This window comes from Chiloscyllium punctatum, chromosome 19, assembly GCF_047496795.1.
Source record: "Chiloscyllium punctatum isolate Juve2018m chromosome 19, sChiPun1.3, whole genome shotgun sequence".
NCBI lineage: Eukaryota > Metazoa > Chordata > Chondrichthyes > Orectolobiformes > Hemiscylliidae > Chiloscyllium > Chiloscyllium punctatum.
The window spans coordinates 88,761,587-88,818,708 of NC_092757.1; the positions used below are offsets into that span (position 1 = coordinate 88,761,587).

The 57,122-nt window shown below is 43.5% G+C and overlaps 1 protein-coding gene across 1 annotated transcript; it reads left to right on the forward strand.

Moving 5' to 3' along the window:
• Window positions 1-6,849: 6,849 nt before the first annotated feature.
• On the forward strand, window positions 6,850-56,797 carry ypel2a (yippee-like 2a). Its single transcript, XM_072590012.1, has 5 exons — window positions 6,850-6,998; window positions 16,755-17,146; window positions 45,163-45,206; window positions 49,738-49,846; window positions 53,031-56,797. The coding sequence occupies exons 2-5, from the start codon at window positions 17,030-17,032 to the stop codon at window positions 53,118-53,120; spliced, it is 360 nt and encodes a 119-aa protein (XP_072446113.1). The 5' UTR covers window positions 6,850-6,998; window positions 16,755-17,029; the 3' UTR covers window positions 53,121-56,797.
• The last annotated feature ends 325 nt before the right edge of the window (window positions 56,798-57,122 follow it).

Below are 57,122 nucleotides of genomic sequence, written 5' to 3' on the forward strand. Positions count from 1 at the left end.
CACAAAACCATTGCAATGACAAATAAATTGTGGCCCTGCAGACTGGGTGTGTTCTTCACTCCTTGAATAGTGACATGGAGTGATTAGGGAGAAAATGAGGACTGCAGATGCTGGACATCAGAGTCGAAGAGTGTGGTGCTAGAAAAGCACAGCTGGTCAGGCAGCATCCAATGAGTAGGAGAATCAACATTTCGAGCATAAGCTTTTCATCAGGACTGATCAGACTGATCCATTGTTTGTGATATACATTTCAGAAGACTAGGCTGGAACAGGGTGGACAGTTTGCTCAAACATTCTTCCTAAAGGCAGGAGAGAAAGACAAAAAGATGCCCCTCGAGCCTCTCAGGTAACCATACAAATTTTATCAAAGTCTCCAAACTCTCTTAAATCATGTTTCTAATGAACTGCTGACCACTCAACTTCCCTTCCTTGACCCAATGCTTGCTGATATTCTAATTAACCTCCTTTTCAAATACCTTCATAACCTTGTGTCTCCCAATATATTGCTGTGGGGGTCAGTCAGCTTGAATGGCTGGTTTATGATGCCAACAACGTGTGTTCAAATCTTGCAATGGCTGAAGTTACCAGGAAGAATTCTCCTTCTCAACCTCCTGCCAGACCTGAGATGTACTGATCCTCAGGTTTATCCACCAGCAGTTGTCTTTCTCTAATGATACAGCATACCTATGGTGACCCAACTTTTTATATCTCCTCCCTACAACTTTCCAAGATCTCTGATCCCTGACCTCTTGTCCACCACCAATTTTAATTGTTTGAACATAGGTGCCTTCAGCTGCCTTAGCCCTACATTCTGAAATTTCTCCCCTAACAGGGGTGAATTAAACCAGGAATGCGCAAGAGGTCTGAATTGGGTGAGTGCAAAATCATGGAAGATTGAGAGCTGCAGAAGGTGACGAGAAAACGGAAGAGACCAGTCCATGGAGGGATTTGAATGCCATAAATTTCTCTCTTGTTTGGAGTCAGATTATATAGTTTCCATCTTTAATAACTCAGGAAACTGGAAAGGAACATCATTTATTGTTGAACACCAAAACAGAGCCACTATCCTAGCACACATAGGACAGTCACAGCCAGGGCAGACAGTTCTACAGACCCATCCTGTTTGCTTTATACTATAGCCTTGTAACAAGCTAGAGAAATGTAATTCCTTCTTTCTAGATATTTTCCTTACAACCTGTCACAGAGATAGGAGAAAGTGAGGACTGCAGATGCTGGAGATCAGAGCTGAAAATGTGTTGCTGGAAAAGTGCAGCAGGTCAGGCAGCATCCAAGGAGCAGGAGAATCGACATTTCGGGCATAAGCCCTTCTTCAGGAATGAGGAAAGTGTGTCCAGCAGGCTAAGGTAAAAGGTAGGGAAGTAGGGACTTGGAGGAAGGGTGTTGGAAATGCGATAGGTGGAAGGAGGTCAGGGTGAGGGTGATAGGCTGGAGTGGGGGTGGGGGCGGAGAGGTCAGGAAGAAGATTGCAGGTTAGGAAGGCGGTGCTGAGTTTGAGGGATTTGACTGAGACAAGGTGGGGGGAGGGGAAATGAGGAAACTGGAGAAATCTGAGTTCATCCCTTGTGGTTGGAGGGTTCCTAGGCGGAAGATGAGGTGCTCTTCCTCCAGCCGTCGTGTTGGTATGGTCTGGCGATGGAGGAGTCCAAGGACCTGCATGTCCTTGGTAGAGTGGGAGGGGGAGTTGAAGTGTTGAGCCACGGGGTGGTTGGGTTGGTTGGTCCGGGTGTCCCAGAGGTGTTCTCTGAAACATTCCGCAAGAAGGCGGCCTGTCTCCCCAATATATAGGAGGCCACATCGGGGGCAGCGGATGCAATAAATGATGTGTGTGGAGGTGCAGGTGAATTTGGGGCCGATATGGAAGGATTCCTTGGGGCCTTGGAGGGAAGTAAGGGGGGAGGTGTGGGCGCAAGTTTTGCATTTCTTGGGGTTGCAGGGGAAGGTGCTGGGAGTGGAGGTTGGGTTGGTGGGGGGTGTGGACCTGACGAGGGAGTCACGGAGGGAGTGATCTTTTCGGAATGCTGATAGGGGAGGGGAGGGAAATATATCCCTGGTGTGGGGTCCGTTTGGAGGTGGCGGAAATGACGACGGATGATACGATGTATATGGAGGTTGGTGGGGTGATAGGTGAGGACCAGTGGGGTTCTGTCCTGGTGGCGGTTGGAGGGGCGGGGCTCAAGGGCGGAGGAGCGGGAAGTAGAGGAGATGCGGTGACTCTCTCGTCAGGTCCACACCCCCCACCAACCAAACCTCCACTCCCGGCACCTTCCCCTGCAACCGCAAGAAATGCAAAACTTGCGCCCACACCTGCCCATTTACTTCCCTCCAAGGCCCCAAGGGATCCTTCCATATCCGCCACAAATTCACCTGCACCTCCACTCACATCATTCATTGCATCTGCTGCACCAGATGTGGCCTCCTCTATATTGGGGAGACAGGCCGCCTTCTTGCGGAACGTTTCAGAGAACACCTCTGGGACACCCGGACCAACCAACCCAACCACCCCATGGCTCAACACTTCAACTCTCCCTCCCACTCCACCAAGGACATGCAGGTCCTTGGACTCCTCCATCGCCAGACCATAGCCTGCTGGACACACTTTCCTCATTCCTGAAGAAGGGCTTATGCCCAAAATGTCGATTCTCCTGCTCCTTGGATGCTGCCTGGCCTGCGCTTTTCCAGCAACACATTTTCAGTTCTGTCACAGAGATAGTATTACACACCTTTGGAGAAGGTGAGACCTGAATCCTAGCCTCCTGGCTCATAGGAAGGGACACTGCCACTACACAAAAGCCCTCTGGGTCTGCTTATTTTTATATCCAGAAGTGATATCGCATACAACTGAATGACTTTCTCACCAACAAATCATTGTACTTTTTTTTATTTTTAACTATCAACTGCCACCAGTAAAATGCAGTTGTAAAGCCCATTTGGGTCATTGGGGTTCTGCTTATATTTTATTTAACCTATTTTTCCTAATCAACCTGTTCAGAGAAATTATTACACGCCTGTAGGGCAAGTGGAACTTGAATCCGGACCTCCAGATCCAGGGGTTGGGACCCTACCACTGCACGCAGAGGGCCCCTGGGTCAACTTTGTAAAAGGTGATGAATAGGAGATAGTGGGGACTGCAATTTGGAGAAGTCAGGGTCGATAAAGTGTGGTGCTGGAAAAAGAACAGCAGGTCAGGCAGCATGAGGAGCAAGAGAGTCGACGTTTCGGGTTCAACCCTTCATCACAAGCTGGGTAGGCCATTGTCTGCTACCAAGGGAACTCATACTCAAAAACTCTGAGGAGATTACTTTGTGATTTCCTATGGGCATTTTAGAGGTTATCATCGCATCTGACCTTCAATTTGCCCAAATGGTCAACCTTCAGGAGCTTTGGCAAGGAAGATCAACCTGGAGTCTGAGCACGTCCTGACCTGACAGCCACCAACGCATAGTTTCCAGCAGGATTCATCACAGAAAGATTAGAACGAAAAAGAATTTGGGCTGATTTGTCCTTTCCTACCTGAGATGCTAGTTGTTCAAGACTGGAATATTTCTGAATTGTCAAACAGTTCTCAATCTATAACAAAAACTGAAGTTGCTGGAGAAACTTAGCAGATCTGGCTGCATCTGGAGAGAGAAAGCAGAGTTACAGTTTCAGATCCAGAATGACTTCTGTTCTGAAGTAGGGTCACTGGATCCAAAACGTGAACTCTGCTTTCTCGCTACAGATGTAATCAGCGAGGAGAAAGTGAGGACTGCAGGTACTGGAGATCAGCGTTGAAGAGTGTGGCACTGCAAAAGCACAGCCGATCAGGCAGCATCCAAGGAGCAGGAGAATCAATGTTTCAGGCATAAGCCCTTAAACATCGATTCTCCTGTTCCTTGGATGCTGCCTGACCAACTGTGCTTTTCCACCATTACACTTTTCAACTCTCCACAGATGTAGGCAGACTGCTGAGTTTCTCCAGCAATTTCTGCTTTTGTTTCAGATTTGCAGCATCCACATTTCTTTGTTTTAGTTGTCAATCAATAGACAAAAGGTTGGATACACAATTATTAAAATGCAACCATTTGTCTGCTGAGCCTGATAATCTGGAAATCCCTCCCTAAACATTACGACTTCTCTAATCATTTTACAATCCTAAATAAAAACCCATCTCTTTGCTGGGCCTCTTCCCAAATCTCTTTAGGTGGACTGGTGCCAAATAATGTTTGATTACACTCCTGAGAAGTACCTTGAAATATTTTACAGCATTATAAGTGCCACTTACATACATGTTGTTGTACAAGGCGCTAAGCAAATGCAAGTTGTTATTAAATAATCTGTAGAAATGCAAGCTGTTGTTGCAAAAGATGCTATTTAAGCTCAAGTTCTTAAATGAACTATGTGAATTCACATCAATAGAGTTAAAAATCACACAACACCAGGTTATAATCCAACGGGTTTATTTGGAAGCACTAGCTTTCAGAGCGCTGCTCCTACAACCACCTGATGAAGGAGCAGCGCTCCAAAAGCTAGTGCTTCCAAATAAACCTGTTGGACTATAACCTGGTGTTGTGAGATTTTTAACTTTGTACACCCCAATCCAACACTGGCACTTCCAAATCATGCAAATAGAGGTTTTTGTTGATAAAAGTGCTCTGTGAATGCAAATCACTGTTTGCAAAGATATTATATAAAGGCAGTGCTGCTTGGTAAGCCTTGACCTTTGCTTCAGGTTTGAGATGAAAACATGGAGACAGAAACAGGTTTGGCAGTACCTATCAAGATTGAAATAGAGTTAAACTTTAGAGTCCAACATGACTGTGCCCAATTTAATTGATCTTCAGAACAGCCATGTCAGATTCAAAAGGTTAACTCTATTTCTCTCTGCACATATGCTGCCAGACCTGCTGAGTTTCTACAGCACCTTCTGCTTTTTCAAAAAAATTCAGGTCTCCAGCATCTTGCTTTTTATCCCAGATTTTACACCCTGGTTCTCAAAAATTCTTTTCCTCAGCCAGCTAGAGACTAAACTGGCACATTAAAGATGATGATAAATTGTATTGTGTATGTCTGCTTTTATCAAATGGAGGCTGCCAAGATATGGGAAATGGTCCACTCTTTTCAGCACTGGAGAAAAGACAAACCCCATCGAGAGACTGTGCCAGGAATGTAGACAGGCAAATCTGGGGAGTCAGCAAGAGCACATAAAACTCCTATCACTCGCCCTTAAAAGGTGTAAAACTACATTGCAAAGTATTTCAACGTTAAAATTACAGAAAATGCAACAACATTAAATTTTTCTCCCTTTCTCATGTTCCACTCTGAGGTACCTCAGTACAATTGTGTACTTTTGATACTTACAAAATACATTGCATGTCAAGAATACCACCCCAGGGCAAAACATTTAAACTAGAAAACTACAGAAAATTCAATAAAATTAAACTTTTCTCTATACAGCATCCTCACTCTGAGGTGCATCAATACAACTTCTATATACTTGATATACTTGATATTTCTTTTTTCACTCATGGGGTGTGGGCATCGCTGACTGGGCAAATATTTATTGGCTATCACTAACTACCCTTTAGAAGGTGGTGGTGAACTGCCTTCTTAAATTGCTACATTCCCCGAAAGTACATTCGTTGTCAGAGATAGAGCCCAAGGACAAAACATTTCAAATGGATCAAGAGAAAGTGCAATAAAAGTCAACATTTTGCCATTCTGAGGTACCACAATACAACTTTGATACTCTGGATATTTACACTGTACATTCTTTGTCAGGCATACAGTCTGGTTTTACAGTTTACAGTCCCTAAATGTAGTATTGTTGAAAGCCTTAAAATAATATTGAGATGGGGTTGGAGAGAAGGTTGATATAGTTTGAAATTTAGCACAAATCTGTACATCTTTACAAAATGTAAGGGCATTACAGCATTTGTTCTGCGATGGGGTTAGAGGAAATGGGTTATACAGTTTAGAAATGAAAGCAAGTCTGTTTTACTTTACGAATGTTAGGACACTGCACCATTTACTTTGAGACAGTCTCCAGAGATCAATTATATAAATTGTAAAATGAAAGCAAGTCCATGCTTCTTTGCAAATTGTAAGGGGTAGACTGTATTTCTTTTGCAAATTTAAGGGCATTGCAGTATTTATTGAGTTGGGGTTGAAGGAGAGCGATTATATAGTTCGCAAATAAAAGCAAATTTGTATTTTTCTTGTAAATTGTGAGGGACATTACAATAGTTGTTGTAAGATGAGGGTTAAAAAAGGAGGGATAATATAGTTTGGAAATTAAAATAAATTTGTATTTTTTTACAGAATGTAAGAAACTGCTGCATTTTTTGAGATGGGTATTTTAAGGAAAGGGATTATATAGTTTGAAAATGAAAGCAAATTTCTTTGTTTGCAAAATACAGCATTGCAGCACTTTAAGACGGAGGTTGAAGAAAAGGGATTACATAGTTTACAAACGAAAGCAAGTCTGCATTTTGCTCCCAGAAGTGGAATTTCCTGCCATTATCCCTGTATCTTGATCCATCTCCAAAATCTCTAACCCCCACCTTGGCTACACGCCTGCTATGCAGTGATTGGCTGATGGGGCCTCCCGCGCCGCAATCTACCTTGAACCTCCCGTGGATCCGCCCCCGGCTGTACTCTGATTGGCCGCGGCTGCTAGGTCGCTTTACTGGTGGCCCGTCCAATAGCAACTGTGTTGCTGGGTGCCGATCTTCATTTGATTCGTCAGGGGCGCTATCAATCACTGGGCAGCAGGGTAGGATGTACCAGAGTCTATAAAAGTGCTGGGCTCCCAGCTGTTGCCATTCTTCAGCTGAAGACAGGCAGAGAGGGAAGTGGGGGGGGTGGGGGAAAGTAGATTATAAACATAAACCTTTTTTTCAAAGGAAAATAGTAAGCAAGACAGCCCGTGTTGTGGGGAGGGGGAAGAGACGATTTGATAGATACAAATAATAGAGGAGTGTATAATTTTATATTTTAAGGTAAGATGATTTTAAACAAAAATGCACTTGACATTTCGCTTAAACAAAAATGCAATATTTCCTATTGTTGCTTTTTCTCCAGATTGCTTTTTGTTTGGGTTGAAACAGGATGTTTGCGGTTTAATTTTGTGCTAGATGCAAGAGGAACTCCAGACTGCAATGTTGCAGTGATGCAAAATAATAATACCATGTGTGTCAGGGCTGCGTTGTTTTTTTTACTGTTGAAGGGGGGGGGGGTGGTGTTGGCAGGAGGCAGTGGTCGCTGGCACTTGGTGCATTGGAGTAGCAACGTGCCTGCTTCATGGTTTTTTTGTGTTTTGTTTTGCTCGCTCTGAGCCGATGCAGTGGCAAAGCTTTAATTGTGGAGGGGTGGGGGTGAAGAGGTTTAGCCTTTTCTTATGAATAATTTTACTCATTTCTCTTCTTTCCCCCCCCCCCCCCCCCGAAAGAATAATAGGGGCTTTAAAAAAACGACAAAGCCTCCCTGAAGGATAATCAGATTTAATTGGCAAGTCAACTTGATTTAATAACGTTTTAAATTATTTTTCTCTCTGGTAAGGGATCATTTGGTTGCTGCAGTGGTCTACCCTGCTTTCCAAACTGACATTATTGTTCTGTTTGAAACCAGCCTGTGATCTGACTTGGGTGATGGCTATAATTACTTGAACCCGTTTTTTCAATTGGCTAGTTTATCTTTTGATCCTGAGTTCTTTTGTTTCTCTTGACACGCTCTCTCCAGATGCAACAGTTTTTCCCTTCCTACAGGGAGAGTGATGAGAACAAAGAAAATGAAAGCGTTTGTATCTGAACTTCTCCATACGATTTTATTGAACTGCGTTCTAATATATTTTAATTGATTTGCGCTAGTTTTGGAGAAGTTATCAGTGATCTGCGGGTTACAAGGACTTCATATTTCAATCAGATGTGCAGTCAGGACTTTTGAAACATTGTAATACATTTACAAAAATACAAAGTAGGACTATTTTAAATGGGTCTGCTTGGATGCAGTGGTGGTGACGGTAACAGTTATTTAACAGAGTATAAAGGAAAATGACTTAAATATTTTGAAGATTTAATGCTGTTGCTCTCCACCCCTGCTGCGCCCCCAAAAAATTAAAGGCTTGATTACCCGCACATTACCTCCCGGGCTCCTGGTCAGCTGGATTTTTTTTTAATTCTCCTCTTCCCCCCCAGCAATCCTTAGTGTAGTCTTGGTCAGGTGGATTGCCCTTGCTCCCCATTTCCTCTTGGGGTCCCAGTCAGTTGGATTGTACCCAACCCCCTTTCCTCACCACAATTATTTCCTCCCGTGGTTCTAGTCCGCTGCCCCCACCCACGACGGGACACTGTCATAGTCTAGTTCCTTGCAGTCCCATCCTCTGCTCTTGCTCTATGAAAGGGCCATTTTTTTAAAAAAAGGCAAAATTGTCTCATTCCCCTGGACGTGACGTCAGGAGGTCACGTGACTCGTGTTTACCAACACTGCAGACGGAGGGGGGGGTGGGGCATCTGGCCTGGGAGCTGTCAATCACTCCGGGAGCAAGTTCGCACCACGTCAGGATCTGGTGCATTCGAGAGTAAGCAGCAGGAGCCCAACCACCATCACTCTGTTGACATCAGCTTTATATTTTAAAAAAACTCTACTGCAATCTGGGCATTTTCTATTTAAAAGCAGTATAGCTGATTAGCAAGGAGTTTCAACAATACAACATTTCCCCTTTTAAATAAATAAATTGAAAGGCTTAACAGTCCCATTTTTTAAAAAATTGTGCGATTTTGACAATGTTCACATCAACTATGCTGTCAGAATTTGGGCTATGCCGTGTGGCTTTGAGGGTTAATTTGAGGACTGATTGTGTAGATGAGGTTTGAGAATAGAAGATTAAATGAAACTCGAAGAGTAGGAGCCCTTTGATTTAAGGACTGACCACGAATTCAGTACCATTTTCCCAGGCTAACTTTGCATCCTTTTGATGTTTATAACGTGTGAAAATTGTTAACAGTAGTCTTTATATATGATCTCTGTAGCACTATAAGAACTAAGAACAAAGGACATTACAGCACAGGAACAGGCCCTTTAGCCCTCCAAGCCTCTGTCGAACCAGATCCTCTCTCTTGACCTGCTACCTATTTTCTAAGGATCTGTATCCCTTTGCTCCTTGCCCATTCATGTATCTGTCTAGATACATCAACTAGTGGATTGCTGGGTCCATAATTATTTCACAGTATAATTTTATTGCCAAATTTGCACATGCAAAGGTAGATGGAAAGGCGCATGGTGGCAAAGTCTATAGAGGGATATAGGTAAGTTAAACAAGTGGGGAAATCTTGTTAGATGGAAAATGTGAAATTATGTACTTTGACAGGAAAAAGAGATGCTGAATATTACTTAAATGGACAAAGAATGCAGAAAGCTACAGCACAAATAATTTATGCATGAAGCCCTAAAAAGCTAGCCTACAAATTCAGCATATAACTTCAAAAGCAAATGGAATGTAGGCCCTTTATTTCAAAAGGAACAGAATATGAAAATATGAAAGTCTTTAATAGTATTCCTTTCCTTGTATAAGGGAAGGAGGTACTGTCATTGGATGCTGTCCAGAGAAGGATCACCTAGGTTGATCCTGGACATGGAGGGCTTCTCTTCAGATGTTGAGTATGCTTGGCCTGCACTCATTAAGTTTAGAATAATGGTGGGTGATCTTTATTGAAATATGTAAAATTGTTCTAAGACTTGACATCATAGGTCGAGAAGGACTGCTTGTTGGGACAAACTAGGACCAAAGAGCATAATCTTAGTAAGAGGTTGCATGTTTCAGACAGATGAGAAGGAATTTCTTCAGGATAGTCAATCACAGCAATTATTTACTGCTGAGGGCTTTTGAGGCTGGGTCGTTAAGTATATTCAGTCTATAAGGAATTGAGGATTATTGGTATATGGTGAAAAAGTGGAGTTAAGGATTATCAGATCACCCATGATTTCATTGAGTCAACGATAATTACAAATTTGAAATTTGTTTTGATGGTATGGCAGGGGTTTGGGAGGAACGCAAAGAGTTGGATGTAGACAGCAGTGACCTGGCTGAATATATTTTTTTCTGGTCCAATATGCTGTCACCTTCCATGTTTCACCCCTCTCTCTTCCGTTTCCGTTCTCTTCCCCACCCCCCACCCCCCCCCCCAATTTTCTCCTGCATTGATCATGTACATCTGGGGAATGAGTCTTGGTAGAAAGGTTGGCCGTGATCCTCTACACTTCATGGCCCTGGGAAGCTGGTGGCGGAAGTTTTTTTTTTAAGCTGCAGCTCCTGGCTACTGATGGTGTTGTGCATAATGAATTTGGGCAGGAACTTCCAGGGAGGTTTTTTAATCGTTCTAACATTGGCTATATGTCACACTGGCTATATCAGCATTTATTGCCTATGCCTAATTACAGAAATGGCAGTTAACAGTCAACCACATTGCAGTGTGTTTGGAATTACATGTAGATCAGACCAGTTAAGGACAGCAAATTTCCTTTCCTAAATGACATTAGTGAACCACGTGGGTTTTTATAACACTAGACGATGGCTACATGGTTGCCATTAGGCTAACTACTTAGAATAAATCTTCTGTCATCAAAATAATGAATTGTGAATTTGTCTATTGACACTAAAAAATTAACAACAAAAAACATCCACAGCAAAAATCACATCAGTGATATTTTTAACCATTGTAACCTATTTTTAATTAGCTATGCACTCGCAAATGAGTGTGGGCTCCAAACGTTTGTGGTTTCAAATAAACCTGTTGGACTATAAACCTGGTGTCGTCTGATTATTGACCTCAAATGTCAATTTTCATAGGGGTTCTCAGGAACAGAATTCTCACAGGTATGGAGGAATAACTATAAATTTCCAAATTTTACTGAATTAAAGTTTCACCATCTGCCTTGGTGGGTTTCAAATCCATGTCCCCAGAACATTGTTCTCTGAAGAAAAGTCATATTAGACTGTACGTTAGATTAGATTAGATTACTTAGTGTGGAAACAGGCCCTTCGGCCCAACAAATCCACACCGCCCCGCCGAAGCGCAACCCACCCACACCCCTACATCTACCCCTTACCTAACAGTACGGGCAATTTAGCATGGCCAATTCACCTGACCTGCACATCTTTGGAGTGTGGGAGGAAACCGGAGGAAACCCACACAGACACGGGGAGAATGTGCAAACTCCACACAGAGTCGCCTGAGGCAGGAATTGAACCCGGGTCTCTGGCGCTGTGAGGCAGCAGTGCTAACCACTGTGCCACCGTGCCGCCCACGTTGATTCTGTTTCTCTCTTAGCACATGCTGCCAGACCTGCTGAGTTTCTCCTTTTCTATTTTTCTTTCACATAACATAAATCTGGGGTTGTGGTTTGCACCAGTGTTCTTTGTAGAAGTGAAGGGTCAATGACTGAATTCTTAATCAGGAATATTCCTGTGTTCTGAAAGAGAAATATGGTGGCCATTGCATTGTGATCCTTCTATTTCTGCTTTTCTCAATTGTAGTAATGTGGGAGACAGGTTTTATCTGAAGTTCCTTATGTCTTCATTAAAAAGTGACCTTGCTATAAATGGGCTTTGCATTACACTCCTCTGCCCCCTCATGTCAGTGCATTTTCCTCCCTTAAAGGACATTAGTGATTCAGTTATGTTGACAATAGTCTTGACAGTGTTGCACTTGCTGTTGCTGAGTCTTTCATGTTTGTTCCCAGATGTTGAAAAACTGCATTCAAATTCTCTAATCTACAGCTGGGATGGGGGAATGCAAAGGTGGGGACTGAATTGATGTTGCACTATTTGTAGACCAGGCTTCTGGAGTAGTAATGCAATGACATGACCACCTGTGATAAGGAATCCTCAGCATATCCTAGGAGCCCAGTGATATGCAAACAGCTGGAAGTAATTTCTCCCATAGAAGCAGAAGTAGACTGTTGAGACTGTGGTGCTGGAAAAGCACAGCATGTCAGACAGCATCTGAGGAGCGGGAGAATTGACATTTTGGGCATAAGCCCTTCATCAGGAAAGCCCACTGAGGCTGCCCTGCCATTCAATTATATCTCAGCTGATTTGATGATCCTTGACCCCACTTTCCTGGCCTTTCTCTAAAATCCTTGACTCCCTGATTATAATTGAATAAAATTAATGACCTAGCCTGTGTAGCTAGTTGATTGACCATTCCCCAACCCCAACTGAAGTAACCTGTCTTTGGACATGTGATGAGTGTTCCAGATTTCCATGATTCCTTGCAATATTGTGATCTGATGTTACCCTAAATTGCTAGCTGTAATTTTAAGGTTATCCCGTGTTGGCTTCTGTTATTTTCCCACTGCCATCCAGTCCTGCCTTGTCCAGGGGAAACACATGCATCATTCCAATTAAAAGTAGATTTCCCAACCTTGTCTGCTTTATATTAATTCAAACATCCTGTTCTGTCAGGAAGTGGAGACATGCTGAGGCTCCCTTTCGCTTTGAGGTCGTGTCCATTTGCCACTGATTCATGTCATTAAACAACTAGTGAGTGGGATCTCTCATAGTTTTTTTACTAAAGTACTTTCACGTTCCCTACCCTCTTTTGAGGATTCAAATGTTGATTGCTAAGCAGCAAGTCTAGTAATTGACACTTGTTGAGGTTGTAACACCAGTGAAACACAATGTCTGGCTGCAATTATTGCATTGCAACTCAAATGCTTTGGAAGGAAAGACTGATTTTTATAGCCCCTTTTAACCACCTTTTTTTCCATAACTGTCGATTCCCTTGCTAAAAATCTGCCATCTTAACCTTAAATGTACTTAATGATCCAGCTCTTCAGCTTTGAAATAGTAGATTGACGTCTCCCAAAACCTCAAACTTGTTTTGGTGAGGGAAGAGTTCCAGATTTCTACAATCCTTTGTCTCTCTTTTGTTAGTGTAGCCACTGTTATAATGTCAGGAATTATGGTAGCCAAATATGTAAGCAGCAAGGCCCCACAAAGTTTTTCTCAAGGTGTTGACTGGTTGCAACACTTAATGAAAACTCCTTTGCTCTACCTCAAAAAAAATCTCCATGGAATGTTTTTATGTCTGCCTGAGGGCAGATGGATTTAATATTTGATCTTATCCAAGAAATTTGACCCCTCCAATGTGTTGGCAAGCACTCAGCATCATATAGTGTTGGGTAAGTTAGTGTGTTCAAGTCCTGGAGCAGGAGTTGAAAACACAACTTCCTGGTTGAGACAACTTAGTGAAGGTTTTCACCTAGTTCTCTCATTCTCTATTACGCAGGACATGTATCTCACTAATACCCTGATGTTGACACGCTTGTAGGCAAAAGTGAGGACTGCAGATGCTGGAAATCAGTTTAGATTAGAGTGGTGTTGGAAAAGCATAGCTGGTCAGGCAGTATCCAAGGAGCAGGAAGATCGACGTTTCGGGCAAAAGCCCTTCACCAGTCCTGATGAAGGGCTTTCGCCAGAAACGTTTATTAACACCCTTGTGATCCCTGACCCCACAATGTTGTACTTACCAAACAATTACAGCATTTTGACAGATGTACATATGGTAAATGATAAATCTTGTACTATATGTAAGAATTGGCATTCAAAGTCTGGTTTTAAGTTTAGGGTGTAGGTTTGCTCGCTGAGCGATTTGGAGGTCGCCACTGATGATGTTACCTAGCCAGGTAATGAAACGTCTGGATATCAAACCGACAGCTCAGCGAGCAAGCTTACACCCTAAACCTCAACCTGAGCTACAAACCTTCACAAATCTGGTTTTAAGTATTTTCTTAATCAACCTGATTGGATATGTTATCACAACCCTGGAGCAGGTAGGTCTCAAACCACAGGCCTCAGCTCAGAGGCAGGGACATAGCACTGTGCCAGAAGAGCTTTTAACGTCTGGTTTTAGTCTAAGTCTTCAGCACAGAAGACAGTCATTCAGCCTGTGTCTTCAAATGGAATTAGCTGTTCTCTCCCTATTTCCTTGCCTTTTCCCTGGATCATTATTTTGAATTAGCAAGATTATGATATAGTTTATAAAATGTATTGGAGATATGATAATCTAGCTGGGATGGTTTTTAAAAATTAGCAACTTCAAGTTTCAACATCTATGTACTGGTTAGTTTTTAATTTGAGGCCTATGTTTGCTTCAGTTTTACTGATGCACTGTGACAGCTGTATGTAGATACTAGATGCAGTGCAGCAATTCACCAAGGCTCCCCTGATAGCACCCTTCTTACCCACAGTCCCTACTATCAGGAAGAACAAGTGCAGCACAAACTTAGCAGCACTACCACCCTGTGTTCCCCTTGAAAACTTGCCCCATCCTGACTTGAGTATGTATTGCTATTCCTTCACTGTAGGTTCAAAACACTGGGCTGTCCTCGCGAATAACAGTGGTGTTCCTACACCACACTACGTGCAGTGTTTCCAGAGGGCCATCCACTACCACCTGGGCAATAAATGCTGACCCAACCAGTGACACGTACATCCCATAAAAATTTTAAAATTCAGTTTTTAAAAGTTGGTGGTCTTTTTCAAAGATTAAAAATATTGGTAAGCTGGGGCGAGTGCTTTGTTTCACTGTGTGAAAATTAACTACAATTTCAGAGGCACTACAAAAAAAATTCCAAATATCCTACAGGGAAAGTAGTCTCCAGCTGTACGACTTAATTAGCTGTATTAGCTTTACCTCAGCTGATGGCAATCCTGCTTAAGTCAGAAGGTCATGGCTTCAGACCTTAACCAAAGAACTGGGCACTTTATCCAGGCTGACCCCTCTAGTGCAGTGCTGAGGGACTATGGCATCGTTGGAGGTGCTGTCTTTCACATGAGGCATTAAACCCAGTTTCCATCTACCCTCTTGGATGGGCGTAAAAGAGCCTAGTGCACTGTTTGAAAATCAAGCGAGTGCTATCTGGTGTCCAATTCAATATTTTTCCTTCAGTCAACAGCAGATGTATCTTTTGTTTAAGAATCACACTCTTAATTTGCAGAAGATGTTTGCTTGTCTCCTCTGCCCTCCTTTTAAAACATGATTTATGGTGGGGTAGCACTGCTGCCTCACCACAGCACCAGGGACCTGGTTTCATTTTTAGCCTTTAACAGCTCTCCATGCGGAGTTTGCATATTTTCCCTGTGTCTGTGTGGGTTTCCTATGTGCTCTGGCTTCCTCCTACAGTCCAAAGATATGCAGGGCAGGTGGATTGGCCGTCCTGAAATTGTCCATAGTGTTCAGGGATGAGTAGGCTAGGTGGATTAGCCACAGTAGGTGTGGGTTTCAGGGTTACAGTGGGGTCTGGATCTCAGTGCGATGCTTTTCAGAAGGTCAGTGCAGACTTAATGGGCCAATGGCTGTCTTCTGCACTGTAGGGTTTCTGATTCTAGTTACAGGAGGTGTAGAGTGGGTACTTCGAATCCATGTCTGATTTGTATTTCCTCAATTTGTGCAACAAAATTGAACAGCTCTAGGGGATTTTTTTTTACCTGTTGGGATTGGAGGTAGTGAAATGTGTTGCAATGGATACAAAGTTTTTGCATCCTGGAAGCTGTCAGCTCATCACTGAAATGGTCCAGAAAAGCACAGATAAAAGGAGGAAGGGAAACATAGTGGTTATGTCACTGGTTTAAAGATCCAGAACATTGGTTTAAAGACCCATAAACCTTCGATAATTGTAATAAAGTTCCATTTTGGTAGTTGAGGGTACTGTATTTCAATTTAGGTGGTTTGGAAAATTCTGGAATTCAAAAAAATCCAGTCTTACTAATGGTCACCATTTAAAAGTGCTAGTTGTCTAAACAAAACATCTGCTATTCTGAAACCTTTTGAGATGAGATTCCTATTGTTCTTATCCATCATGTATAACTCTGAACTGTATACACTGGAGGCCATTCAACCAGTCATTCAATCTTTCTGCAAGCACTATTTATTTTCACCTTCCTGTTCCCTGTCGCCTGATTCTCTTTTTCTTAGATTTTCAGTGTAACTCTCCCAACTGAGCTATTTGGTCAAATACAGCCCCATACCACCTCGCCCCATTGGACTTTTTTTCATCACCACCACCTCTCCTCCCCAAATCAGTCGAAATCAATTACAAACAAACCACTTGAACTGTTTGCTACTTTCAAATTGATCCTGTCACCAGCGAATGGTCTGTGCCCATCAGTCCTTAACACTAGAGTCATACAACTCAAAAGAAACCAGGTATGTGTCTGTATGGAGCGAAGCTGCACGTTGTGCTGTTTGAAATTTAAGTTCGGTAAATTTTCTACTACTGTTGAGTCTCAGCCATGTTACGTTTAGTAACTGGTCCTGAGATCGCGTGTTTTGAAAAAAAAGATTGATATGTACACAAACTTCCGCGGTTTAACCAGAGAAAGGCTGAGAGCACCCCATCCTCTGGCTGGAGAGTCGAGAACCAGGATTAGGTCACAGGTTCAGGATAAGGGCCCAGACATGTAGGAATGAGATGAGGACAGATTTCCTCTGAAAGAATTGTCAATCTTTGGAATTCCTTAGCAGGAAGGCTGGTCGCTAAATTGAGGTCACGATCAACACCAAGAAAATTGTGGGACATGTGAATGGAGTAGGAAACGAGTTTGGAGATGAGGTGTGATGTCGCGTATAGTGAAACGGGCTTGAGGGGCTGAATGGCCTCCCAATCCTGTTTCATGTGTTCTTGCAGGAGCTAAGGGCCAGCGTAATTGGTATCTGTCTTTAACAGCACTAACGAATGATTCTTCTCTGTGCTAGGTTCGTTGAGCGAGACGCCGGTCCCTCTGGCCAGCCCCCTTCTCCAGCGCCACCACCCTCCCCTTCCCCCACCCGTCTTCAAGGCCAGTGGCCTTGCCCCTTCTCCCTCCCCCACCCCTGCCGCCCTGGTGTCCAGCAGTGTGTGGAACCCCGCCACACCGCCCGCCCGCCGCACCACGGCCTTCACCTGCGTCTTCCAGTGTTTCCCGTGTGAACCGACCTGCCTCGGCGCGTCGTGGAGCAGCCCGGAGTTCGCGCTGCGTCCGGTGGCCCCCATGGTGAAGATGACGCGATCCAAGACTTTCCAGGCCTACCTACCGAGCTGCCACAGGACGTACAGCTGCATCCACTGTCGAGCCCACCTCGCCAACCACGACGAGCTCATCTCCAAGGTACAGACTCCATCCGGACTGGCTGTTTCGTTTTCCTTCGTTTCTTTTGTGTTGCGGGGTAGAGGGTGCGGGAGGGCCCCTCGGAGGTTTCATGCCCCATTTCGTGGAAAAGGCCGTTGCAGAAAACCGTTACCCTGTACGCACATGCAAGTGTCCCGCCAAAAGTTTGAAAGCTCCAATCATGAGCTCCCATCGTGTCATGTGACAAGTTAACCGCCCAGCGATCGCTCCCATGACCGCTGGCCATAAACAAAATGTTTGTACAATGTGTGCGTGGGAACTTTAATGGATTCGTTGATGAAGCGGAAAGGCAAAAAAAACTGAGCGTGCGTCGAATGGTCGGTGCAAGTGTTTGATTCCTTTGTCACTGAACAGGGAAGGATGTTCACAGAGTATAATTTCCCTGAGTGGAACGCATTTGATGGAGCTTTAAAACCGAGCTGTCATTAGGGGGGGAGAGAGACAGCTAGTGGGTGTGTTTTAACCTGAGAGTCACTGTGCTTCAGGTGAGGTTGGGAAGGTAGGACCTTCAGGCAAACAGCCTGGGAGCTGAACCAACACTGTTGGCATCACTCTGCATCACAAACCACAAAACGCCAGATTATAGTGCAACAGGTTTATTTGGAAGCACTAGCATTTTGAGCGCTGCTTCTTTATCAGGTGATTGTCCACAACCACCTGATGAAGGAGCAGCGCTCTGAAAGCTAGTGCTTCCAAATAAACCTGTTGTACTATAACCTGTTTTTGTGATTTTTAACTTTGTACACCCCAGTCCAATACTGGCATCTCCAAATCATAAACCAGCCATCCAGCTGACTGAGCTATTTGATATGCCTCTACCTTCTTCCCCCCCTTGCTGTTGACACAAGCTTGAGCATGATACTTGAACAGTGTCAGTTTGTTGAATGCTGTTGGACTAGGGCTGGAAGTAAGTCCTTGACTGATGTTGGAAATAAATTAGATACCTCTGCTCCTATCCTGAAGTTCACATTGTATTAAGTCATTCAATAATCCAGCGATTATGGATGTATTACACTTGAGATTGCCATGAAGATTCTACCTTCTCAACTTTTCCCTTAATCTGACGTGTGGTGACATTCCAGTTTATACAGCACCAATCATCTCTTCATAATGAGAGAATAACCCAGTGATTCTTTGGGACTGAACATATTATACTTAGCAGTTCCACATGGCACTTAAGATTGAGGAGTCTAAAATTAACGTAATGAATACAGTGGGTATGAAACACCTTTCGAAGTCAATAACTACTGGGATCTTGATTTGTGGTTGTTAATAGAAGGGTGTTGAAATGTAGGTTTTGCTCAGAGAGGGTCATCTCTACAACTCCCTGCCTGAAAGGATGATGGAGGCTGAAAGTCACTTCACATTGAATAGAAGAAACACTTGGCTCATGAAATGCTGTCAGAGTGAGGAATCCAAAACCAGAATGTGGGATGAAGCCAGATAGCTTTTTTTGCATTGGTCACTATAGATGTGATGGGATGAATCTCTTTGTGCTGTAAATTTTTATATAATTCTGTGATCTAATTGGGATCTGTTTCATTACTGACCTAGCATCACTTCCTTCTGTTGAATCCAGTGTGGGTTCAAGACTCTCAATCTTTTCCAGTGCGTTGTTGCAGTGCACGTCCAGATTGAAGTTAGTATCAGCAGTTGAGGGAGAAGGGGTTAGATGGTTTCTCCAGCGAAGATAGATGTAAAAAGCTGGGTGGAGGCTCAAGTGGAGCATTAACACTGGTGAGGCTGTGGCCTCTTTCTGTGCCATGTTATCTTAAGTGGTTTCACTAGTTCTTGATTCCAAAGAACCTCCTGAATTTCTTACATGACATGATACATCTGTCTAGGAAGTGCAAGGTTTCACCTGGGAACCTGCATTTTTATCTCTCTTTCAATCTCTGGAGATAGGCATCTCCCAGATTTCTACCCCGCTATATCCAAGATCCATTAGTCACTTCATTGTTGTGCTCCCTGCAATTGTTATTGATCTGTTCACTTGCTTCATGATCAGGCAGTCAGCCATCCCTCCTGCTCCCCGTCCTGCTCTCCCAGTGTGTGCCTGACTCCTGAAGATGAATTTGCAGTAAATTATGTAGATGGGGGATGCAGTAATTAACAAGAGTGAATGTTGTAATGCTGCCATATCGATTTTTAAAAAAATCTTAAGCTTATCTTTAATAAAATAAGTGGCATTTATTTATTTTAAAAAGGGCTTCATTGAATCACATCTGAAACATTCCAGGGTTCCTGCAACGAATCACTCATATTTCAGTTAGGTAGATTGAGCAGCAGCCATTTTTGTGCGGTGTGGTATGAGAAAAAGATGTCAACTAATTGATGCTTCACCCTGCCATCTGGTGGGAGAAGGAGCATTGTTCAGAAATCTGAGAAGTTGCCTTGATCCAGTGAGGGGACTTTCAAACCCTACCTGAACAAGCAGATGGGGAACTCCAATTCAGTGTCAAAAAGCAGGATTGTTTTTGTTTTTGGCTCAAGAGAATGAGGAAGGTCCCAGTAAGCCAAGCTGCTAAGTCCTCACTCCTATTATCTTCCTACGATGAGTAGTCAAGAGAATTGTAGCATGGGCAGAGTTTTGAAAACTGCCTGGCTGACTTTTAATTGATGAGTTAAAGGTAATTTTGAGAACTTAATGTATTGGACAGAACTGGGGTCGTAATAGCAGTATAAGAGGTAAGCCATTGCAGCTGGAACTGAAGAGGAATCTCTTCACCCAGAGAAGGGAGTGGGTCTTTGGAATTCCTCCACCCCAGGAAGGGAGCTGCAGAAGCTCAATCTTGGAGCAGGTTAAAGACTGGAGTAGATAGGTTCCTGCAGATAAGTAGCATTGAGGGATATGAAGATCATATCCACCCTCTGCTGAAGGGTGAGCCCAGAACAAAAAGGCATAAAATTACCATCAAGGTTCTGGGGAACAACCCTTCATTTCATGATGAAATGGAAACAGTGAAATCTCCAGGTCCCTATTGTTTCTCTACCACCCCCACCCCCACCAAAATACACCAAATTGATGTTTGAGAATAGGAGACCACTTTAAAAGATTGATCAATTTTTGTTCACAAAGGTATGTGGAACCAAGGCAGATGTGTGAAATTAAAGTGTGGATCACTTTAATCCAAAGTGTCAGAAGAGGCTCAGAGCTAAATGTTCTTACCTTTGCCCCATAGTGCTGGCAGACTCCAGAGTTCTGCTGTCTCATTGCAGAAGTTTACAGTGGGAGCTAAAATGGTGGATTAAATTACCGCATTTGACATCTGGATGAGTGTTGATCCTTAGCATATGTCCTTGCTGTTAGAGATAAAGATTCTGGGCTGTGGGGAGGCTGGTGCCCTGAGCCTGACCTATGCTGTGGGCTGTGCTTGTGTGCTCTGATATGTATGAGGACGTTGAGTCCCTGCACAGAAAGGAAATCGACAGCAGTGAAACTGACTCAGGTGAGCAGGAACTAATGTCGAGCCAGGGAACCAATACTGGAATTCCCAGTTGGAGAGAGATTTTCCCGAGTCCTGGCTCTACAGTTGGCACATGTCTCCACACTGACAAAACATGGAAATTGAACTGGTCTAATGGCTTCTGAGGGAATATGGGTGACTTGGAGTCAACCACAGTGAATACAGCAATGTCATTTGCAGCAACAGGGTCTCCAGGTTCCCAAAAGATGTAAATCTTTATTGAAATTATTTTGCTTTGGCTTTTCTGAAAGTTGTTCAGCTATAACATAGTTCAACATTTTGAAATTAACATCCATATTATGGCATATCTTAACTGTATTTTCATAGGATCTGAACACTGGAATTTCCTTCATAAATGTTGTCTCCAGCTCTCTTCCTCCTTCTGTCTGCCTCTTACTCTCTCTCCCAACTCTCTCTTCTCACCCCCATCTTCCCCCATCTCTGTTTTGCTTTCTTCCCTCTCTCCCCCTGTTTAAGTGGATTTGTTCTTGCTTGCTTCCGATTGGAATTACACCCACTTAGCTGCACTGATGAATGATGGTGTTGGTTTGGTTAGCGCAGCTCTTCTCCATTTGATCCTTGTTTCCATCCTTGAGCTTATGGTCCAAGCTATTAAAACAGCAAGCCCTGGAGATGAGTCTGAGTTTGGGTTCATTGCATGGCTGTAGCCACTGAGTCATCAGGAGGTCTGAAGAAGCTGCAATCTTGGAGCAATGAGCAAGAAAACCCACTTGAACACTAACCTTAATTTTTTTTTAAACTACGTCACTCATTGCTAGTTGTTCAGTTTATATGAATGCCCATTAAAGATAATGCAAAACATCAAAATTGAGGGAGGAGGAGAGCTAAATCATAATGGATTTGGAAAAGGATGATAGTGTTACTAACATTTTCTAAGCCATGTGATCAGAGGTGTTATTACACACTTGTGGAGCATGTGAGACTTGAACCAAGGCCTCCTGGCTCAGATCTAGGGACACTACCACTTCCACAAGAACTCTGGTAGTGTTACATTACTGATCATTCCATTGGTTGTGATCTTGCAAAGTCTTTGTTTATGCAAAGCTGTTCAGATCAGCTGAGGCTGATTATTAAAGACTGGGAAATTCAGCCTCTAATGGTTGTCCAGATGTGTCTGAGAGAAGCTGTTTTAATATAAATCTGGGAGAGTTGTAGGTATTTCTGTAGAGCTGAGACTGTGGTCCATCTTGGGGCTAATAAATGTTGTTCCTGTTTTGAGTATCCTCTTGTGTATGTCTACTTTTAAATGCCTTATCTGTCTTTCTTTTAATATTCTCATCCTCGTGTTCGTCCTCATTCCCTATTTCTATAATCTCCTCCCTCCCTCAGTTCTCTAAAGCTTTGAGCTCCTTCAATTCTGCCTCTTGTGTCATCAGTTATCACTCCAACCAAAACAGATTGCTGGAGAAACTCAGTAGGTCTGGCAGAATCCATGGAGAAAAAGCAGATTTAATGTTTCTAGTCCGGTGACCCTCCTTTCAGCACCTGTAGTTCTATGTTTTATCTTCCTTTCAACATGGGAAGCTGCCTAGGTATTGAAACTCCTTCCCCTTACCCTCTACCTCTTCCCCTTTAAGACTCTGCTTACAACCGACCTGTTCAATCATACTGTTTTCCACCATCCTTAATATCTCCTTGTGTGATTTGGTGTTGAACTATGGTCTTGTGGAGCATCTTGGGGAAATTTAGTTTTTTATTTTTGCTCCTTCAATGGATTGTAGACATCATTGCCATAGCTGATATTTGTGATCATCCCTAATTGCCCTTGATCTGGCTCACTTAGTTGTTTCAGGGTACAGTTATGTCAGCTGCATTGCTGTGGGTCTGGAGTCTAATGTAGACCAAATTGGGTAGACTTCCAGGAAGATAACCAGTTACTTTCCAATACCTGAACATATGAACACAAGAAATAGGAACAGGAGGAGACTATTTGGCTCCTCAAGCCTTCCCTAGTTATTTCCTTCCCCAAAGGAACTTGGCTAACCGAATGGGTTTTTCTGACACAATTATTTCTTGATCATGATGCAGTAGACCAGCTTTCAATTCCAATTTTATTAATTGAATTTAATTTCCACTGGTTGCTATTGTGAAACGTGAACCTGTATCTCAGACCTCTTTGTATTGAAGCTAATGGTGAAGTAACTTGAATGTTTGTGTCTTGACTATTGGAAGTGTATGTATTGTATCTTAGTATCTTTTCACGCTCTTTCATGCTCTTGCATGCCCTCGTTCTCTCACTGTCTCATCCCACACCCTGTCCCTAGCTAAGCCTTCATTTAGGAAACTAAAGACCACTTTGTTTGGGTAGAAAAAGGAGCTTTTGTGTGAGGTCGAGCACACGGTCCCTCCCTGCAGCTGCTGACTACTCAAACACACTTTACAAACTGAACTTTGAGCTGGTACCAACTGTTTGCACATCCCCTGCTCCCCCTATCCCAGGGTCAGGAGTACCAAAACTAAGGAGTGGGGAGGAGGGATTTAACCTCTTGTTAATAACATCTGGCCACGTTGGCAGATCGATATCTCTCATTTGTCTGCCTGCATGTGTTTAAACAGTTTCTTTTGAACATGATTTAATGTGTTGTATAGATATCACCAAGGGAACTTGACTTTTTTAAAAATAAAAATCAGTCACATTTTGATTCAATCATACATTTTATGTTAAGAAGTTGTGAATTTGGAAATTTGTCTGGAAATTAACATCAGCAAGATGGTGGCATTTTGGTAAATTAACTGAATCTGCAATCAGTTCAGTTAATAAATCTGGAATAGGAAGCAGTCACTGTTTTTTTTTAAAGTGGTTCTCTAAATGTCTTTTATGGAAAGAAATCTGCTGTCCTTGCCTGATCTGGTCTACGTGTGACTCCAGACTCTCAGCAATATGATTGAAATGATCTAGCGAGCCACTCAATTCGAAGGCAGTAGGGATGGACTTCAAATGCTGGATTGCACTCCCCATAATGCCAAGAAAGAATATAAGTTTAAAAAAATTGAAGGGTGGGTGGGAGATCTTTTTGGCTAAAGATAAAAACTGGTGTTAAATGGTTCTCCTTTCTGAAGTTCAAAGTGTATTAGCGCAAGCTGAACTTGCCTAGAGGTACTGAATCAGCCCTGCAAGTTTACCATTCAATTGTTGATTAGAGATACATAAACATAGGATAGCTCAGGCTGAAGTTTCTCTGAAGTAACCTTTATGGGAAGTGGAGAGGGAGAAGAGGTGTCCTCTGCCACAAAGGTGGAAGGTTGCCAACTTGCCGTCCTATCTTTTCCCATATGGCTTGGCCTCCTGACTTATCCTTTTCCCTCATGCAGATTGGGGGAAAGGTACTTGCTTTTGCCCATGATCAAACATTTCTCTTATCCTGGGTGACTGTGATAAGATGTTGCATCTGTTATTGGCTCTTGGAGGAGGCTGGGTCCATGAAGATAAGTTCCTAAACCCTATGGTCTTCTGAGTAAGTAATTAAAATTGAATAATGATATTCAGAGTCATTGAGATGTACAACATGGAAACAGACCCTTCGGCCCCACCCGTCCATGCCGATCAGATATCCCAACCCAATCTAGTCCCACCTGCCAGCACCCAGCCCATATCCCTCCAAATCCTTCTATTCCTATACTCATCCAAATGCCTCTTAAATGTTACAATTGTACCAACTTCCACCACTTCCTCTGGCAGTTCATTCCATACACGTAGCACGCTCTGTGAAAATGTTGCCCTGTAGGTCTCTTTCATATCTTTCCCCCCTCACCCTAAACCTATGCCCTCTAGTTCTGGACTCCCTGACCCCAGGGAAAAGACTTTGCTTATTTATCCTATCCATGCCCCTCATAATTTTGTAAACCTCTAGAAGGCCTCCGCCGCTCCAGGGAAAACCGCTCCAGCCTGTTCAGCCCCTCCCTATAGCTCAAATCCTCCAACCCTAACATCATCCTTGTAAATCTTTTCTGAACTCTTAAGTCTCACACCAAGTTTCCAATAGGAAAGAGACCAGAATTGCATGCAATATTCCAATAATGGCCTAACCAATGTCTTGTACAGCCGCAACATGACCTCCCAACTCCTGTACTCCATACTCTGGCCAATAAAAGAAAGCATAGGATTAAAATCAGGGATTTTCCTGATGAAGGGCTTTTGCCCAAAACGTCGATTTCGAAGCTCCTTGGATGCTGCCTGAACTGCTGTGCTCTTCCAGCGCCACTAATCCAGAATAAATGAAAGCATGCCAATTTCACCTTCACTATCCTATCTACCTGCAACTCCACTTTCAAGAAGCTATGCAAGGTCTCTTTGTTTTGCGATACTCCCAAGGACCTTAGCATTAAGAATATAAGTCCTGCTAGGACTTGCTTTCCCAAAATGCAGAACCTCACATTTATCTGAATTAAACTTGATCTGCCACTTCTCAGCCCATTGGCCCATCTGATCAAGATCCTGTTGTAATCTGAGGTAACCTTCTTCGCTGTCCACTACACCTCCAATTTTGGTGTCATCTGCAAACTTACTAACTGTCTCTTATGCTCCCGTCCAAATCATTTATGTAAATGACGAATAGTAGAGGAGCCAGCACCGATCCTTGTGGCACTCCACTGGTCACAGGCCTCCAATCTGAAAAACAGCCCTTCACCACCACCCTCTGTCTTCTACCTTTGAGCCAGTTCTGTATCCAAATGGCTAGTTCTCCCTGTATTCCGTGAGATCTAACCCTGCTAATCCGTCTCCCATGGGGAACTTTATCGAACGCCTTACTGAAGTCACATCTACAGATCACATCTACTGCTCTGCCCTCATCAATCCTCTTTGTTACTTCCTCAAAAAACTCAATCAAGTTTGTGAGACATGATTTCCCATGCACAAAGCCATGTTGACTATCCCTAATCATTCCTTGATATTCCTTCACTTCAGAGATCTTTGCAGTTTTACTGGCAATGGTCATGCAGTGGGGAGCATCCTTTTATAAGGAGCTTGAAATTGACATCTAACATTTTTGTACCTTGCCCTGAGCTGTATCCCAAACATGGAATGTATTTTGTAAATACCAAAACGATTGCAATCATTTGACAGGATATGCTGTATTGGGACAATCTGAGTATTATTCAAAATTCTTGGATTCAATCTGAAATATTGTTAAAATGTTAACTATTCTATTGACTATTATGAAATAAGAAACATGCTTTTGGGGGAAAAAGTGAGCTGCTTTTGGACAGACCAGTGTTCAACTGCAAAACCCAGTGCAACCTCTTTTGATGAGCAATAGTGTCCATTTTAATGTTAACCAGCCTTCAAGAAAGTGTCTAAACCAGGCCTCAACTCTTCTACATGATGGTGTTCTCTATAACATTCAACCCAAACCCACATGACAATAAATGACCCTATTTTGGTCACCTTCAAGACACTCTAGTGCATAATACATCTGGTGGAAAATAGATCCTGGGCTCTATAACTTGAACCTGGTGTCTAATTTTGTTCTTATGAATATTTATTTGTGCATTTGCAATAGTTTGAACAGCAAGAGCTATAGACACTGAATAGCCAGATTCACTAAGTTGTTTAGAGTTGGGGCTGGTGGTTTCTGGTATTAAAGCAGAGTGAGGGTTGTTTGGGAGAGACTGGTCACCCAGATCACTCCTGTACCTTTTTACTCCTGGTGTGACTGCAGTCTCTGTCTTGGTACACATTCCACTCTGGTGCACGTGCACACTCTACCCCATTCTGCCTCATCAGTGGGCAGGGCTTTATCAAGGCTTTAGTCGTAATGTGCTTAAGTAAAGAACAAAGGGTTGAACCAATTGATTAAACATCAGAAAAAAAAAGACTAACTTTGAAGTTGTTCACAATGAAACATGCCAGAACATGCTGGATGAACAATGCTATGTGAACAATACACATTGTCCATGTCACTGTACAAAACCCTCTGGCCAGAAAGAAAGGTTGAAAACATGACAGTGAATTGTTCCTCGACTATGAAATGTGATATTTTGCTCTTTTTTTGTTTTTTATCTCCCATTTCTTTCCCTTATCCCGACATTCTTTCCTGTGTCATATCTCTGATCTAACTCCGCATTGTTTTCTTTTTTGGGGTGGGCAGAGAGTGGGAAGGGAAGAGATGGAGGTTTAAGTGCACCAAGTCATGAGGCAGAGGGGTTCTGGGTAGAGCAAGACAAAAGTTCCTTTTGGGCATTCAGCCTGTGGGATCTCTGCAAATTGGCTAATCTCACTCCAGTGCCATTGCCCAGAGGGTCTGCAGATCCTTTTTCTTCAAAATATTATCCACTTTCCTTTAGAAAGGGACCATTTAGTTTGTCTTTTAGGTACAATGGAGTTATAGCCACTGGTCCATATGTCAGAAACAGTCATTTTTTACAGAAAACTGCAATAAAGCAATGACTATTGCTTATTGAGACTTCTTGTGTTGCAGTAGTAGTGTCTCTACCTCTGAGTCAGGACCAGCTTCAAGTCTCGTGCTCTAGAATGGCATGCTGGCACAGTGGTTAGCACTGCTGCCTCAGTGCCAGGGACCTGGTTTGATTCCAGCCTTGGGCAATTGTCTGTGTGGATTTTGCATGTTCTCATGTCTGCATGGGTTTCCTCCAAGTGCTCTGATTTTCTCCACAGTCTAAATGTGTGCAGGCTAGGTAGATTATCCATGGGAAATGTAGAGTTATGGGGATAGATATGGGGCATGCGTCTGGGTGAGATGCTCATTGGAGAGTTGATCTGGACTTGATGGGCCATGTGGTCTGTTTCCACACAGTAGGGATTCTGATTCTGCAGATGTGTAATAACTCTGTAGAAGCTACTTTGAAAATGTCTTTAATTTTTTTAGAGGATTAATCTTTGGCCAGGGAACCCCTCTGCTCTTCAAATTGCAATCTTTTACATCCATCCGAGAGGGCAGGCAAAGTAGTTCTGATGTAGTGATGCTGTGGTAGTGCACTTGAGTTTAAGTGCCTGAAGTAGGACTTGATCCCACAACCCTTTGAGAATGCTACCCACTGAACCACAAGTTTGGCAAGTTATATTAAGCATTCTGGCAACTTTTTTGCATTCAGTCGTCAGCTTATAAAGTTTGCTGGTTGCAAATTTATGACCCAAAATAACTAGCTTTCAATAAAACTGTTGTTGCTGTCTATTTGTTGGCGAGTCAAAGGTGGTTCTAGAGGATTTTACCAGCTTTGCACACCCAGCTTCGTAAGAGAAAATAAACACATGGATACACTGGGATATCCAGTATTTGTCTTCTGATCTCTGTTCTATTAATAACTCAATAACAGCAGAGCATGACGTATCAGTTAGTACTTGGCCTTTCCTCTGTGTGGTTCTGGTTTATATTCGTCCCTTAAAGCGACATCCCACCTCCCTCAATCTTTCTATATATAAAGTTTAAAAAACACAATTATTTTCCTTTGTCTTGTATCATTAACCTCCTGTTTGCTGATCCCTTGTTGTAATTCTTTGCTCCTGACCTGTGATTCTGACACTACATCCAGTAACACAAGTGTATATTCAGAATGGCAAATTGCTAAACTGAAACTAGATCAGACTATGGATACCAGGAAGACCTAAGGCCAAACTCTGCATGCATGTGGGTGAGTTTGTGGATAAGAATGAAGAGTAAAAGTAAAGTGCTGGAGAAACGCAGCAGGTCTGGCAACATCCGTGGACAGAGAAAGAGTTAGTCTTTTGAGTCTGATATGACTCTTCAGAAGAATGAGAAACCAGATTGTCCTTTATGTTCTTGATGTCCCAAGTGCTTTATAGTTTGGTTAGTTTTTGAAGTTCAGTGCTGAGAGAAATAGAAAAACCAGTTTACGCACAGCAAGCTCCCAAAAATACCAATGTGATAATGGGCAGATTAGTAAGCAGTGAGGAAAGTTAATGGAATGTTATGGTTTATTGCAAGGGGAATTAAATGAGAGAGTAGGGAGGTTGTTTCAGAAATACTGGCATTAGTGAAACCCTGGAATACTGTATATAGTACTGGTCACTACTTACAGAAGGATGTTAATGCATTGGAAGCAGTTGAGAAATTTTACAGAATCAAAGTTTTTACAGTGTAAAAGGAGACCATTAGGCCTATTGCACTAAAAGTGACTCTTTAATCTAGTGCCAGTCTCCTAGATTAGGCTTCTTTATCAGTCTAATACCTGGAATGAGCAGATTATCTCCTAGTGAATTCATTGCCACAGAAGGCTGGGGAGGCCAGGTCATTAAGTATATTTAAAACTGAGATAGGTTCTTGAGTATTAAGGGTTATAGGGGAGAAAGTGGGAGAATGGGAATGAGAAATGTATCAGCCATGATTGAATGGCGGAGCCGACTTGGACTTAATGGCCTAATTTCTGCTCTTATGTCTTAGAGTCTTATGGAAAGGCTACACAGGCGAGGCCTGTATGCTTTACAGTTTGGAAGAATGAGTGAGTTATTTGAATGCAAGATCCCATGGGGACTTGACTGGTTGGGTGTGGAATGGATGTTTTCTCTTGTGGGCGAATTACCAATAAGCTGAAAGGTTACCAGTGATATGTAGGAATACAGTTGAGGTTAAATCAGACCAGTCATTATTTTATTGGATGATGGAGCAGGCTTGAAAGACTGAGTGGCCTACCCTTGTTTGTAGATAATCTGTTTTTATGATGATTTGAGGGAAATATTGACTAGACACTTTCGCTTATTTGGAAAAATGTTAAGGGGTGGTTTAAAATTATCAGAGGGACAGATAGTCCTGATTTCACCGCCCCATCTGAAAAATGGCACTTCTAACAGTGCAGCAGTCGTTCATTACTGTGTTTACTCCTCAGCTAGGAGTAGGATCTGAGCTAGGAGTAGCCTCTAAAATAGGATCTGAGCCAATAACTTCCTGTTTCTGATGCAAATGCTACATACTGAGCAAAGGTTATTCAGTACCGTAGGTCTGGGACACTCAGACCAGTTGACCAAAGAGGATGGGAGCTAAAGGCAGAATTTTACTAGAAAAGATCAATTATCTGGCAAGACTTTGGCTGTTGCTGCATCTTTTGAGTGAAACACTGTTTGTCGTCTTTATAAACAGAGAGCCTAAATGCCTTCACTGTGCATGTAGAATTGCTGTACATCTTTTATTTATACAATTCACCCCAGTGATGTTACCGCCTTTAAGGGAACAACAGCAGCTTTCCTGGAATTTTGCTTTTTAGAATTCCCACATTCTAAACCTCACCATTGCTTCTGTCTTGCTTGTTTTTAAAGCTTTTGGTTGGTAGTCCTAAAACACCTCATTATCCAGTACAGCACAGGACAGTAGGGATGCCTTTTTGGCCCTCATAGCCTACTTTAGCTCTTCTGCAGAGCACTCTTGTCCATTCCTTTCCCTATCTGTTTTCCCATATCCCTGCAATTTTCCTTCATGTATTGTACATTCTTTTCTCTTTTGAATGTTTCTATTGCATCTGTTTGTTTGTAAACACTCCTCCAGAGGGGGGAAAAGCATGTAGGAGCAGATGAGGATAAATGTGAAGTTATAGAGTGTGCAAAATAGAAAGGCAGTATTATTAAAATGGTGCTATATTGTGAATATATGAAGAGGTCTGGGTGTTCTTCCATACTAGTTAATGGAAGTAATTAGGCAATTTGTATGTCGTCCTTAATTGCAAGAGGATGAGAGTTCAGAGTAGGGATGTCTTGCTGCAGTTGTTCAGAGCCTTCTTAGGACTGAACCTGCATTATTGTGTGCAGTCTTAGGCTCTTTACCTAAGAAAGAATACACTTGCTATTGAAGTGCAACAAAGCTTCCCTCAACTCGCATCAAGAATGGAAGGAATGTCCTGTGAAGAGAGATTGGTTTGACTGCGCCTGTGTTCGCTAGTGTTTTGAAGAGAAGGGATTTGGTTGAAATGTATAAAACTCCTGTAGGTCTGGGTAAACTAAATGCAGGGAGGGTGATATCCCTGGACTAGGGTGCACATTCTCACTATATTGAGTAGGTCACTTGGGACCAACATGAGGAAAGGTTTCTTCACTCAGTGACTTAATCTGGAGAGTTCTCCACCATAAAAGCTGTGGAGGCCTGGTCACTGAGTAATTGCTTTCTTGGATATAAAAATATTTAGATTGTAAAGGCATCAAGGGATATGGGGGAGAAATTGGGAATAGCATTCAGGTTCAGCATCAAACGTGATCATATTGAATAGCACAGCAGGCCCAAAGGGCTGCATTACCTACTTCTAGTCTCAGCTTAACTGGATGTCAGAAAAATAAACACCCTGAACTTCAGGTTGCCTTCATTCACAATCGAGGAGTTAAGGGTTTGAGAAATTCTAGTAATATTGTAGATACAAATCTTGTAGCTCCCCCTTCCTGAGGCTGGGTGAGATCAAAACTGGAGGGCATGAGTTTGAGAGGCTGAATAGGCAGGGACTTTTTCACCAGAATGTAGGAGGTTGAGAGGATGATAGAGGTTTATAAAATCATGAGGGGCATAAATAAGGTGAATAGCAAAGGTTTTTTCCCCTGGATAGACAAGTTCATAATTAGCGGGTATATTTTTAAGGTGAGAGGAGAGAGATTTAAAAGGAACCTGAGGGATAGCTTCAGACACTGATTCATATGGAATGAACTGTCAGTGGAATTGGTAGATCCAGGTACAGTTACAACATTTTTCCAAAACCATTTGGATAGGTACATGAATAAAGGCATATGGGCCAGACAGACACAGACAAATGGGACAAGTTTAGTTTGGGAAACCTGGTCTGCATGGACAAATTGGATCAAAGGGTCTGCTTCAGTGCTGCATGACTGTTTTACCTCCCTATGTCCCTATCTGATGCTTTTGCTGATTCCTTTTAAAGTTATCCACCAGTTAATGACCTTTACATGGCTCAGTCAGTGATTTCTGTTTGAGAGCTGCTTTCACCTACCTCAGGTAGTTTTTATTACATTGAGGTGCTGTACAGATGCAGCATTCGTGTTGAAACTTAAAACTTTTTCGGCACACAGCGTCTGTCTTCCTCTGTGGCTACAGTCAGTCTCTGTCCTTGAGGCAATGAGTATTTGAGAAGTCTCTGATCAAAAATACCATCCACATGTCAGTTCAGTGCACTCAGTATTTTTCTCTTAAAAAAAAAAAGTCAATTGGCGGTGATGATGCTGGAGGAACGATTAATAGAAATTATCTAACCTCTTTTGGACCTAGGGATGAATGCTGACTACAGTCAAAGTAAGAGCCTGTGTTCAGACAATTCTGTGCAGAATGAGAATGTTGTCTGAGCCCCAGAGCATATCCTTCTGATTTGACACTGATTCAGGGCAAAACAAGTTAGAAAAGTGTTGGGGGTGGGGTGGGGGGAAAACATCAAACACTCACTTGAGGATAAGACAGCCCCTCTGTTTGTACAAAAAGACAAAAAATCTGCAGATGCTGGATTCCAGGATAGACCATCAGGAGGCTGGAAGATTGCAGCAAGCCAGGCCGCATCAGGTGAAGTCAATGTTTCAGGTGTAACCCTTCAGGACTGGGGCTGAGTGTAAGGAGAGCTGCAGATAGAGGAGAGGGGGGTGGGCAGAGGTAGAGGTAGAGATAGATGAACACAAGTGGAGGGTTATAACCTGCTTGATTGGGGGGGGAGGGGGGAGAGAGAATCAGGTTGGTAGTTGGAGGAATGGAAGGGAGGGGGTGATGCTCGGAAGGGAGTCTGGGGATGGGATGGGAGGGGAAAGTTATTTGTAATTGGAGAATGAGTCCTCTGGCTGCCCAGGTTGAAGATGTTCCTCCAGTTTGCAGTCTGATTCGCTGTGGCAATGGAGGAGGCCGAGGATGGTGATGTTGGAAAGGAGTGGGAAGGGGAATTTAAAATGGGCGGTGACTGGGTGGTGAGGTCGGCCCTTGCGGGCATGGCTGAATGTTCGGCAAAATGTGTCCTGAGTTTACGTTTCTTCTCCCCAGTGTAGAGAAGACCACATGGGGAGCATCGGATACAGTAGTCGAAGTTGGAGGAGTGGCAAGTGAACCTCTATCTCACCTGGAAGGACTGTTTGGGGTCCTGAATAGAAGTGAGGGATGTGGTGCTGGCAGGTTTTGCATCTTGTATGGTTACAGGGGAGGGTACCTGGGTGTTTGGGGGTGGGGGAGTTGGTGGGGAGAGCAGTGTGAATCAAGGATTGGCAAAGGAAATGGTACTTGTGGAAGACATTAAGGAGGGGTCTAGTTGGTGGAAATGTTTAAGGATGTGTTGGATGTGGAGACTAGTGGAGTGGTAGGTGAGGAGAAACACCCTGTCTTTGTGTTGAGTTGGAGCAGGTGGTTAGAACAGTGGAGCAGGGAATGGCGGAGGTGCATTGGAGGGCTGCTTGGATGACTGGGAAAAGCACATTGTTCAAAATACTTGGATGCTTGGGAGTGGAAGGTCTCCCTGTCTAAGCAGATGCGGCAGAGGAATTGGGAGAACTGGATGTAGTTCTTGCAGGATACTGGGTGGGAGGTGTAGTCCAGTTAAGGGAATCTGAGTTTATAATAAAAGTCCATCTGGAGACTGTCGCCGGAGATGGAAATGGAGAGGTCAAGAAAGGGGAGGGAGGTGTCCAAGATGGACCAAGTGAATTTGAGGGCAAGGTGAAAATTGTGGGCAAAGTTGATGAACTGCTCTAGTTCAGCCTGGGTGCAGATGCTGCACCGATGCAGCCATTGGTGATATGGTGGAAGAATTGGGGCACAGTGCCTGTTTAGGTACTGAAGAACGATTGTTTGACATAACCAACAAAGAGTCATGTATAGTTATGGCCTATCCAAGTGCCCATGGCTACCTCCCTGGAGTTCTCCAATTTCAAATAATCTCCCTTCCCATTTCCCGATTTCCTTATCAGCCCCTCTCCCTCCCTTCCATTCTTCTGATCAGCCCTTCCTTACAGCTACCAAATGGATTCTTTCCTCCCATCAACGAACCAGGTTGTACCCTTCACCTGTGTTCACTTCTCCCTACCTCACCACTCCATCCCATGCCCCACCCCCCCTTTTCTGCAGCTCCCCTTACACCTGAAACATTGACTTCTCCACCTCCTGATGTCTGGCTTACTGTGTTCTCCCAGCCTTCTGTTGTCTACAGACTCCTGTTTATACAGGCAGCCCTAACTGCTACAGTAAACTTTGTCCTTGGAGAGTACACAACAGAAGCAGGTTCAGCAAGTCCAGTCTGGTGCATAAGCTCAGCTCAAACCTCCCCCACTTATCTTGGCCTGTACGACATACATTCACCTCTCATGCATATCCCTGCTTCCCCTTTTTACTGAATTTAGATCAGAACACAGCCATGGATGATGAAAGGGAGTGGTAGGTAGCTCAAGGGCTCGATTCCTCTCTGGCAGGAGAGCAAGCGTATGAACAGACATGTGCACCCTAACCCCCTCACATATGCACACTAATGGTCTTACATTACCAGGAACCACCTGTGAACTTCGCCAGAAGGTTTGATGTGGGGAGGAGAGGGGAAGTTTTATTTTGGAGAATGAGATCTGTTTTCCTACTTCTCATCTTGAACTCAACCATCCTGCTCACCCACCTGCGCCTTCCAGCTCTCTCTCCTATTCAACATTGGAGCATCATTGCCTGAGCTCAGCAGCTGATTGGAGAGAGCTTGCAAAAGAAACATTGCTGCCCTATCTTCAAAGGGGGCTAGTGCATTTTTAAAGAGGGTGATTGTATAAGAACTCGTGACTGAAAAGAAAGGACACTTCTTTGTTGACGTAAAGCATGCACACAGTGGGGTGGTGAGCCAGGATTATTTCTGCTGTTAATGCAACCACTGACAGAGCCTAAACTCCACTATATGCAGCTCTGAGAGACCAAAAACAAAACACTCTCTTGCTTTTACAGCTGTATGCTAATCTCATGTTGTAGTTCAGTGAGTTCTCTTCGCCCCCCCCACCCCCCTTCCCCTTCCCCTTCCCCTTCCCCTGTTTGTATTTACTACGCCTGTGAACAGGCAGCACTGCTGACAGTGTCAGAACTCCCTCAGCACTGCTAGTAGGGTGTGACCCTGTGCACCAATCTGTGGAGTGGGGCTTGAACCTGCAACCTTCTGGCTCTGAGATACCACTGCTACTAACTGAGCTACATCTGACTTTATCTCAAATGTGCTTATTCATAAAAATACCTTTTAAGTATATAATCTGAAAAGCAGTTTGGTTCTGTACAATAGCATATGAAGAAACAAACACTGGAGTTTGACTCTTAGAGAAATAAACCAAAGTCATTTCTTATAGGAGGTTATGTTTCATATTTGAGGCATCAGGAGGGTCTGATAACTGAATGGACCCCCATTTAACTTCAGCAGAAACTCCTTAAATGGTGGACTTTCTCTACTGTGCCTTGGTAACAGCTGCACCTGACGTAACATCTTTCCCGAAGGTCTTCAGCGAAACTTTCAGCTACCATGGGGCTACCTCTGCACAACCTGGTGCAGTTATTTGTCCCTTTCAGTCTGAGTCAGTGGAAGATTTTACTTGTTGCATTGCACACAGGGTGTCACCAAGAGTTTATTTATCTAATTTGTGTGTGACAATTTGACATCTGTTTCCTGCTGATGCAAATTCTGATGCTTGCTGCAGCCAGTGTGGTGCCCTAACCCTGAACCGATTTTTGTCATCAATTGACCTGACGAGTCTCTGCTGGCTTTCTGTAGAGCAATCCAGTGAAAGCCATTTTTCTCATTCAATCTCCTTATCCATCACTAACACTTGTGTTTGTACAGTGAAACTGTTTAAACTCTTCAGAAACTGACCCTCTAGCCAATGTGCCTCAGCATTACACAACTGCAAACCACATACCAGCTGAGCATCCCTCTGATCCGACTGCTACTGTAAAATATGCAGAAAAAAAACTGTCACCTGGTCCCAGATTAGGAAAATAGGAGCTCGAATACGCAATTCGGCTATCGAACCTGCTCTATCACTTAATACAATCATGGCTGATTGACTGTTTCAATGTCTTTTACCTACACTATCCTGAGAAACCTTTACACCACTGATAATTAAAAACATAGCAACTTTTGCTTTAAATTTACTTTTTGTTTAGCTGTGGACTTGTGGTTTGATAATTGCTTTTTAATTTTGCTTACCTATTTGTTTGGTTGGCTATCTAGCTTTGTAATCCAGTTGGAGAGTCTACTGGAAGCTGCGGTGGGTCCTGCTCAATCCAGTCCATTGACCCAATTGTGTCTATTTTAAAGTAGATGATTCGTGCTCACAGATAGTTGTTGGGCACTGCTAGCTTTCACACTCCACTTAAACTGAATACACTGGCAAATCCTACATGCCCTTCCAGGAATTGTCCCTTTACATGCTTTAGATAGCTGTGCAGTCAAGGAAAACTATCCTCACAACAAAACAACACTTTGCTTTTGTGTTGCGCCTTTTAAGGTAGTAGAACGTCCCAAGGTGCATTCTGGAAGTGTTATCTCAAAATTCAGCACAAAGCCACAAGGAGATATTAGATAGGGTGGCCTAATGTTTGGTCAGAGATTTGACAGTGCCTTAAAGGAGGCAGGAATGAGAAAGGTGGTGGCATCTCTTCCAGAATTCCAAAGCTTCAGGCCCAGCCAGCTGAAAACACAGCCAACAGTGATTGGGGTGACTCCCATTATGGATGGGCAAGAGGCTATATTTATAGGAAGTTTGGATGGTGGGTCTTGAAATTGTAGAGATTGCTGTAGAAGTTTGAACAGCAGTGTTGGCAGGTCATTGAATGGGGTTTGGCATAAGTTAAGGCAATGATGGTCAAGTGACTGGATGAGTGATCCAGAGCTCCAGGCTATTACTTTAGGTAGGGTTCAAATCTGGAAAACCAGTCTCTGTATCACCCTTACTCATTGATTTGCTGCAGAATCCTCTGATTCACAAGTGTACTTTAGGGAAGGAAATCTGACACCTTTCTGCAGTCCGCCCTACATGTGACTCCAGACCCACATCAATCGAGACAGGTTAAATTAAAGGATGATCCCAAAGGGAGGTAAGTCCAGGAGTCATAGTTTAAAGATGAGTGGTAAATCATTTAGGACTGAGATGAGGAGAAATTTCTTCACCTAGAAATTGATTGATTGAGCCAGAAAATTAATTACAAGAAAGTGGTTAAGATTGAGGCCAAAGTAGTGTTTTCAAGGAGGTAGATATAACTCTTGTGGCTAAAGGGTTCAAGCTATGTGGGGAAGGGGGGCAACTGGTGAGCTTGATCATAATGAATGGCAGAGCAGTCTCAATTGGTCAATGGCCTACTCCTGCTCCTATCTTGGTATTCGTGCCAAATGACCCTAGAGAGTTACTCCATTCTAGGGCAGTTAGGGATAACACCAAATGCGAGAATGACGAGTGACATCTACATTCATAAAAAATATGGGCAGAAGAGTTTTGGATGAGTTTTAAATATTGAAGGTGGGAAGATTGTCATGCTAGCTCTGAAGTAGGCTATACCAGTGCTAACAGGAGAATGGGCATGGCTCGGTGACCAGGGTAGAGATGGGCAGTGTCATGTAAGTGAAGGCAGGTGGTCTCACCAAATAAGAGACTCTTTAGAAGTAAATGAGGGGACTCCAATGTGGCTGTCAAAGGCTGTTTCATCTTGTGGGTAGGTAAAGCTGAGCCATGACTGAACTGAGCACATGAACTGATTCGTTGAGTGGATCGGCTTCATTGTTGTGACAGGATGTGTAAAATAGACTGATCTCCAGTGGTTTTCTTCAGACTGTTGACAAAAGCCTCAATTGTTCTGGGGATCATGAGGTGATAATCAGATACTTTGTACAACAGTTATAAACTAGTGATTGTTTGCTCCATGATTAAAATGATTTGAAGTTCTTAGATGAAAGGATCATCGAATCATAGAATCCCTACAGTGCGGAAGCAGGCCATTTGGACCATTGAGTACACAGTGATCTTCCGAAGAACATCCCTCCCCCCAATCTATCTCTGTAATCCTGCATTTCCCATCACAGATCCATCTAACCTTCATGTCCCTGGATACAATGGGCAATTTAGCATGCCAGTCCATCTAACCTGCACATCTATGGACTGAGGAAACCCATGCAGACACTGGGAGAATATGCATATGCCACACAGACAATTGCCTGAGGCTGGGATCAAACCCAGATCCCCAGCACTGAGGCAGCAGTGCTAACCACTGAACCAGGAGAAAGTGAGGACTGCTAACCACTGAGCCACCATGATATCTGAGAAAATAAAATATTACCTCAGTGTAATGGTCTGTCTTCTTATATTTGATATTTTTGGATAAATCTCATGACTAATGTATTCTTTGTAAATTATTGTATTAAAGCAGCCATGACAACATAAAATGCTTTTGGTGTGAATGTCTCAGCTGGTGATGGTAATGCCCAGGTTCAACCCATTTTGGTTTAGTTACAAAATGCAGTGTCATATGTGCTCTCTACCACTAGTGTCCCAGCAGCCTCCCTTTAATGCACTTTAATGAAAGTAGAATAAAGTATAGAAATGGGTGCCAGGCCCTTACAGGGGTACTGTATCAAACAATCTCCCATTATCCAAACTGGATTAATCAGTTAAAACAATGAACCCTAAGTATAATGTGACATGCCTTTTAAAGGGGATGTAACAAAGTTCTGTATTACAAAGAAAACTTTAGCTTGTGTTAAGTGATGATGCACCCTTTCCCACCTGTGCAGTACCTACCAGCTATGGCCTATCATGGATAACCAATATGCTCCACTCTGAATAGGAAACATTTAGCAGGATAGACCAAACACAGGCAAGTGGGGCTAGTTGTTTGGGAAATTTGATCGGCGTAGGAGACTTGGACCAAAGGGTCTAATTCTATGCCTTTAAGCCTAGCACAATGGGCCGAATAGGCTCCTTTTTATTTTATGAATCTGAGTTTCTCATTAACAGTGAATCACTTGTGACTGGAGGGGGGTTTAATCAACATCGAAGGATTTGTTTTGGTGTGAAGGGGATTTTGGTTTATGGAGGGACTGTGTTGTCACAGATGAGCTGTTGCTGGTAGTCAGTGAATCCACTGCTCACCACAGTAACAGTCAAGGAAGCAACACCACCTCCAGAAGGCTCGTTCCGAGTACCCTGAGCTGCTGCATCACTGCCCGGTTTGAGAGTCAAACCGTCTCACGTCATAAGACCCTACAATGGATAGTGAGGAGAGCTGTGAAGATCATCGGGGCTCTCTTCCCTCCATTGCAGATATTTACTCCATCTGCTGCATCCAAAAGGCTAAGAGCATTGAGGAGGATCCCATATAGCCCCCACTCTTCTCCCTCCTGCCATCTGGCAGAAAATAACAGTGTATGATCATTCGTGGCCAGGCTGCAACAATTTCACCCAAGCCATCGGGTTCCTTAACACAGATAATTAGACTCTCTTTCCGTCTGAAATTCTTTCAAATTGCTGCTAGAAAAAAATTTATCATTTATCATTCTCCTGTTACACCGTAAGTTGCGTGTTTTGCACTTTATGCCGTGTGCAGTTGTGTAGTTTGTGCCGTCAATATGGCACCCTCTGTAATGGAGGAATGCTGTCTTGTATTTACCATATCAGTTGTATATGGTAGAAATAACAAATAAAAGCTATTCTACTCTCTCCCTTGCCATAGCAATCAACAGTTGGTATGAATGTGGCATCCACCTTGAATTAAAAGCCAGGCTAAGTCTACCATGACCAGCATAGACAGCCAGGAAGGGACTGCTTCTTGCTAACCTTCCAGCATGGTATAGGAAGAAGATGTGATCATATGACAGCAATTGCCAGGTTCAGAAACCTATCCACACCCCTTCCAACTCTATGTAACATTGCAATGTATTAACTTATCACACAAGCCTCTCTTCTATCATTAACTGCTCTGTCCAGCAACCCTGGGAGAAAATTACTCTTTGACCTCAAAATGGAATTTCCCTCCCTCGTGTAATCTTTGTGTGTAGTTGCCAACCCCAACCCCCTCCCCCAGCATCAGCCTGGAGTCACTAGGGCTTAATGAACAATTTTACAAGACACCACTAAAAAGGAGCAATGAAAGGAAAGTAACAAATACATCTTTGAGAAAATTTTTTTGTGCACTTGTCTTGCTTGTTCTAACACTATTAGATTTGGGGAATAAATGCTGTTGGACTGAGTATGAAGTCATCTAATCACATAATGACCAGAAAACAAATACCTTCTTTATTAAGGGAAGGTGGGAGGTCATGGGGGCATGATAGGTGACCACTGGTGAGAGCATGGGGAGACAGGGTAATGAAATCTCTAGGAATATATCCATCCACAATTGGCAAATCTGGTGTCACCTATATTTACATTTATGGAATGTGAATTTCCATGTCATTAAGGGTATTTGGTAGAGTCAGAAATGAGCTGATAGGCTGGTTGCAGAAAGGTTATTCCCCTTTGTGGGAGAGTCTAGAACCAAATGGTAAAAGGGGGTCACACATTCAAGAGAGACGAGGAGAAATTTCTTCTCTGAGGGTCATGAGTCTGGATTTTCTTTTACTACAAAAGGCTGTTGAGACTGCATCACGAAGTGTATTAAAGGCTGAGATAGAGTTTTAATCAGCAAAGGAATCAACGATGATAGAGAAGAGGTAGGAAAGTGGGTTTGAGGATTATTAGATCAGCCATGATGTCATTGAATGGGGGAGCAGACTCAAGGAACCAAATGGTCTATTTCCACTGCTAATGGGAACATCATCTCCCATGTGGACTGCAGTGGTTCAAGGAGAAGGTGGCTCACTACCTCCTTCTTGAAGGCATCAGGAATGGGCAGAAGACAGTGTAGACTCACCATCATGGGCACACTGTTGTACACTCTGACCTGTGTATCTGATCTGAACTTGGAATAGACGCTGGCCTCCATGTCAGTTGTGACTCAGTAGATAATGCTTTGACCCCTTCCCGCAAATGGGTGTGGTTTTCAATTCCACCCCAGATACATAATCCAGACTAACAGCCCAATGGAATACTCTGGGAGCACTGTACTGCTGGAGCTGCCAGCATCCTGGTGAAGCCAGAACAGGCCTCCTTTGCATTCTTGGGTGGGTCTAAAATATTTCATGGGCCTGTTCAAGGAAGAAAAGGAGAGTTGTCTTCCCCTAACCAATATCTCAAAAGCAAATGATCCTCTCATAGGCGTTTACGGAATCTTGCAGTGCATAAGTTGGCTGATGTGTTACCAACATTACAAGAATGATGTTCTGGGTGCAATTCCTGAGAATGCTCTGGTGACAGATTCAGTTGAGGCCTTCAAAAGGGACTTGGGTTGTTACCTGGACAGAAAACATGCCATACAGGGAGAGGGTGGAGGGACTCAGACTAGCTGTGTTCCAATTCTAGAAAGCCAGAGGAGACTCTCTCTCTACTCTGTCTTTCTCTACTCTCTACCCCATATCTATCTTTTCTCCCTCTGTGCTCTCCACCCGCCTCCATGTCTAACCCTCCCTAATCTCTCTCTCTCTATACCCCTCTAAACTGTACTATTCAATTAAGGGGTTTTCTTTTGTTTTAAACAGAAGGTTATTTTTCAAATGAAGTGTGTGTTGGGGAGAGTGGGGGTGGAGGAAGTGGGCTGGGTGGGCCCCACTCCAAGAGGTTAAAGTGATGTGGAGAAAAGGTGCACCACGTGCTGACGGCTGGAGTCTGTTTGAAGAGAGCAGGCTGAGTTACTGCAGTGCAGTGTTCCACTGCGTTGCCAGAGAGAAGAAGTTGGCACAATCACAATAGCTTTTAATAGTCCTGGAAGATCGGCCAACATTCTCTCAATGCCACCATAGACGAAGGGCTGATCCTCACCCCACTTTGCAACTTCATTTTCTGGTTTGGAATGCCTTTTTATTTCAATGATACATGTCAAATCATTTAAATACAAACCCAGGTTGCAGAAGCCCATCGGGAGCCAATTTTAAAAAAACAGTCACCCAATAGGAACTAGCAATCATATCCACAAAACATCACCCTTCTCACAGTAAAATATTCCACGGCCCTAAACAGGAGTGCAGCTGGGTATAATGTGACACTGATCCACGTGAGAAAAAAGCAGGTCAGATAGCCATCTCCTTGGTCAGAGAAATATGGAGCAGTTTAAAGGTGGAGAGAGATGTTTATAGAGAGGATTCGAGTTTAGGGCCCAGGTAACTGAAGGCAGATATGAAGAAAATCAGACAAGAGAAGAGGATGAATTAGAGCAGTGCAGAGATTCTGGGAGGTCATGGGGCTGGAAATGAGGCCAAACAAGGCAGAGGTTGGGGAGGGGTTTGAAAAGAAGGATAGAATTGGATTGTATGTGGTGCTGTTTGAGGAAGAGGAATAGCAGTCTGTGTGCATGAGAGAGAGTGGCATGCAAGAGCTTGGGGGTTAATTGTGTTCAGAGGGTGCTCGTTACAGAAAAGATTGAAGAAGAGTAAAGATGACAAGCCAGAAATCATTTACGCAGTCACGTCATTGGGAGAATCCAGAGATGAATTGTTAACTCGATAACAGCCATGGGCGCTCTGTGTGAGAATGTTATTCTGGGAGCTCTGTTTCAACAGGAGATCTCTGTGGCAAAGTGCTTGGATCTTTTGACTTAGACTCCAAACCAATATGCAAGGAATTTTTCTATCATTAAGAGTTCAGCCCCATGGTGAACTGCAGATTTTCAAAACACATAGCCTCTGGGAGAAGCAGGGCATTCAAATGGTTAATGCGTCCTGTGAATTTCCAGACCATTTGGTCCATCTGGTCTGTGCTGGGAGTTCTGCTCTACACCAAGCAGCCTCCTCCCACTTGACTTCATCTGTCTCAGCAGATCTTTTCTCCCTCTTGCCCTTATCCAGCTTCCACTTAAATGAGTCTTTGTTACTTGCCTGAAGTAACCTTTGTGAGCCACATGGAATACGTTATCCAATATTTTCCAGCCCCTGCCTTCTTTAAACAGCTCCTTCTGTGAGAGAAGCTGTTCAGGCGTTTCACAAAAATAGCATCAGCACCAGTGGTATTTGCTGAAATAACAAGCAGGAATAGTGAAAAAAATTACTGTCGGGTTTAACATGAGAGAGAGGGAGAGAGAGACACTGAGAACAGAGAAGCAAAAAGGTTGTCATTTTTTTCCAAACTTGTGAATGAATTGTGTCAGAATTACTTTTAAAAATGTGTGCACAGTTTGATTTTATTAATGATACAGGATCCCTCTTTTGTTTTTAATTAAGTCACTTTCTTACTCAATGCAATGTGAAAGCAGAGGTCAGTTGGCCAGTACCACTAAGGAGTGGAGAGGGAGATCCAACCAACATCTTTTCACTGCTTTTGTTGACCCTCGCCCATTAAAAAAAGTGTGGTTCAGTCTCAGAAACTTGTCGCAACGAAGGGATATAATCATAAGATGAAAGGGTGTTTGAGGAAAAATAACTTCATCCAGAGGATGGTGGAATTCTGGATGCACTGCCAGGGAGGGTAGTTGAGGCAGGAAATCTCAAAATCTTTAAAAGGTTTGTAAGTGTTTAACATCCCCACTTACTTTACCGAGCACCACTCCCACAGGGTAGGTGAGGAATTCAGAGGGTGTGTTGCAGTTGGATCTCTCTCATCCATTCTGTCTAGTGAGTTTAGATTTTGGATAGCACAGAAGAAGACCATTTGTCCCATTGTGCCTGTTCTAGCTCTTTGGAAGAAGTCAGTGAGTTGTAGATCCTTTCTTCATATCCTTGCAAGTACTTCTCCAGTTCCCTTTTAATGGCTTTAACAGAACATACTTCAGTTGCCCTTTGTGCATTTCAGATGATAGCTCAGTTTAATAATAGTCCAGTCATTAAACCTAAAAGTTGTGAAAGGTATGAAGTTCAGAATGAAACAATTTAATAGACAAAATACTGTACAAGTGGTGTGTGCCTATGATACAATTGAACAGAAATAGATCTTTTTAAAGGACATCATTGAGGAAAGCTGTTTCAGAGTTGCAGTATGCGATGAGTCCAACTTTGTCACAGTCCGTCAGCAGCTCCCCTGCCAACCCCATATTAAATAGCCCCCCCACTGAAACCCAGGTAAGGTGACAGAACTGTGAACATAGCTAGGTCACTCACTGTGCTGTTTCAGTGCAGGAGTTTAAAGTCACTGAAGATAAACCATGGTTTGGAGTCACTGCAGGAATCAGTCACACCAGAACAGGACTGGGTTTTGTTTTAGCTTTGCCTCCACCTATGGATGGTAATAAAGAAGGCTTTTTTGGCAGTAGTACTGTGAGGAAAGTGGAGGCTGAGAGAGAATCGCAATGTTTCTCCATCGCAATGTATGGGGCTCATTGGTGGGCCAGCTGTAATATTTCTCCTCTTAGCCCTGCTCTGTTTTGAAGTCTCAATGAACGAGTCTGGCATTTGCTGGGGTCAGAAGTACTTTCTGATGCCCCCTCCAAGGTGCAGAGGGAGGCGACATGACTCAAGTGGAGACACCACCAGCTCTGAAGCCTGTGTCATCGTGGGAGGGTTGGACAGTGAACTGTGAGAAATGGGTACACAAGGGCCACCCACTGTTTTGGCACCTCCCAGCAAATTCTGAGCTGAGGCAGGGTAACACTCTGGGATAAAAGGTCCTTGTGTTCTATTCACACTGCAGAAACCTGAGCCTTGTGCTGCTCCCCCTTGCTGCTCCTACACTCTTATCTGGGTGGGTGGTTAAACCAAAACTCCTTGTCTGCCCCCTCGTGGGGTGAGGAGCCGTGTATCTGACAGCTGAGGAGCACTCTGCCTGGTGTCCTAGTCGATGATTATTCCTAAGAGCAATGATCTGTTTGTGGTGTTTTCCCCTTGCAAATTGACTTCCGTCTTCCTTTCCATAAAACCAGTGACTGTAATTTTAAAAGTGTTTTGTTGGTCATAATGTACTTTAGGATGTCCTGAGGTTGTGGAAGATGATGTAAAATTGCAAGATCTTTCCTTAATGGTTTTATTCCATACGTGTTTGTGGATAATAGTGTATGTATGTATGTGTTAGTGTTCATTGTTTTTTAATTTACTTTGGAGTGTATGTGTGTGTGCATCAGTGTTTTTTATTTTAAAAAATAGACATTATTCATAAAAAATATTTTTATATATACATAGTCACAAACTCAGTTCAGTGCTGTACAGTAGCATATCAAGAAAGCAAGCAAACATTGGAGTTTGACTCTGTCCAAAGAAACCAAAGGCATCTCTTACTTGATCCAGGTTATATTTATATGCATTTGAGGCATGACGAGGGTCCAGTAACTGAACGGACCCCCATTTAACTTCAGCAGAAAGACCTTGGACAATGGTCTTTCCTGACTGCACCCTCCCAGCAGCTTCCCCAAGTTTTATTGCGTCCCTCAGCATGTAGTTCTGGATCTTGGAATGCAGACTGCAACATTCATTCACGGTCAACTCCTTGCTCAGGAAGACCAACAGGTTTTGGACAGACCAAAGAGTGTCTTTCACCAAGTTGATCATCCTCCAGGCACAGGCACTATTACTGTACATGTGTGCGAGGTTTGGCATTGATTTATTCTCTTTTCTCCTTTTCAGTCTTTTCAAGGGAGCCAAGGTCGTGCTTACCTGTTCAACTCAGTGTGAGTATCACAGGACAAAGCCAGATCAGGTAGCTCCTTTCTTCCACCCTAGCCCGTCCACTTTAAAATTATCTTCACTCCCTATCCCTCCCATTCTCCCTGTCCTACTTCACACTATAACATTTGCACAGTCGTTTCCTCCTGTTTCTTCTCTTTGACCGATCATTGTATACTATCAGAAAGTGAGGACTTCAGATGCTGGAGATCAGAGTTGAAAAGTGTGATGCCGGAAAAGCACAGCAGGTCAGGCAGTATCCAAGGAGCAGGCGAATTGACATTTCGAGCATAAGACCTTCATCAGGAATATGGGGGAGGGAATGGGGCTGAGAGATAACTAGCAGGTGAGGGTGAGGTAGCTAGGAAGGCAATAGGTAAATGCAGGTGGGAGGTGACGGTGATAGGTCGGAGGGGAGAGTGGAGCAGATAGATGGGAAGGAAGATCGTAGGACAGTTCAAGAGGGCAGTGCCGAGGTAGAGGGTTGGATCTAGGATAAGATGGGGCAGAGGGGACATGAAGTAACTGGTGAAGTCGATTTTGATGCCATGTGGTTAGAGGATCCCAAGGTGGAAGATGATGTATTCTTCCTGCGGGCGTCAGTGGCTTGGATTTGGTGGTGGAGGAGGCCCAGGACTGGCATGTCCTTGGTGGAGTGGGAGGGGAAGTTGAAGTGGTCGGCTACAGGGCTGTGGAGTTGTTTGGTACGTGTGTCCCAGAGATGTTCCCTGAAACATTCCGCAAGTTGGCATCCTGTCTTCCCAATGTAGAGGAGACCACATCAATAGCAATGGACACAATAGATGTGCAGCATGTGCAGGAAAATCTCCGCCGGATGTGGAAGGTTCCTTTGGGACCTTGGGTGGAGGTGTGGACGTAGGTTTTGCATCTATTGCGGCAGCAAGGAAAGGTGTCAGGAGTGGAGGGTGGGTTGGTGGATGGCATGGACCTAACAAGTGAGTCGCAGAGGGAATAGTCTGTGCGGAATGCATGTAGGGGTGGGGAGAGAAATATATCTCTGGTGGTGGGGTCTGATTGTACGTGGCGGAATTGGCGGAGGATGATGAGCTGTTTGTAGTGTACAGTGACTACACTTATTGTTTGCAAAGATCATGAAAGGATGCTATGAAAATGCAGATCCTCCCTTTATACAGCACTACTGAAACTGGCTCTTTTACCAGTTTGATCGTGCACCCTCCCTTTGCCATGTTACACTGACGGACTGATCAAGATAAATAGTCACTTACCTAATAAAACCAGAAAGTGCTAGAGGAACTCAGTAACCTGACAGCATTTGAGGAGAGAGAAACTGAGTTAACGTTTTGAGTCTAATCTGATGCTCCCAGATTTACTGAATTTCTCTCGCACTTCCTGTTTTTATTTCAGATCTCCAGCATCCACATACTTTCTTTCAGTTTTAGTAAGCTATGTAGATCTGTACTGTCCCATTTCCTTATCCTGTTGTCCTGTCTCACTGTATGTTGCGAATCAGGTCAGTGGAGAATTTGGTAAAAACCTGGTGTGGATTATCTACTACCACCATATTCTTGTACGTACTTCAAGCTGAAGACTGTAATTGTCTAAATGAAAGGTCAGACTGTATTACGGCAGTATCCCTGTCTGATGTCTACGGTGCACAGTGGCTCAATGGTTAGCACTGCTGCCTCACACCACCAGGGATCTGTGCTCAATTCCAGCTTCTGGCAACTTTCTGTGGGGAGTTTGCACTTTCTTCCGTTTCTGCGTGGGATTCCAGGTGTTCCGGTTTCCTCCCACAATCCAAAGATCTGTAAGTTAGGTGGATTGGCCATGCTAAATTGCCCTGTAGTGTTCAGGGATGTGCAGGCTGGGTCACTTAGCCATGAGAAATGCAGACTTACAGGGATAGGATAGGGAGTGGGTGGGATGCTATTCAGAGGTTTGTTATTGACTCGGTGGGCCAAATGACCTGCTTTCCACACCATAAGGATTCTGTTCTATGATTCGACATTCACTGAGTTCTATTTACTGAACATGTGGATGTTGCTGGTAAGTCCAGCACTTATTAGCCATTGCTAATTGCCTTCGGAAAGGGTGATGTCAAGTTGATCTCTTGAACAACTGCAGCCCATGGGCTGTAGGTTCACAGTGCTTTTATGGGAAGAGTTCCAGGATTTTGACCAGTGACAATGAAGAAACAGCAATTATATTTACAAGTCAGGATGTTAAGCAGCTTGCAGGACAACTTGCAGCTGTTTTTCCCATCTATCTGCTGGCCTTGTCCTTTTAGCTGATTGAGGCAGTGTTGTTGAAGGAGCCTGGGCAAATTTCAGCAGTGCATCTTATGGATGGTACTGCTGCCACTGAGCATCAGTGGTGGAGGGAGTGTATGTCGAAGGTGGTGGGTAGAGTGCCAATGAAATGGGCTGCTTTTCCCTGGATGGTGTTGAGTTTCTTGAGTTAACATTATCCAGTGAGTGTGTGCACAGACAGAAGATGGGAGATAGGGACATGTTGTTGGGCAGTAAGGGCAGTTGCCTCAGACCAGTTGCTGTTACTCTCAGGAGCAAGACAGTAAACTCAATTCTTTAAATATTGTTATATCACTTGTCAAAACCTTTTTCCATTCACTGTCACCTGTTATAACTTTCGGAAAGAGGGTCTGTTTCCAATTCACCGACCAACTCACAGACTCTGAGGTGAAGGTTGAAAAAAGATTCTTCTTTTCTTCACCTTGGCCCTATACCCCAACCCCCTTGTTATTATTGATCCCGTTGCCATCCTGCCCTGCTACTGGAGCTTTTAGCTCGTCCCTTTCTGTTAACCACCACTCTACCCATTAGTTTCACTGTGAGGTCTGCATGTATTTGCTACATGGAGTAGCAGTTAATTCCAGAGGCCATCCTTTTACATGATTACAGAGAGTTTTTGGGTCTAGAGTTGCAGTTTAAAGGGCCATTGGATACACCTTTTTCAGTCTGCTGGCTGCTGTGTCAGTTTAAACTCCTCCCCTTCTCTCTCTCTCAAGCCTTTCCCTCTTTCTCTCATTCTTTTCTTTCTCTCTCTCTTTCTCCTCCCTTCTGCTTTACTGCTCTTGCTCACTTCTCGCGCTGCCTCCCTCTCTTTTCCCTTTTCCTGAACTCCCTTCTCTCGCTGTCTTTCCCCATCTCTCTATCACCCCGCTTCTCTCTCTCTTTCTCCCCCTCCTCCCCAGACTCTCTCTCTCTCTTTGTCTGCCCACCCCCGTCTCTCTCTCTCTCTCTCTCGCTCTGTCTCCCACCCGTGTCTCTCTCTCTCTCTACCCCAATCTCTCTCTACCTCCTGTCTCTCTCTCTCTTTTCCCAGTCTCGCTCTCTATCCCCCGTCTTTCTCTCTCTCTATCCCACGTCTCTCTCTCTCTATCCCCCATCTTTCTCTCTCTATCCCATGTCTCTTTCCCTTTCTCTATCCCATGTCTCTCTCTCTCTTCCCCCCCCCTCCCCTCAACCCCAGTCTCTGTCTGTCTCTTTCTTTCTCTCCCTGTCTCTGTCAATCTCTCACGCTCTTGCCCCCGTCTGTATCTCTTTCTCCCCCCTCATACTATCTCTCTTTCACCACCCCCACACCTCTCTTCCACTCTTCTCCCCACATTATCTCTCTGTCTCCCCCCCAACACTGTCTCTCTTTCACCACCCCCGACACCATCTCTCTTCCACCCCCCCTTCCCCCTTCTGTCTTTTCCCTGTTCTCTTCCCCTCCTTTTATCCTCTCTCTCTCTTTCTTCATCTCTCTCTGTATTCCCCTTCTTTCCCTGGTCCCTTCACAGGCTATAGAGTATTTTGTTTCCCCTCTGATTCCCCCTTTGTACTGTTCAGCACATCCAATCATTGAAGCTGTGGCCTCCGGCTCTTTCCTTACAACACTGAGCTGCCCGAGAAGCCTTGTTTAAGATATCTTCACTTTTAGCCTTCTGTACCTGTAGCTCTCCATATGCTGCCCCATTCACTAAAGACTGGGTTCTGCCTCTTCTTTGACTCTCACCCCCTCTAATGTTATTTCTACTAGGTTGGAGCTTCCTTATCTTTCCATGATGCAACATAGGAACAGGAGTAGGCCATTCAAACCCTCAAGGCGAAAGTGAGGGCTGCCGATGCTGGAGGTCAGAGTCAAGATTAGAGTGGTGCTGGAAAAGCACAGCAGATCAGGCAGCATCCGAAGAGCAGGAAAATCGATGTTTCAGGCAGGAGCCCTTCATCTGGAATGAAGGGCTCCTGCCCTAAACAAAGATTTTCCTGCTGCTCGGATGCTGCCTGACCTGCTGTGCTTTTCCAGCACCACTCTAATCTTAACTCATTCAAACCCTCAAGTATGTTTTTATATTCAGTCAGGTCAACAACTTGCACTTAAATCAACGTCAACATTTTCTACATTGCCAGAGTGTTAACACTTCACAAGTAGTCAAATTTGACTGTAAAGTGTTTCGAGATGTGCTGAAGTTGTGACAGATACCACAGAAATGTATATTCTGTCTTTATTTTCTATGTTTAAGTGCTAGTGTTGTTTGAAATCTCTTTGCAGAGTTAATGTGGGCTGTGGACCAGCTGAGGAGCGGGTTTTACTCACTGGCCTGCATGCAGTGGCCGACATTTACTGTGAAAACTGCAAAACCACACTGGGCTGGAAATACGTAAGTTGATGGTTGTGCGTGTTGCTATGTGTTTGTGTACCTCCTTGTATGTATGGATATCTCCTTGTGTTTCTGCCTGTGTTGTGTTTGTATTTTTTGTATGTGTCTGTGCATATGTGTTAAATTTTGTTTGGTAACACTTAACATGTCTTACTACATAAAAAGCACTATATAGATGTTATTTCTATGCAACATTATTACCCACTGATTTGACAATTCACCTCCTCCCACCCCAGCCAACATATAAAGCTACATATATGTATGTGTCCTCCGTTATGACACTGGAATCCACCAGCAGGCAGACTCAGTTATATTTGCATTGAAAAATAGAAAATAGGAGCAGGAGTAGACCATTTAGCCTCTCAGGCCTCTTCCACCATTTAGTTTGAACATTGCTAATTTTCTCCATTAATCTCATATCCCACGAAGTCTTAAATGTCATTGAAACCTATCGATATCTGTCTTGTACCTAATCAGTGACTGAGACTCCAAAGTCCTCTGAGGTAGAGAAGACCAAACATTCACCACCCTCTAAGTGAAGAGATTCCTTTTCCTCTCAGTCCTCAATGGTCTTCTCCTTATCCCAAGACTCTGTCCTCTGGTTTTAGACTGCAACATCCTCACTACCACCTCAAAATTAAAATAATTTTCTAGACTGTAGAGAATACAGGTCTAATCTCCTCAATCCAGAACACTGCAGTAATGGGATCCATCTGCTGAACTTAAAGTGAACTGCACTTAACCAAAAACAAGATGTTATGTGATTCTAGGCCTCAAACCATAAGTGAATGTAAAGAGGAACACTTACAGTCAAATGCTTGTAAGTGATAAACAGCAAACACACAATATTCCCCACATCTGTGGGATGTCCGGAAATTAATTTTTGCTCGGGGTCTTATACTCTAACATTTGAGCCCAGTTCTGATCTGGCCTTGCAGCACTTGAAAATCCTGATTGTTAGGTTTTTTTTTTATTTTCATTAATTTCTTTCCCTTTCACAACCAGAGGGAAGGTAATTTAAGATTGTTCGTAGGATGTAGTTCTTGGTGGCAGGGCAGCATTTATTGTCCATCCCTAGTTGCCCTTTAGAAGGTGATCGTGAGCTGCCATCATGAACCACTGCAGTCCTTGTAGACTCACAATTCCCTTAGGGAGGGAATTCCAAGAATTTGACCAAGTGATGCTGAAGGAACAAAAATATTTCCAAGTCAGGATGATGAATTGGAGGGGAATTTGCACGTGGTGATGTTCCTGTGTATCTGCTGCCCTGTCCTTCTGGATTCTTTATATTAAATAATCCCTACTGCGCACTCAAGACTAAGGACTTTTTAGTGGGTATGATGTGTTAAATTGAATATCAGGATGTACTATGATGCTCGTGTGCTAAGTCCCATTCAGTCAAGCTAACTCAGAACAGGCCAGGAATCCAGTCTGGATTCTGTCAGCCTGAGAAGGAGATGCAGTTTCTTACACATCAAGAATAGACTCTGGGCTTGTTCATGGGGTGATGCTGATTTGCATGTGCCCCTCTGTAATCTGTCCTGTATACACTGCCTGTCGCCACCTCTGTAATCTTTGCCCAATTCTGTCCCTTCTTCAGCCCATTAGTGATAAAATCATCAACCTTGCATTTTGTTAGATCCCTCCTCCCTAACTATAAGCCGGAACTCAAGCTAAACCCCCTTTTCCTGTATGCTAATCAAGCACCAAGTCCCATTCTCCTAATGCTCTTGTACTCTTCACTGTATTGGCCCTTACTCAGGCAGCACCTCGATATGAAAAGCTCCTATTGCTCTTTATGAATCCCTCAATGATCACCCTGATGTCATACCCCACCTCATCTCTGGAAAGACATCCAGCCCCAGCACTCTAACATCTGCGTTCTTCCAGTTCCAGTTGTGCATTTTTGATTTTAATTTCTCCACCATTGGCTGCTTCAGTTTTAGAATTCCTTCTTCACATTTCTTCACTTCTCTTAACTCCCCTTTACAATGCTCCCTAAAACCTATCCCTTCGACTGACGTTTTCACCACCAATCGCAATATAGGAACACATGAACAGGAGGAGGCCATTCATCTCATCAAACTGCACTCCACTATTCCATAAGATCATGGTTGCTCTGGTTGATGATCTCAACTCCATTCTCCGGTCTGTGCCACCTCCCATAATTCTTGATTCCCTTGTCTTTGAAAAATCTAAATAATCCAGCCTTGAATACTTTTAAAGACCCAGTTTCAGCTACATCCTGGATAAGGGAATTCCAAGCTTTGTTGCTCCTCTGTTAGAAAACACTTCTAATTCTAAAAGGGACATCTTATATTCTTAAACTGTGTTACGTAGTTCTAATCTCACCCACAACATAGAAGCTGAGACTAAGTGATCTGGCCGATTATTGAGCTCAACACCCTAATTCCAACCTTTCCCCATCTCCCTTGATTTCTTTAGCCACAAGAATTAGATCTGCCTCCTTCTTGAAACCACATGATGTTCTGTCCTCAACCACTTTCTGTGGTAGTGAATTCACCAGGCTCACCACTCTCTGGATGAGGACATTTCTCCTCATCTCAGTCCTAAAAGGTTTACATCTTATCCTTAAACTACGACTCCTGGTTCTGGACTCCACATCGATCGGAAATAACTAACCTGTCTAGAATTGTATGGGTTTCTGTGAGATCTCTCCTCATTCTTCTAAACTCCAGTGAACATAATCCTAACCTATTCAATCGCTGTTCATATGCTAGTCCTGCCAAGCCAGGAATCAGTCTGGTAAACCTTCGCAAGAATATCCCCTCCTCAGATAAAGAGACCAAATCCAATGTTCCAGGTGAGGCCTCACTAATGCCCTATATAATTACAGGAAAAAGTCATCCTTGTTTCTTACTGAAAGATGACTCATGAGGAAATATCCTCTGAATATCAACCATATCTATTTCTGTTGATCGAATATGTTTCAGTAAGATCACGTTTCATTCATCAGAATTCCAGTAGACATAGGTCCTATCCAACTTTTCCTCTCACAATAACCTTTGGTCCCAGGAATATCTCACGTGTCTCAATGTCAAATTTTGTTTGATAGCACCTCCAATGAAGCTCCTTTGGACATAAGTGCCACAATAAAGGCGCCACATGAATGCAAGTTGCAGTTGTTGTTGCTGTTGAACTCAGTGCTGCTGTTTGTCCACAGGAACACGCCTTTGAGAGCAGTCAAAAGTACAAAGAAGGGAAGTACATTATAGAACTTGCTCATATGATTAAGGACAATGGCTGGGAGTGAACACAAAGTCCTGCTGGAGCTGATCACTGGGCTGTTGATCCTGGAAAAAGAGGAGTAACTGAAGGCTTTGGTTGTACGTGTTGTGGGGGGAGCCGAGCTGCCAGAGACTCCACCTCCCAGCCATCTGCCTCTGCATTTCTCTTTATTGTCTTTTATCCTCGATTATCTTTTTGTTTCACCTCCTGCAATCAGACATCTCCTGGCTCCCGCTCTCCACCGTTGTCGTTGCGGCTGAACAATTGCACCAAAGCTCGGGGATATTTGTTTGCTTTTTTTCTGAAATTTCCCTTCCTTAGGTTAACCTGAAAAGCTGTTCGAGTGACATGAATTCTGTTGGAGAGTAGCGTTGTTCAGGATGATGGGGAGGTGAAGGAGGGCAACTCTTTGTGTTTTAGAGTAAATGCAGGCGGAGAGCTCAAAGTGAAGGCCGTGACGCTTGACGGTAGGTGGTGCTTCGATGTGTCGCAGTGCCTCGTCTGTTTGGCTGGTCAAGAGGTGAAACTGTCCCCAAAAAAAAGATACTTGGAACCCAGTTGGTCTTTTGGCTGATGGGAGGTTAAAGACACTTCCCTCCACAAGCAGGCAGGGCCTGTAGGAGATGCATGTTCCCTTCCCAGATGAAGGAAATCGGCCTCTTACCAGCTTGCTGCTGTGAGTCGGCATTTAGCCCTACCCTGGCATCTGGCATAACCCATACTGGTGGTCATGTGTTCAATTTGGATGCAGTCTTGCACTGGGAGCAGGCGAGCCTCCTCCTGCCCCCCTCCATCCCAGTTTCCTTGATGGCTCCCAGTTGCCTCATGGTCATGTTATTTTTAAAAGGAAATTAAAAATCACCTGTCCCTTTTAATATCACTCCAATGGAATGCCCCAATCCAACTAAAATGCTGATAAAATATGCTTCCAGGGAGCCTATATGAAAGGGTGTCTTTCCAACAGTCTAGGTTGAAAATTATTTGTTTTTCTAGGATGCCCTATCCCCTGCGGTGCCACCGGTCAGACAAAGTAATCCCTGGAATTGCAGGCTCTTGTCAGCCAAGTCCATTTCAACAGGTTCCTTTCAAACAATGATGATGCACGATGCCTGGAAATGAGTCAGTTTTGAGAGGGAGTGATGGATCAGCTGATTGTAGCTCAGTATTAACTTTCATGGGAGTGTTGCCAGCGCTTTTGACTGCACAGACTGCACATAAGAGACAGGCAAAGAGACAATGAGTGATGAAAGGCAGAACCGGTGTCCCTTTGATAACGTGCCAGGGTACAATGGGAAAGGGCACTCAAGCTTCTACTACAGACCAGGTAGAATGAACAGTATCATTGAGTCTGTGAGGTAAGATGAGGACAAAGCCTCACACGGATGGACGGTGGGATTGGGGACCGGACGGGTGAGGGTTACCTAAATCTGCAGAGTTCAGCTCCCCAGTGGAAATGCTCAAATTTCATTTCTAAAGCTGTCAGCAAAGGAGAAGCAGACATTGCCTAGTTGCCAGGTTGGTCATGTGAATGACAAATGATGACACTGGTCCCTCTTACTCATTTAGACACAGTTATAATCTCTAGGCACAGCAGGAGGGGAGGGTGTTTCATCAGTGAGAGAGAAATACTGTGAAAATGTCAGAGAATGTTGTTTACCAATCTGAAGTTGAACATAGCTCTGGTTAGACCCCATTTAGAAAAAGGGACTCATTTCTGGACACTGCATCTTCAGAAAGAATGTATTTAGAGTCATGGAAGCAGACCCTTCAGTCCAACTCATCCATGCTGACCAGGTTTCATAAACTGAACTAGTCCCGATTGCCTGCATTTTATTTTGGAGGAGGTGCAGCAGAGATTCATTAATAAGACCTGGGGACTGAAAGAGTTAGATTATAAGGGACAATTACTCAGACTTGACTATCCTTTTGTATGCATGTGATCAAGTTTAAATATTAAGTTAATTGAAGGATAGCTAGATAGACTATATTCTCTGGTGAGGGTAGTTTTAAACAAGGGGCAACACCTCAAAAACTTGGAGCAAGACCATTCAGGAAAGGAGTGCTGATGTGAAGGCCTTCAACGAGTCTTGGAATTCTGGAACTCTGCACCAAAATGCTATGAGGATTGATTGAAAATTTTAGACTGACCTTTATAGAGTTTCTTCCCTCAGGCAACAGTGTTCAGGGATGTTGGATCAGGGCAGGTAGATAGTTAACAAATCGGCTGTGATCTAAGTGAACAATGGAATGAGCTCAATGGTTGAATGGCCTCCTTCTGTTCCTGTTTACCTACTTGACATATTAGTAACCAGACGTGGCATGTTTCTGTTGCCCTCAGGCTGGGGCAGGATGGAGCTCTGAACCTTGTAATGAAACGTTTTATTTTGATTCAGTAAAGATGGGTAATTATTTGGGAATAATCTTCAGTCAGCTCAGCAGGTTGCTTCTAAATTTAAATTAAACCCCATTCCCCCCAGCCCCTATTCCTGGGGTAAGTGTATTTGCATCCTGCTGGCTGTTACAAAGAGCCCACATACCGGATTTGTCATCAAGTCACACTTGTTGGCTTTCTTCACTTTGCCATTTTTGCAGTGACAGAGAGACTGCAGCAACTCTGTACAACCTACACCCAGAGTGTAACCAAAATGCAAGGCTGGGTATTGCTGCTAAAATCCTTGGTACCAGTAAGCAGACCTCTGGGCTTTCGTGAGTCAACAGTGCAGCCAGTCAAACAAATATGTCCAAATATCGATCAAAGCACCTCTCCACTTGCACAGTCACATGATCCAGGTAGCAAGTCCAGCCGTAGTTATCAGCCATGAACTGTCAATGGACTGTCTTTTACTTGGTGCAGAGAGATCTCTCTTTTATGTGTCAGTCATGTGCATAATCTGAAGCCTTCAGCAAGCGAAATCAATGTTTGGAGTTTGGCTTTTTTTAAAAAAAGCTCCATCCAAACACTTCAACTTTGAAAGGACAACCCCTGCCATCTGATCATTTTGTGGGACTTCCTCAATTCTTGCTGGTAGTCAGATTGTGAAGACTTCATGTGGATTCCACAAGTATCCCAGCGGTAACTCTATTGCCCAACGGTCACAGGGCATCATCAGTATTGTTGTCCAGAAATGACGTTTGGTCCCCGCTTGAGTCAGGGCCTGCAGTGAATAAGATCCTGGAACACAAAGACCAAACGCACGGTGTGGCTGACAACACAGTCGGTTTAGATGCTTGCAGGGAGAGAGTAAAAACAGGACTTTGCATTACGGGTTAGTGGCTGTATCATGAACATGGTGGTTGACTTGTTATCATGGTTTGTGTTTTCCCTCGCATGGAATATAATATGTCCAAAGCAACGTCACAGAGCCTCTTGGTTGAGTGGCCTGTTGTACATCCAACAAGCCCTTTGGTTCAAGCAGCCAATTAGCCTTTGTTTTGTCGCGGCCAAAGCTAGCTTCTAATTGGATTCCGCTTTGATCTGAAGTAGTCATTGGCGACCACTGCCAATTCCCTGATACAGTCATATTGCCTCTTGCGATTGGCTAGAAGATGTACACTCTGCTAGATCATCTCCTTAAGTGATAATGTACTGTCCCCCTATTTAAGCAACAAATTGGTAATATATACAGAATTTGTCTTATATTGTGTACTCTTGTAAATATTCGTATTTAAAATAATTTTTTATAATAAATATATTCAACAATGTCTGACCCATATCTTTGACTGAGCACCTTTTTTCTGGTTTTGTATTAACTTATGCTGAAATATTTTCTTTTCATTTTAGGATATTTTTGTTTCATCTCAGTTCATCAAGGGGAGAGATGCAACAATTCTTGTTCTTTATATTTTGTATTCTGTATTTATCTGGGGTGCCATACTGATCTGAGTTAGCAGATACTGTAAAGTAACACCATTTCTCAAGGGTAGTATTGGGTCAATGATTGTTCAGGATCAGATAGTCACAGTCACCTAACCTTGCTGACTTAAGGTAATTTGCAAAAGAGTCAGCATTACCTCAGGAATATCTTTT

Coding starts and splice junctions, on each gene's coding strand:
- ypel2a (XM_072590012.1), top strand. CDS start 17,030: ATGGTGAAGATGACGCGATCCAAGACTTTCCAGGCCTACCTACCGAGC. Junction 17,147..45,162: donor ACGACGAGCTCATCTCCAAG/GTACAGACTCCA, acceptor TCTCCTTTTCAG/TCTTTTCAAGGGAGCCAAGG. Junction 49,847..53,030: donor CCACACTGGGCTGGAAATAC/GTAAGTTGATGG, acceptor GTTTGTCCACAG/GAACACGCCTTTGAGAGCAG.